This window comes from Ptychodera flava, assembly GCF_041260155.1.
Source record: "Ptychodera flava strain L36383 chromosome 3 unlocalized genomic scaffold, AS_Pfla_20210202 Scaffold_25__1_contigs__length_14229661_pilon, whole genome shotgun sequence".
Taxonomy (NCBI): domain Eukaryota; kingdom Metazoa; phylum Hemichordata; class Enteropneusta; family Ptychoderidae; genus Ptychodera; species Ptychodera flava.
Genome location: NW_027248279.1, coordinates 30,337 through 102,425, shown reverse-complemented (window position 1 = coordinate 102,425; position 72,089 = coordinate 30,337). Strand labels below are relative to the sequence as shown.

Here is a 72,089-nt window from a genome sequence, read left to right as displayed (position 1 = left end):
GACAAGACAGTGTCAAATTTCAATCAAAACATGTCTTGGCATTAGGAAAGTAAGACAACCTACAGTCTAGCAAGTCTGTGAGAACACATAGCTGCGCTTTTATTCAGATGACTGTTTTGGCGCTTTGTTCTATCTCGATTACGTTAAAGCGTGTATAAGTGTCAAAGCGTGTGATAAATTCAACACTTGTTAAAGCTTTGTAGTGCATATTGCATTCATCATATTTAATTTGTTCTATTGAAGAAGTATGATGAAGTGAATGGATAAACGTTCAATTCTTAATTCTAATAAAATATCTCAGAATCGTCACTGTAGCATACACAGACCTGTCGCATTAACGGCTGTTATATTTTGCATCTGTTTGTAAATGATTATATACTCATGGCGACAGTAATGCATTTCAGTTAACGATTTTGATGTCACATGTTCTTCGAAGAGTCTAGGATATACTGGGTTAATATGAAAGATACATAGACATGTGAAAAGGGATCAGTTGTTGAGTTATGGTCTTCACATAGAATTAAATTTCAACTTATTCATAAAAGCCGGTCGAGCTCTGCTGTGTCATGGAGAGAATGATTATTTTTGACACATAGGATGATGAAGAAGGTGGAAATCTTTGGTAGCTCATCGATCATTTTAACATCGCCTGCCCTAAAATGACAAAAATACCTGCAAACATACGCTATTTAAGATTTCATCATAATTTGATCAGATCACATTAAGGTCATCCCTACGAATGTGTCTACAACATATCAGAGCTATCAGATGTGTTTAACTTCATGAGTTACAGGACTTTTCATATTTGGAAGGTGACATGTCTTCAAAGTGACTGCAGCTGTTATGTGCCTTCAGCTGAATATTCATGAGTGTTTTCTTGAGTCTATATTTCCTTTGTTTGTATTTCCTAAATCTATATACAAAACTTATTACTATATTATAACTCAAGTTAAGTCAAAGGATGTATCGATTTTAAATTGTTTTCTGTAATTCTCCTTCAAAAGATGAGTTCAATCTGTCAAGTTGATGAATCTTTTTGCACAGACACTCATAATCGAAGTAGCATTTAGAGTAGTTAATAACTTAGTGGAGCTTTAAGCTAGAAAGAGGAAGTTAGCACATTTATCAGATGCACCTTTAGCCAGTAAACTTTATAATGAACATATACACCTGCCTTCAAGAGAAAGTAATAAATGTACAGGAAATCTTACAAGTTTCTAGTACATTTATATAGCAACGAATTGAATTACTAGAAAGAAAAGAAACTTAACAAACGAGTCAGAAGAGAAAACTAGTAAGCTAGCTAGGAAGGGGGAAGTGGAATATATGAAACAGACCATCAAAGGAACAATATAAGAAAAGAGGTTGTGAGAGCTCGTGCAGCAAGCTGCTAACTGATACGCATGCGTCAGTGTAGTGCGATAAGCTAAAATGCTTGACGGCACGGTCGCTGCTATTCCTACGATTTTTGTGATGGTGACATGATACGTCACAGACAAGCTTCACTAGTATTTTTGAACACGTTTTGCAAGTTATAAAGTTTTAAAACTAATGAAATAACTTTAACAATTGAATATAAATCAAAAAAGCATCGGTATTTTTTTCTTTTGGGATCACACATATCACACCGGATTGTGTGTAAAGTGTCACCGCACAGGTCACCGCCATGACACAAAGTACGCTACGGCTTCAGCGAGCTTGCCGCACGCTGGCTACACCTGTGACGAAGAGTGACCTATCACTTTATCGAAATAACATGGCTGCGCATGCTTATGGCAGTGTTTCGAAACTGGCCAAAATATTTGCCAGACATCAGGACTGGTAACTTTCAAAACTTGCCTGTCCTGCCAGAAAGTTGCCTGTCCTGAATTTTTGACAAATCCATTCATTCAAAAAACACAAAACCATTATGTAATTCAAACTGTAAACAACTTTATTTTCAACATGAGTATTAACTATGATCTTACAAACAAACTGAAACTGAATTCCACTGTTTGAAATGAATACTAATCCGGACTTGAATACAAAATTTCTACAATAACAATGCTGATAACACTCTGATTAATTAATTAGTTAATTCAAACACACTTTGCCCGTATCGCTCAAACAGTTAAAAGGTTTCACGATAGCGGTTTTAACAACGAGGAAACATTTTTTTTCAATTTGTCTCCATTTTATGCCACCTAATCGTATAAAACCAGATGCAATCTGTCATCGAATTGGTACTACAATCAACCAAACTGAAAAGAATTGCTGAGCAATACAGAAAACATCATCTGGCAAAAGAAAATCAAAAACTGAGAGGGCTGCCATATAAGTAATCAAAGTTGGTGGCATGAATTAAATAAACCAATACAGACCAAACCAATTTCAAAGGGCGTTTACAGCAAATATAGTTAACGAAACCATGAAACCTGGGAATGGCTAAACACAGATAAACAAGATTTATTTCTCGAAGCAGCCCTTCACAACATGCTTTTCAAACACCGGAAAGCAGGCACCAATATCGACCCGAAATCTATTACAAAGTCCACGAAAAATTGACACAAAACTAAAAGTTCGGATAATCGATTTAAATGCCTAAAACAAACTAATCGTTGACAGATTAGGACAACATTTACTATTAACATAACGAACACTAGCAACGCTCAAAATATGCCTAAAACAAAAATCCTTATAAGCGTCCAGAAATTCCGGTCGATGCTGGGTCATGTTAAATATAATATGACACCACACACCGGATCGCTCACTATAGAGTCAGTCAATAGTGGCTAACTCTCTCAATAACCAATCTGGCTTCTCCTCCTGGAGGACGAACATGACTTCATCACACAACCAAACGGATGGGATACAAAACAAGAGAGCGACTGATGAAGGAACCCCATTTTTGGTTCCGAAAAGACCGTTAAGACGAATCACTCAATCAACAAACCGGTTTACCGGGGACCCAAATCACATGACTAGGGTCAAGGCACTATCGATTCACCGGTGTCTCGCCATGTATTCCACACAAAATAAATGCAATGATCATTTTATTCACCATATCGTAATACTAAACAATCTTGGTAGAGCCAATCTTGGTAGAGCCGATGTGTGGAGTTGTCCTCGTTTTCCTTTATATCCTTTATATATTTTTATCTTTCCTTATATCTTTATATTTATAGCACTGGCTGATATCGCGCAAATCTCGCTTATTGTGAGATTTACTGGTATGAGCGACTTCCTGTTTACCCGTGTTTACATGGCTCGCTTGCATTGCATTCCGGCGTCACACAGTTGCACAGTTTCAGTAGCATAAGCGCGTCGAAGTCCGACATATTGGTATGCTACATCTAGAAGCAGCTGATCGATGAGATTACTGGGTATGCCGTATGGGCTACAGGGCTACTATCGACAGCCCGACACACGGACGTGGAAGTACAATTTTCCTCCCGTCCGACTGAAAAGTTACCCGTCTCGGACGGGAGGACGGGCGTAGTTTCAAACGCTGTGTGGGCTAGCCCAGTGTGATGTTATCAACCCGTTCATTGCTACAAATTACACAAGCAATACAGAGTCTAATTTTCTTTTACTACAGAATAACTAAACCGATTTTTAGCAACTTGCTATTCTTTACGCAAACACCACAACCCGTAATTGTTAATCCGATATGGCCGACTTTGAAATCCGAGATGACCGCCATACTTGTTATGGCAAAATGCTTGTTTTTTATCGTATTTGAGCTCCTGGGAAATGAATTTATGATCTAGATATCAAAAACTATGGTATGTTTATATATCTTCAAATATATTCTAAAACTTTCTAGACATTTCATTGCGATGAGAATAATCCTGAATGTGATACGAAGATTGCAAAATTCCATAGTGCAGTACAAGAAATCAACAAGAAAAAAACCCAAAAAATCCCAGACAAGTCAGATAACTACAAATTAAAAACAAAAACAAAAAACCAAAACTAGCTAGATAATTACAAAATACCTTAACAGAAGGATACAACAGCAAGAAGTGAAAATGGATACAGGAAAATATTAACCAACCAGAGGGAGATAACAATCTTGTTGCAGATTATAAAAAAATGATGGACGTTCCAGGTTCAGAAGATTATACGACGGATATCACATTACAAACAAAACAACTTCCCCTTCCAGGCTGTAAATCAAGAGATTACGTCGGGAGAATAAGATAATCTGCAGTCCCGTGCAAGTCTGTGAGAACACAGAGCTGCTCTACCGTGTCTACCTCATACTTGTTTTGGCTGGTTCGTTCTATCTTGATTTCCGGAGATTGGCAATGCCTGCTACAATTATGTAAATGCACTGAAAGGAGTTCATAACGCCAAATGTGTGTAAACAATGTAATGCAGACCTAAATCATGCTTCACATGTCATGTTATATGTTATAAGATTCCGTGTAGTATTCCGAGTGAAAAGAATACATGTAAAAGAGCTCATTACGAGTTAGGTGCAGAATTGTGTCTCTCGTCGTGTTCCTGTTCTAAACTCTGTGTATTTTCAATGGGAGCTAAATAAGGTAAACACGATAAAACACAGCTAAACACAGCTAAACTACGATATTTAGCCCGATCTAGAAAGCGTTCTAAACTTTCTAATTTAGCTGGAGTTTAGCTTACCCCTAAAGAGTCCATTTTTTTTCAGCGATATATCCGATAATTACGATATTTAGCCCGATCAAAAATGCGTTCTAAACTTTATAATTTAGCTGGAGTTTAGCTCGGCTCTGAACAGTCCAATTTTTTCCAGTGATATATCCGATAATTACGATATTTAGCCCGATCTAAATAGCGTTCTAAACTTTCTAATTTAGCTAGAGTTTAGATTTAGATTTAGACAATTCTACTTTAGCTTTCTAAACTTCTAGCTAAACTTTCTAAAAACGATTAAAACACATTCCCGCACCTTACTGCTCATTACATGGTTAATGTCTGGATAATGTCAAACAATGGCCGATAACAAATGTAGTTAATTATTTCACTTTGGCTATGACCACCAATGGACATTAAACATATATCGACTTTGTAGGCAGAAAAATAAAAGGGCATGCGCATTTCGCGTCCTTTTCATGATAATCTGTGAGGATTTATTCCTGCACACTTACAGAAACGAGTTATCTTCTAATTGAAAATGTCTTCTACACAGGAATATATTTTAACAAGACGACGTCAACAGTACTTTAGATTTAGCTGTTATTATTCACGCTGGTCAATGAACACGGCGTACACTCTACAGTAAGTTCAAAAACCTAAACAAGCCATTCAGCTGAGGGGAAGGAGCTCAGAAACATAACATAACATATGAGAGAACAAAATAAAATTACGACATGTTATACTTTTTCTTTCAGACGTACAAAAAATGTTCATAACGTAATCTAAATTACTATAACCCAAACGGGATTCGAAACCCCATGTAATCATAAAGTATAACAGTGCATTTGCACCAAAGCTGACCAGTTTAATCAAGTAAAGACCGGTGGAAAAGTCGCCATCATTATAGACTACAACCTATCGCTTTGTTTGCTTACGAGGTCAAGGTGACATAGGTCGAAAACTGTATTTGGTCTAGTTACTTAATTGACCAACAACTTACGGGTGAAAGGAATGCTTTCCTGATGGCAAAAGCTTTTCGTTGATCGCTATCACAGAAATGGTGTGATACAAGACAGGTGTCTGTTAAAACTCATAACCATCGGCTTAATATCAGCCGGAACCGGTATGACAACGAGTTCAGACAGTTGACACAACGGCCACTGGTAATGTTGCCAGGGGAAGTTTCCATACTTTTATTGATCACTCTTGATATCTGTAGTAGGGCTTTGATATTTATAAACTTGAATTGACTGTACTTTATTTCCTTCTATAGGGACCAAATCTAACCAGTGCAAATTGCTAACCGGTTCGTTAATTGTATGATAAAGCAGTTGACACTGAGAAAATTGTTTAAAATCCTGATGGCAGGATAATGTTTCGTATTTGTATTTTGAAACAGAAAAATCTGATCCATCATCAGCGTGTTTTCATATACATTTCAGACTGGCCTTTCTACCAACCTTCATACAGGTAATTAATGGCATATGATAAGCAAGCCTTTACAATATATAGGAAAGAGATTTGTTCTAGCAAGACTGTATAACATTCTGTGATTCATACATTCAGATTTTTTTATCTATTTGACATACTAAAAAAATAGACACATTAATAACAATATGAATATGGATTCCTATACGTCTATTAAACGTTTCTCATCACTACCCTATCTAAACTGGATTCCTGAATTTTCCCTGTAATGTTTTGTCTCATGACAGCGTATTTTCTTTTATTTCATTCTGTGTGTCTGTTTGTTTGTTTGTTGTTGCTTGTTTTTTTTCTTTTCAGCTTCTCTTACTCTCTATCTTTACCTCTCTAACTGTCTGTCTGTTTCTATCTCTGTCTGTCTCTGTCACTGTTTTATGCTCTTTCTTTCCGTTTTTCTCTCTCTGTGTCTGTCTCTATCACGGTATGGTCTCTGTATGTGTATCTCTGTCTCTGTCCCCTGTCTCCTTTATCGATGTATTTTTATCTCTCATAAGTCTAGCTCTCTGTCTCCATCTCTCTGTCTCTCATCTCTCCCTTCCCTCCCTTCTCTCTCTCTCTCTCTCTCTCTCTCTTCTCTCTCTCTCTCTCTCTCTCTCTCTCTCTCTCTCTCTCTCTCTCTCTCTCTCTCTCGTAGTGCAAGGAAACACGTGTGAGGAAATCTTTTGCGCACGATTGATTGCCATTGGCGATATCAGTCCTGAATTTAGACAAATAGTTTAAGACTGACTAACTTTCAGAGGAATGTCTCCCGTTCTTGTCTGACCCCATTCTACACAGATAGCGCTCTTGATTGATGATTAATTACGAGGAAATTTATAACCTGAGACGTCGGAACTCATCTCTTTTAATTGGTTCGCATTACAAATAAAGCCGTTGATATAAATTTCATCTGACCTGAATGTCACCGCTTAAGTAAATATTTTGCTGACAGTTAGCAGTGTTGCTAGGTACATACGTGCTTGTAGACAGCACAATCATGTAGCCTTCGGTCCAAATAGAGAATGTTTACTTACATACATGTACAAGAGAGATAATCATGTTGAGTTAAAAGAGTAGACAGAGCCGAACTTATTCGAGAATTTGTTTTTTACAATTGTTGTCTTTAACCTCTGCGAATAAGAGATTTGTTTCCTGGGGCAAATATGTAAGGCTTAAATTACAGCGTGTGATAATTCAACACTGGTCAAAGCTTTGTAGTGCAATTACATTCATTTATATTTTCTTGGTTCTATCGAAGAAGTATGATGTAGTGAATTGACAGACGCTCAATTCTTGGCTCTAATAAACTATCACAGAATCGTGCACTGTAGCATACACAGAGCTGTGCATGCATTTTTTGTCTGTTTGTATAAGATTATATACTCATGACGACATTAATGCATTGAGGTCAAATATTTTGATACTACGTGTTCTTCGGAGAATGTAGGATATACTGGGTTAATATGACAGATACATGACATGTAAAAATTGCAGTTATGGTCTTAACATAAAATTAAATTTGAACTTATTCATAAAAGCCGGTCGAGCTCTGCTGTGTCATGAAGAAAATGATTATTGTTGACACATTGGGTGATGAAGGAGGTGGAAATCTTTGATAGCGCATTGATCATTTCATCATCGCCTGTCCTAAAAATGACAAAAAATACCTGCAAAAATACACAATAAATATTTCATCATAATTTTGTTCAGATCACATTAAGGTTATCCCTAATAACGTGTCTACAACATATCAGAGCTATCAGTTGAGTTTCTAACTTCAGAGTTTAAGACTTTTACTCATTATTGAAAACTGACATGTATTCAATGTGACTGCAGCTGTTATGTGCCTTCAGCTGAATATTCATGAGTGTTTTCTTGTGTCTATATTTCTTGTTTGTATTTCATAAATCTGTGTACTAAACTTAGTAAATATATTTTAACTCGAGTTAAGTCAAAGGTTGTATTGATTTTGAATTATTTGAAATGCATATTAATATAAACAAAAGAAACCACATGGCGGTAAATTACATGTGATATTTTGAATAGTCAAAAGAGCTTAAGCATCTGTTGTATAAGGAAAAATTGTCTTCCAAGTTAAAAATATACCAGGTAAAAGAAATTGTAGTATTTCTTGATAGGATTTGATCGGGGATCTTTATGATTTGTGTTTCGGCATGTGGACTAGTGAAAAAATTACAAATATCTAGCCAAAAACATACTTGTTAATTACTGTGATCACAGCGTAGAATACTGTAATCGTGAAAGGTCGCCACTTGACTATGTTGAGGTCAGACTAAGAACTATACCTTAGATTTTGCTGTACCACTTAAACTTCGAGCAGTTGTGCTAACTGTGTATTTTACTATCGACTAATATCAAACCAAGCCGTCATTGTAGCACATACAGTGACGAGTTGGGAATGTTTCATCTCTTGCGACCTGCAGGTACTGCAAACTAAGCTGTTTGTGCAAAAAGGTGTTCGTGCGCAGTTTTTCAGCGGACGGGCAGATTTCAAAACTAGTCTGCGGGCGTGGAGAAAAATCGATATCTCATGTGGGCGGGGAAGAATTTTTTCAGTAGGAGCGAATACGAAGAGGGAGGGGAAAGCCGTGTTTGATAGAACTTGAGGGGAGAAAAAGCGCATTACTACAGGGGAAGAATATGCCAAGGTATACTGCTAGCTGCTCGCACGGTTTTGCGTTGATCTTGGTTGCTCTAGTGGGATCTATTGGGTAATATCCGTAGCGGGATTGGAGGGTAGTGGAGCTTTATTGTGTAAGGAGTAGCGAGAGGACAGACCATGGATACTGGAGGGCAGTGGGCATCACACTTCAGTAGGAGGGCACATTTTTAGTGTATGTAGTTTGTTAGGGCAGTTACGAACAGCTCTATTTTCCCCTCCACATTTTAGGTCAAGTTCAAAAATAAGTAAAATCAGTATATCAGCCTTCCGAACATGTTTGTGATGATTTTGCGAAATTTAGTAGGTGTCACCTAGATCTGAAACCCAGATTAAGGTTGATCAACGATGGTTAATTGCTTTTTCAAGAAACGTCTTGCAAACAATTAAAAGTTAATGTTCTGACAAACATTTTGTGTGATATAAACTTAAATTATTTAAGAGATGTCTAGAAAGGTGAGAAAGAGATGCATTAGTTGAATTATATTCATGATATGAAGATTTGAATACTTTTGTACGACCATGTGGTAATTAATCACCGCGTTGACTTTAAACTAAAAATAATGTACTTTCGTGTCGTAGCTTCTTCTAGTTTGATTCGTTACACAGAGAACGAACCTTGATTAGCTGCAGGTTATGTCTCAGCGTTATGTCATTATTGGTAGTCCGCTGCAAGTGTTGCCGCTGCGTGAGGACAAGGACATAGCAAATTCACGAAGTCACTTCGCATAGGCAGCCTTGATTTTCAACGATATCCTACAGTGCCTTTAGTTATGATTTCTGTAAAATGATAATCTATAACGTTCGAAGAACACAGCTTACCCTAGCTGGATCAAATGATGCCATTGTACTGACTTGGATAATAAAGTGTGGCAAGCATGTAAGAACGTAACGCAGTTCTATAGTTAGATAGCAGACATAAGTTCGATTGCATTCTAGAGTTTAGCAGATGACCTGACTGCCGCTCCCTATTTCAACGTACACACCATCCATGACGTTTGCGACCAAATATTCACACTGTTTGACACCGAGCTTCGTCAGTTCACACGCATCACAGTATACAATACGATATTCATGGCAAAGTTTCCATAGAGAACTCATGAGCAAGTAAAATATCACTCGATGACTCTGACAGGTTAAGGCTGAAGACGTCATCGATTTCCAAGGATAAATTAAAATCGATGCTAATGATTCAACATCTGCCATGGCAAACAAATATGGTGCCCTGGTTATTTATTACATTAAGCAATACAGAGAGGTCGATATCAAATGGATGACTAATCACGGGAATAAAAGAGAAGTCATGACACAAAAATACATTTGTTACTAGTTCTCATCATATTTATTATCGCTCAGCAAACTTTTGCCTTTCAGTATGTATACTCTCAGTCAAAACGTATATTTTTCTAGCCAGCACAGGTTCTATTTAGAGAGATTGCTACCCGTCAAAAAGCAGTGACCTCTAAATATCGGGTAATACCTTTCTGATTTGATTGCCTGTCGGTCTGCCTCTCTCCCTCCTCTCTGTGTGTCTGTCTGTCTGTCTGTCTGTCTGTCTGCCTGCCCGCCTGCCTGCGTGTCTGCCTGCCTGCCTGTCTGTCTGTCTGTCTGTCTGTCTGTCTGTCTGTCTGTCTGTCTGTCTGTGTCTGTCTGTCTGCTGTCTGTCTTGTTCTCTCTCTCTCTCTCTCTCTCTCTCTCTCTCCTCTCCTCTCTCTCTCTCTCTCTCTCCTCTCTCTCTCTCTCTCTCTCTCTCTCTCTCTCTCTCTTCTCTCTCTCTCTCTCTCTCTCTCTCTCTCTCTCACGGTGAATACATGGGGTAAGAGAGCTCCACACTCTTTGTCTTTTCTGTGTCTTTTGGACTTCTGTTTCGGTCAGGATTGATTCAGCTAAGTTGTTTTTTTGTTTCTATTTGGTGTCTACTATAATTGGGGTCTGTTTTGTCCTGTTTTCTTGAGGATTGAAAGGGATTCTGTTCTTTGGGGTCTAGGTGGCATGCCACACCAATATGGCTGCTAACCAATACAGTGTATCGGAATTCAAAGAGGACACTGACAATGCCTTTTCGAAACTCTCAATGAGACATGGCCTTAAATTTGAAAGTCCTGTACTGTCTGACGACCGAATTTTTGAAACAGATGTCGCAATGGCAACACAATCCACAGAGCCAATAAAACGGTCAATAGACAATGTGGATGACGATAGTGATGAAGGCGAATCTGCTGGCAATCAAAGTAATATCAGGCTGTTGGCTCGGAAGACGAGTCTTCAGAACTTCAAACGATCACAAAGAAAACTTCTGAAAAATTGCAATCTCCTATGCGTAAGATCAAAGCAAAAATACATGATAATAACAATGAGGCTGCTGATGAGACACTTTCAATAGATGCAAATGTTGTTCCTGACTCTGGTCAGTTTCATGTTCTCAGTACACTCAATGCGGACGGCTCTGACAGTGAATCAGATGACGAGAGTGTAAATTCTTCCCAGGAAGAAGATATAACAGTGAATCAACAACCTTGTCTCAATGTCATACCGTACCGACACAAGAAAAACTCATGCTATTTCTCGAAAATATTAAATCCCTTAAAAATCATGTTGAGAGATGCCGGGAATTCTGTCCAAATCAAAACGATCTACTTGAAGCTCTGTCAAACGCATATAAGGCATCTTCGACAGATAGACCACTTAAACAAAGAATTGGCAAATTAATGAAAAAGGTGAGGAATGATATGAGAAAAAACGGACTGGCACCTATGTTTTGATTGTTTTTCTCAACCTCCTTCCATAATGATGAAGTTCATCTTTTTACAACTCTTGTTGCCATTAATTCTGGCTCGTCTATCAATTCTCTCGTGTAATACTCGTGGTTGTAGAGATGCTTTGAAACGCTACACCATTCTTGAATCACTGAAGTCTCAATACGACAGTGATTGTATGTTCCTTCAGGAAACACACACCACAATAAGTGATGAACCTTTATGGAGAGTTTTATGGCGGGGAAACATTGAATTTTCACACCTTAGCACTTCCTCCGGAGGAGTTGCAATATTATTCCATCCAAAAGCACAGGTCGATGTGTTACAAAAGGATGACGTCATACCGGTCGTCTTTCATGTTCACGCAAAAATTAACAATCACCAGTACCACTTTATTAACCTATACGCACCGAATGATGGCCAAACACGTCTCGTCACCTTCCAAAAACTAAAACATCTCCTCAATCGAATTCAATCTTCCTCAGATCCCATCGTTTTAGGTGGTGATTTTAACTGCACAGTAGATGCCAAAATAGACAGACACAGTGGGAGAGAACCATATCCAGAGTCCTCAAAGTCCTTCAAAATATTATTAAAAGGTTCAAATTAGTTGATACCTGGCGACAGCTTCATCCCTCAAGCAGTTGTTATTCATGGCATGGACACAATGCACATGCGCAAATTGATCGTCTCTATGTCAGTAAACACATTACCAACAGAGTTCAACTCGCGATGATCATCCCTGTTACTTTTTCCGATCATTGTATTGTTCAAATGCGTATCACTCAAAAAACAAAAGTAAAAAGTGCCTGCTGGGCTTTAAATACCTCTCTTCTAGATGACGAGGTTTACAAAACCCTTATCACTGATTTCTGGCAAGACTGGAAAACAAAGAAATCAGATTATGATTCTATTCAGCAATGGTGGGATGTAGCTAAAGTACAAATCAAATCGCTATCACAACAATATAGCATTGGTCGTCGCAAAAGCGAGCTTGCAGCAAAAAGAAGACTAATCAATGATCTTTCGAATCTGGAAAATGACATCTCTTCAAATAATATTAACTATGCGGAATATGAACAGAAAAAGGCCCAGATCAATGAATTTCTCAAAACAGAAGCCAGAGGAGCCTGGGTTCGCTCTAGATTTCAATTCATCAATGAAAGTGATAAGTCTACACGCTACTTCTTTGATCTAGAAAGACGAAAAGCTCACGAAAAATGATGACCCACTTAAAAATTAATAACACCATTACTGAAGACCCAGTGATTATTCGTTCTACAGCAAGAGACTTTTACAAATCACTGTATACCCCTAATGAAATAGACTTAGATTGCCTCAATGAAATTTTGACAGATGTCCCAAAACTCTCAGATGAGACCAAACAAGCTCTTGATCAGCCATTTACCTTTGATGAGTTCACTAAAGCTGTGGGCTTACTTCGTAACAATAAATCACCTGGAATCGACGGGATTCCGTCGGAATTCTATAAATGTTTCTGGAACGTGATGGGACGAGATGTATATGAAGTGTTCCTCGATTCAATTCAAAGTGGATGTTTACCACTGTCTTGTCGCAGAGCATTGATCACACTCTTGCCAAAGACTGGAGATAACGGTTTTCTCAAAAACTGGCGACCCGTTTCACTTCTGTGTGCTGACTATAAGATCTTCACCAAGACTCTTTCCCTGAGACTGAAATTTGCCCTTTCTGAGATCATTCATGAAGATCAGACTTACTGCATTCCCGGTAGATCAATTTTTAATAATATTCACTGTATTCGTGACACTCTTTTCCATGCAAATGAACAGCAAAAGCCTCTCGCTATTGTGTCTCTCGATCAAGAAAAAGCCTTTGATAGAGTTCATCACGGTTATCTTTTTAACACTCTTCAAGCTTTTGGTTTCGGCGAAAGTTTTATTCATTGTATTCAGCTTATCTATAATAACACTGAAAGTATTTTAAAGGTGAATCACGATCTTACAGCACCTTTTGCTTTCGGTCGTGGTATCCGTCAAGGATGTGCCCTGTCAGGGCAATTATACACTCTGTGCATTGAACCTCTCTTACATAAACTGCGGACAAGTGGTAGTCTACAGGGATTTACAGTGCCTGGTCCTGAGTCGAGGAAAAAGATCCTCTCTGGATACGCCGATGACATTAATATTTTTGTCACTCACAATGGTGACTTTGAAGGTCTTTCATATTGGCTAAAGGTGTATGAAGGGGCTTCAAATGCCAAAATTAACTTTCAGAAATCAAAGGGTTTATGGGCTGGAATTTGGCGTGAAAGACATGATTCTCCTCTCAGCCTTGCTTGGAATAATGAGGGCTTGAAATTTCTAGGTGTTTACTTGGGTAATAATGTGAACTACACTGCTAAAAACTGGGAAGGTCTATTAGAATCAGTTGAACGGACTCTTAAAAAGTGGAAACCATTTGCAAAGGCTATCTCCTATCGGGGAAGAGCTCTGATAATCAATCAATTGGCAGCTTCTAAACTATGGCATAAGATGTTATGTTTATACCTCCAGATGGCCTAGTCATTAATATTCAAATACTCTTTGTGAATTTCTTTTGGCAAGGGAAGCATTGGCTCCCTCACGAAATATTGTACTTACCGGTTGATGAGGGAGGTCAAGCTCTTATCCATGTTCAATCCAAAATCAATAGTTTCCGAATGATGTACATACGTAAACTACTGTATGACAATTCAGATTACACCCTGTATCAGTATGCAAATTACTTCCTAAGCAAGATTGCTGATCTCAATTGTGGAATTAATATTTTTGCTCTTAATTTACCGCCGACAGTAAATATCGATGTCAGCATTCCCTCTTTCTATCAACAATTGATAAAAACCTGGAATTTACTTGATGCACAGCGTTCTAATGATCACAGCAATGTTACAAACATTCAGTCAGAACCCTTGTTCTATAACCCACTGATTCTGCACCCTGTACAACAATGCCCTCTCTATTTGAAACATTTTGTAGAAGGTAGTATTGTAACCATAGGTGACCTTCTCGATTTAGGTGAAAAACGGAAGAAAAGTCCGCATGAAATACAGAGAAATGTGCCTATCTATTCAATTAGAATTTTGGAGAGAGCAATTCAGTTGATCTGGAACGCTATACCACATAAATGGAAAACTCAACTGGATCGTTATTTTGCAGGGAACGGTAACGATCCAGGTGAAAGAACACCCATTCATTTTAATATTTCAATATCAGATATTAATGTTGATTCTATCTCATTTAGTAAGTTCTGCAGAAAAGAGATTTACAGTTTATTTATCAAAAAGCTTTACTGCCAGAAATATTTAAATAGACTGCCAACTCCATGGCACGACCTCTTGTCAATTCCAAATGACATTAAAGCAAACTTTAACACAGTGTATTCAGAACCTCTCAGCAGACGTGACAGTGATGTCCAGTGGAGAGCGATACATGGCTGCTTGGCAACTGGTCGTTATCTGTGTTTGAGTAACCTGAGAGACAGTGCCGATTGTAAACACTGTGGAGAAATGGAGACACTTTTTCACCTTATACTTGACTGTCCAGCAATACAACCGTTACATGAGTACTTGAACCAATGGCTACAGAAAATACTGAACACTGATATAATACCTTTGACCTGGTACGTCATCGGAATGCCGAAGGACAAACAGTTCATCGCCACCTACATCAGCTTTGTAACTATCTTATGGTCACAGCAAAAGTTTCAACTATATACTGCCGATTGGACGAAGTGCCACGACCACTTAATATGTTTAAACGACGTGTTCGCAGCAGAATCGTCGTAGATTTCAACTACTATAAAATGAATGGAAACATTGAAAATTTTAAGAACATTTGGTGTGACGACAACGTAATCTGTGAAGTGAACACTGACAATGAACTGTCTCTTAAGATATGAACATTGCTCTAGATATGTTCCTCAATTTAAGAATGGAAATAGAACTGCACACCCAGAATCCTAAGCGCATATTGACAATTTCACTTGTATATACATTTATATCTACCTTAAAAACTAGTATGTAACCTGATTTGAGAAAAATTGACTTCATATTTTATTGTAAATATTAAAGATATTGTAAAACTCTCTCTCTCTCTCTCTCTCTCCTCTCTCTCTCTCTCTCTCTCTCTCTCTCTCTCTCTCTCTGTCTCTCTCTCTCTCTCTCTCTCTCTCCTGACTCTTTTACGAGACTTAAATTTGTAATATTATCATTTGCAACTATTGCCCAGCATACGCTTGTATTCATTTTTGTGAAAGTTCCCTCGCAGTTAAATGGACATTATTGCTATCCTTTGACCTTTTTAAACCAACACGTTGTAACGAGCAGTTGCTGATGTTGTTCGTATTTATGAAAGATGTCTAAAAATGGTCGACCATAGACAACTTCTATCCAACTTTGCCTACACTGTGTAGAAAAAGCTCGGGTCAATGGTTTACATTAGCCCACCCAAACCTCTGACCCAGGGTTTTCTACACAGTGTAGGCAAAATTGGGGGGAAGTGACTATGGTCGACCCCTTTTTCAGACATCTTTCAATAAGTCGAAGGACATCAGCAATGGTTTTGTTTGCAACGATATGGTGAAAAAAGGATCAAAATGATAGCGATAATGTCCCTTTAAAATGTTAGAGAGACATTGATTTGAAGAGATAACACTTTGGTGATTGCTATTGCATTTGTGATAATCTGTGGCATGACAACAGTATACAATGAATTATATCACTATATATTGCCTAAATAGCTTTATATGTGATCTTACACGTGGCCGAAGTCTAGCTATGCCTGAGGATATCGACTCCGAGCTACATGGCATCTGTAACTGACTGCGCCACATTAACCTAATTCAGTGAACAAGTGCCCTTATCTTAATCATTCTAAATCCGTGCTTGCAGTATATTCAATCCAAATGGCACAATCCCTTTCAGCATTTTTAAAATCTATCTTTACTTAAAAAAAAAAACTTTGTTGTCTTTTCATACATTATCGGCTGTCGCAAATTCCTCAAAGATTACAACAAAACTGACAATGGGAATTAAAGACCATCCATTATTTATTTATCATAATGATTTCAGAAAAAATGCATGGAGCACAGAAAGCTGCCATATCTATCTGTCAAATTTTTTCAGCTTTATATATTTCTGAATAATATTCTTATATAAATGATTGTAAACAGCAAGCTCTCTGACGCTCGGAAAAAAGCATTAATTTTCTTTTTCTTCGAATGCTGAATTATCATACAATCTATTTACAAATATGAAATATTCAAGACTGATACTTAATACGACCGTACATATACAGATAGTATAGATTCCACGATGTAGTTTTGTAGTGCACGTAAATTAATACAAAACCTTAATCAAGATTAAAGTGCTTGGAAAGATTCTTTAAAAATCTCTGAATAAATCTAAAAGAAATTAATATGAAGTCCAAAAGTATGAGCAGACGAGGAATGGTTCTTGTTGGTAATAAGACCTCTGAAGTTGAGATAAAAGGGGCAGCTCACAAAATATTGCCTGATATAAATTTCAATGTATGACTATGTGTACAATCATTGATCATAACAAGTCAAACTGCATTGAGTTAAACTATCATTGACGACGCAATTAGAAAGCTCCAGGTTAAATTCTCTGCAACAGTAAAAATATGCAAATACACACTATATATATATATATATTGTAAATCTTACATGTGCTGAATGAAATACATATTGGTCTTGTATTTTATGAATAATGGGTTTAATAGCGTTAACAACGCATGGTGAACACAGCGTTGCATAATGTATCCGGTGTATAAAGGCCCATTTTTAATGAAAGGAGCCCGTTGTTTTTTTTTCGAGTTAGACGACAGCAAACTCTTTGTAAGCAGTGGCCGAACATTTGTCAGACTACATTTCTCTCCAACATTCCGCTCACATTTGAACAGCATGTCGTTATATTGTATCTTCATCGGGCACGTCTTCGTAGATTTTTACATGATTCTGTTGAACAGAGGAGTATTGCTTTTTAATTTATACTGAAATATCATTGCTGCGATAATCATCCAGGTAAAGCATTCTAACGAATGTAAGACCACGTAGGCTGCTTTGTGGCACATTTGATAAGCAAAACGTCACGGTGTTCCTATTCGTAGAAATGCCTTCACTTACTCATTTTTTAACACTACCAATCAGTAATATTTTTATGTGTAATTAAAATGTCGAAATATTGAAAGTCCTTGCTTTTGTCTCGGTAATGATGGTAATTAATTGGTCCGCTAATTGGGCAACGTCAATAAGATGAATGAGCTATGATCTCAGAAAATAAGGGGACGTTTTGTGAAGGCATTGAAAAGACTAAGGAAATTTCGGACGATACTAATGCAAATGAAGCATTTCATACCTTGTTCTGAAAATAACCAAGTTCGATGAAACTTCCAAGTTGGTGAAAGGTTGGTCGATCTGCCGCCTCTCTGAGCCAACATTTTTGTATTATACCAAACATGTGCATTATTTTTGAAGGGACGCAAAGTCAATGAAAGTCAAGGACACATGATGAATTTATAAAATATATGCATCTACATGAAGCCATGTGTTGTAAGTATTATGACTGAATTACATTCAATGTAATTGTAATTAAAATTCTTAAGAAATGAAAGTGTGACATGTTCTTCAGAAAGTCACAATTGACGACAAAACATTGCAAGCTCCGTTATAGTATTAGAAGACATTAGTGTATTTTACTGTCAGGAACATTCGTGATAAGGAACAGTGATGGAAAATCAACTCTTTGAGTATACAAAGCAATATAATCAAGTCAATATTTACATTCTTTCATCTGAATAATCTGGCTCTGACAATCTGTATCCTTGTTGAAGCTGTTTGATGATATCTCTGATTGTTATACCACTGTAAGGATTTTCTCCTAGACAAAGATATAAGACTAGGTTTATTCAGTTTTATAAATTCCAAGACGCTGATGTTCAAAAATTCAGTTTTATTTTCTCTCAGTCTATAAAATTTATCTCAAAACGAGACTCTGAAAAAATAATGTTGACGTAAGCCATGACTGAAGTTGATTATGCTACCTTCGTCACATTTTGCATGGAAATCACAATGTGCATATGGGTACGTCTATTCTCCTTCCTAAGTTCCCTACAAAAACGAAACAACGTGATAAATGTGACAGAGACGTCGACTATAAATGAAATTATTTACGGACTGAATAGGCAGAAAATCAGAACGAAGATCAATTCCATTTTCATCCGGGGTAAAATAAGCTAATATCTCTGAAATGCAACCAAAAGCCAGAGCATAGAAGGCAAATCCGATTTAAATGACACGCAAACCAGGATATTACAGTTTGTAAATGCGTAGCACCTACGTTTTTTTAATCTTTAAAATTATTCAATTTATTCTTAGTTACTAGACTTGCTCCAATCTCTTGGCTTATCAAAAGGGAATAGATTGAAGTAATAAACTTCAGCATACTGTTACGCTAGAGATTGCATAGATGTTGGGATGAACGTCTCGACCAGCATGCAACTGCTGCAGAGAAAGGCCAGGCGACTGGCCGGGGTGTCTACCTAGTTACCTAAAGAGAATATTTCCCAAAGGACAACTCCATATGACCATACGTCTGTCTTCGACGTGTATATGCAATCAGTATTGATTCCAATGCCATCCAACGTATTGGCAGACGACCCTGTTGAAACCGAGAAAGAAAACAGAGGTGTAAACCGTGATAGAGAGGCAAGCTAATTTATGTCGTTTTTCGGTCTGCGCACCCCTGCAAGCTATAGATGCAATCCGCCCTCATCCTTTACAAAGCCGGCCGACGAGCAAAAGCGTCATAATCCATATCATTAATATAAAGATTGGCCGGTCAGTTATTCCGTATCCATTAACTCGCACCGAGAAAGTGCTTGCAACCACCTTTGAACTCGAGTATACTTCGGTGGCTGTCTCTACTGGGTGCACCCAAGTAGAGACATACCCGATTAAAATACACCGTTTTGAAAAGTGTTGTGTGCCACGGTAAGCTTACGAAATCGTAACGTTATCTGTACGGCAGTACTCTACACCTTTATCACCCTCGTGTCACACTTAACCAATTGAACTTACCTCGGTAACAGTTTCAAATGTGTTTTCTGTCATCACCTTACTGGAAAGGCCAAATTCAGTTATTTTGCAAATATTCCTCTGTCAACGTGGATACTCTTTGATGACAATGTGCGGTGAACACACTGTAATAATTAGAACACAAAAAAACGTGAATGTGAAACACCTGTGACGTCTTTCAAGAGGAAGTCATGAAATTAAAATAAATCCCGACTTTTCACATCCCTGTTGGTATGAGATTATAGAAATGTCTTCATTGATAACGATAATGAAGGATCTAGATAGCCGAACGACAGTTAAATTGAAAATGGATACGTTCTCCGAGAACACTAACATTTTCCTTTTCCATACTTCGGACGGCCATGTCTGCAGCAAACGCCTAATTACATACTGTATAGCGAGTCACGCTGCAAACGTTCTCAACCAGTCACGGTAATGGGTCCTCTTAAATGTACACATTTTATATGCAAGAACAGTTTTAATAAAGTGATACTTTGCGAGTTCCAGAACCTCAATTTAACCATTTGAATGGTTTCTGATGAGTCACTAAGAGTTGAGAGCGGTATATAATTATGCAATATTTCAGATGAGCCTTGTTACATTACTTCAATGTCTTCGAGATAAGACATTCCTTTGGCGATTTGTAAGGCAAATGAGTATAGATTTCTAAGGATACTATCTTCGACAACATTCTCTGTTTCGTTCTTGCAAGTCAGAAGATGATACTTTAGGGTACCAGAGGAACAGTATTCAAACACCATGCAGTTTGGGACTGGAGGAAACGAATATAGCAAGGGTTTAGTTAAAAGGTTTCCTAATGACAATTCGAGTTTGAGTAATAGGAGACGACGTTTGGCCCTTAATACTTCGACATTTACTGTAAAAATAATTTGATAGTCGACCTTATACTATTATCACTTTGATTTGCAGTGATTCATTCAAAATAACAATTAAAAGACATGTAGAAATATAATAAAATTTCATATTCACCGTGCTCGGCCATACAGTGACTATTGTAATGAGATCAGTATGTTTCAAAATTAATACAGGAAATATATCATGTGGTAATCGATTCAAATACTCACATATTACATATATACAGCTCATGGCACAGGAAGAAACCGCTTAGCGAAATATTGGAAAAATCAGTAGCGTGACGAAATTATTGATAGAACACAGACTGATGTGATAAAACGAGCTCAGCAACATAAGGATGTCGAGTCTTCTCTTAAGGCGGAGGTGCATGTTGCCAACAGTTTTTTTCAAATGATTTTGTCTCATTTTAGATGTGATAAGCTCAGAACCCCCTAAATTATACTTTTTTTTTAAAGCCTAGATATAGGAAAACAATTTTGTAACCAAAGTGTCACCATTGTTTACATAACTATCACTTGACAGATAATTTGCATAACATTTCAAAAAATCTGTTTTCCCTATGTTTGTCTCAATACTCCAAAATATCTTACTCAAACTTGCTGGAATACAAGCTGCCACCAAAACGCTCTTCTAAAGTGTGTCTCAGGAATTTTTATATCTTGCTTAGTCTTTTTAGCACAGTTTTTAAAGAAATTAGAAATTAACTAGGGTTAAATTCGCTGCTTTGAAGTTTTTCTGGCATAAAAATCGTTTAAGAAGGTTCAAAAACATTTTGAGACACACTTTAAAGATCCCTGGGACAGCGTACAATCACACAAATTTCAGCCATATATCTTAAAGCATTGAAACAAAACATCGGGAAACCGATTTTTTGAAAGGTTATGCAAATACCTATCACATGATAGTTATGGTAAACAATGGTGATATTAAGGTTTCAAAAATAATTCACCAATAACTAGGCTTTTGGAAAATATATAATTTACGGGGGTCTGCGCTTATTAACCAATAGAGAATCGTTAGCTTTGAAAGGTCAATGTCTTATTTTGGAACCTGAAAAAAACATGATTAGAAAATTAATATGTTTTCTTATTCAAAATATAAGAATTTTATTGCCAAACAAAATAGTACGTTTTGTATACAGTATTCAAAAAAAAGGAAAGGTGAACATTTCAGAAGATTTGACCCAGCTCAGAGTGGAGTTACATTCTTTGTAAATTTAGAAATTGGGAAAAAAAGAGAAGCTAGAAATCAGGGTTATTACACATTTGCATAAATAAAACATTCTTTATCAAGCAACTTTTGACTGCTTGAAAAGTTATATGGTCACCCCAACCAATATTTTAATCTTTGTTAATATTAATTAAATTAATATTGAATTGAACATTTGCAAAGAAGGGTGATTTCGAGCAAAATACGCTGTGTTGGTGCAACGCGCCCTTAAATCTCTAAAAGATATGTCATGTTAGTAACAGTACATTTAGCTACTCACTCTCTTTCGTGCAGCAATAAATCATCTCCAAAATATTCATATGTTTCGGAATGGTCTTCATGAATCTGGCTTCAGTTTGTAGGCAGTTTTCCGTTGACTTTATTCCATTTTCTTGAACACAGAAAATTACATGTTAATCCATTTTTAAATTATGATAATATCACAGACAAAGATAATATGAAAGACGTAAAATAATGTCAAACGACAAAAGCTTTTAGAACTCCTCAAAACAACATGCAACAGTTATATTCCGAAAAAAATTGTTTCGCATTTTAAGTGGAATTAGCTGTATATTGTATATTTCATTATACATTGCTAAATCTTCTCACTTAACATTGATTACATTATTTGAAGTGCATTGTATAAGTTTCCCAATGTAGAATTAGAGCTACAATAATGTCGTTTTAGGTTGAATTTCAATTGTCAACAATCTCATCAGGTATTATTAAAGACATAACGATGGTATGACCTACAATGAACAGAACGTAATTGTACAATTATATATTTTCCCTCTGTGTCTTATTCTCAATAGTTTATTTACTCCAATCAAAACTAATTTTGTGCACTTGCTGTTACTGTTATGAATAAAGCGTAGCAGACTTTCATCACGGTGATTTTCACCTCTGAGAATCTTCACACACACTCGAATGCGTTTTCCTTACGAGTAAAGACGTTTGCCTCCATCAGCTTCGTGAAAATTCCGATTGAGATATCTCGACCAAAATCTATGGATCGGTACGGAATTTCATAGCGGTCACCATGGCCGTTTTCTTCATCACCATTATCATCACTTGAATACAAGCCTGTTTTCATGGGTATAATAAACAATATCGATTATACACACTCCTTTTCAAAAAAATATAGCGATATACGAGATTTAAAGGCGTTAATAACCTGATTGTGCAATTTGTGAGCAAAATTATAGAACAATGCCGTGACAAAATATATACCTACAAGAAAAGACCGACACCGCCGGTCGGTAAGATCATACAAAAGCCCCTTTAACCTTTACCGAGTCCCTCATACAAGAGACGCTTATCAACACGTTAAGAAAAGTGCCGCTTCGTCAATAACTTTACTGATTTTACATCATTCACGACAAAGTGTATAACGTAGTCAAAGAAATTACCTTATTTGCATAACACGGTTCGTCTTTAATCGTGACACCTAAAAGACAATGTGAAAATCATCAACTTCAAGATTTCAAGCTTTGAAATCAGACGAGTAATATTAAATTTGGAGTCACAATTATGTAGGCATTCACAAGTCATCATTGGAAATGTGACTCAAAAGAGCATAAAGATATTCTGCTACGGTTAAAAATACAGTTGAAGCACGTTTATTTCAAACAATTTTGACAAAAAACATTTTGTGTATCTTAGTTTGAGGTAAGGACCTGCAAAAATTTAATCGGTCAAATTAAATTCCTTGAGCGGATATTTCTTATACACTGTACTAAAAGCACGATAAACTAATTTGGGATAATTGGATGGTGAAGAAATGTCGGTTTTTATCTGCAAATGTAAACTCATCTACTTTTCTTTTCAAGATATGCTCTTGTTTTTGTGATGATATTTTGTAATATTGCAACATTCAGGTATTGGATGGGCAGCTAACACATTGGAGAATTGTGATAAATATTAAGATCCAATCTCCCAAATTAGTTCCAATCGTGTTTAAAGTAAAACAGCTGATAGGAAATAACGCTGGTAAACCTCTGTATGTCGTTGTGAGAGGGTGATGCCAAACTAAAAAAAAATAGTGATTTGAAGCAGAGAAGGCAAAATACAAACGAACATTTAAACTCTGTTAATGAAACAATAATGGTAAAAGGCAGTTACTATATTGGTTTGATGATTCGTTCACTAATAAGAGAAACGCTTACTTCGACCTTTGGGAAAGACAAGTCCCATGTACTCCTGCTTTCCCACACATTCTCCGTTTTCACGATTTAGTTGCAACTCGGCGTACACAGTCCTGTCACGGTACCGATAAAGAATCAATTGCATGATGTAAGTCGAATAATATTAATTAATCTTGGGTCTAAGTATAACCTTCTCAACCATTCTAAGTACTCTACTGGTTGTACTGATAGCAATTTTACATTGAATGGCAGACCTTGTGTTTTATTTGGCTCCAACTTTATCTTGTGAAAGCCATATTCATACTAATGTTATAGAACAAAATTGGTGACCATCGTTGGAATTGATACAATGTTTTAGTAAAGTTTCACCGAATTTGTCTAGGTTAAACAGTGTATCACATCGCTCCGTTAACTACAAACTTAACGTCCGTGTATATATGGAAACTGGTGTCAAACTTCATTTGACTCGTCTTCTAGTAAATTGAAAGTAACAATGCATGAATGTGCCTTACCTATCTGCCTGTGTCTCTGCGATATGATTCGGGAGGGAAAAACAAAAACAAAAAAAATTATTCGCCAAGATCATTTAGTTCTGAGTGATGCAATATTATACCTGGTGAATCACAATATTGATTTTGGCACATTGAAGAATGAATGCATGAAGAATAGGGATTTTATTTCTTACCATCCTCTTTTGTCGGTTCGTTTTTCGGTGTGTTTCTTTTGTAGACGACAAAAAGAAGTGCAGACGCTGCAATAATGATAACTGCAAGCGATATTGCAATTGCCGCAAACATTGGAAAATTACCCATGTCCTGAGAATGAAAAAAGAATGGTAGAGAGTCAAGGATACCATCATTTATTACCAAATTATCGTTTTAACATTGTAGTAAATTTCAATTCGTAATTGAAAGCGTAAACCGAAATGTATCACAATAGCAAATAACAGTTTACAAATCCGTATTTGTTCTACGGAAACCATTGTCACATTTTATGTAACAGAAAAAAAAACATCAATTTGCTGTTGTAAAGCAAGGAAGTACAGTAACACTTTGTGTGTTATTAGAGAGATAATAAAAAATATTCACATATCTAGTGATAATATAGAAGATCTCACGGAAGAGACATATAAGTAACACGGGGAACTCTATGTTATGTATACATACATATTACGTCCACACTTATCTCCAGAGTAACTCTACCAATGAATTATTCGCTACACAGGTGTAGATTCCGGAGTCTTTTCGACTGACATCATGTAGAATTAAGACGCTTTGTATCAAAGTATCTTGGGTAGTTTCTTGTATGTTCGATTATTTGTTTCATTAAGAATCGGTTCTTTGTTTTGGTCTAGCCATACAATATCTGCAGAGGGATTACTAGTTATGTTGCACACTAATTCGGCATCCTCGGCTTCAAAAACTACAACGGTTTTATCATTTTCCTGTTCCTGTATCTTCGGAGCATCTGTGTAAAGAAAAATATTAAGATAAATAATAGATAAAATAAAAGACAAAAAAGCACTGCATTATAATGATGACACTGTAAGTTCCCTTTATCTACCAGTTGATATGTCGCGGCTTTTTTTGCAAATATCATAATGAAATTGAATAAAGCAATCAATGGCACGCCATCTCATAGTCATAAAACAAAATTATTTAAGTTCACAAGACAAGGACTTACAATGCACGCATATGACTATATCATCCGATGGGTATGTGTGTGTTGGAAAACATCTTCACTGGTGGCCTCGCATCTGTATGTCACTCCTTGTCTGTGTGCTTTACTTTCTCATTAGTTTGGCATGGGAAATTTTCCCATTGTGTGCTCCGTCGAGTGTTCTCTGGTTTCATTCGTATCTGATGTCAGTTCATATCGTTTTTGAACCATTTTATGTCGGCAGCTGGGTTTACCACTACAAGAAGTACACGAAGATAACTGAAGGATTTCACCTTCTAATAACAGAACCGGTATAACCACTGATATTTGTCTGACAACATTCGGGTTCATTCGGTGGAACTATAAAAAAGCAGATTCAGAGAAAATCAAAAACGGTATTAAATATATTGGACATTTGAATTGATCTATAGTTAAATGAAATTGTGTGTGAAAACCTCAGAATGGTAATTTCATAAAAAATAGCCAATAACTTTGGCTTTCTCACTCACTATTTTTAGTGACTAGATTACCATAGTTGCTTAAGAATCAATCCTATCAGCAGAAGTAACAATCACTCGACCTTACAGAAGTAAAAGATATGCAGTTGCCAAATGCTAAATTATCTACTAATGTAATTAACAGATGTTAAATAGTTTTTGTTGCCAGAAATAAAGTTATTTCAATTTCTCTTTCAGAGTTTACTTTCAATAACAGGTTCTCTTGTTGCTACTCCTCTATGAATTCAACTTAGAAATTGCAAGCGAAACTTGAACTGTGGATGTTTGTGTCTTTTCAGGTCGAATAAAAGAACATACAATTATCGTTGCATGAGCAGTGCACAACTCAAAGTGGTTTTCAAAGCCCAAGCAAACTCACAAAATACTTCAAGGTTGACCAGGTTTGATGTCGCCGATTCAACTTCTTCCAGCTGTGCTGCGACACTGAAATGACGCGTTGTTGTGTTCGGCTTTACTATCAATTGTCAGATTCTGCAGTGTTATAATACCATAATACTCTCCCTTGATATGGTTATCATCGCCGATCTCTTCATATTTACCACCGAATGTGATATCACCGTTTTTGTACCAAGTAATTGCGGAATAAGGATTACTACTCCCAGAAGTGCAGCTTAATATAAGTCGATCACCATTTACTATGGGATTATTGTAACCCGTGAGGTCAGCATGTCTCGCTGTAACTGTTAAGGGATATTAATATAATTTTGTTGCCTGACAATTCATGAAAACCCTATAATACCTTCTGTATTAGCATGGATTCTTGCCTGTATTTTAGCTGAATAGTACATATACAGATGATTGTATTTATGCAGATGAATACAAGCGATGGATTCTTTACTGTATTCATCTGTATATGCAGTCAAGAATCCATTGGCTTGTATTCAGCAAGCCTGTCTTCCATGTGTATTCGTGTGAATTCACTTGTTTATTCTATAATACAGGAAACTCAGTGGAATTTATCTGTACTATTGCGTTTTGATGCAGTACATGCATGCGCACGCCGGACATGCTGTGAACTCTTTGCCAGTGGCCTGTCACGTATGTGCAATCTTCAAGCAAGACTGGCGACTGGTTACAAATTGAGAGAGAGGCTAACGTATTCCATCAAAGACGATAGATGAGTGAGACGCACAGGTGTTCGAACGAATAGAGCAACATAGTTCCTTTTGTCAAGTCTCTAACAAAATGTTTGGTAACTCCCTTTGGACACTTAAAGATCCGTATGTACAGATTAATTCTGAAGACTGAACAATGTTTGTAGACTCAGATTTGTTCATTAAAATTTGAAAAAAACAAACAAACAAAGGTTGACAAATTTAAGGGAACAAAATGATAGTATGAGCTAAGGTTACTGTGCGGAGAGCTATGCAAACGTTCTCCAATAGTTATTTGACTTTAAATGTTTACCTACAGTGAACATTAAATGGTCCATGAGAACACGTAAGTGGTGATAGCTGAACAATATTTGTCGCTTCACATCGGAATTCTCCTTGGTTATCCGCTCTTGTAATTTCCCAATCGTATTTGAGTTTGATGCTCCCACTGTCTTCCGGATCTGGTGAAATTTTGACCAACTCCTGCTGATCAGTTTCATTGAACCCATACAAGTGTCGCAGATGGATTACCATCCATTGATTCACATGAAATAAGAACGTGGTCATCTTCCTGTAAGATGGGTTATTCGCTGCATTGTCACGACAAACTGGCTCATCCGGGCTATCTGGAAATAGAAACGGTAATGGCTTTCACAGTTAGTTTTTAAGATTTCCGAACGAATGAACCAGTAGAAATCTATAATATGAATTTTCTCAAAATATGAAAGCAATAACAATTCAGTTTATCATTCAATTTCAGACACAAATTGGCGTTTGTACATTGTTGATAAAGGCTTTGCAGCTTCAAGTCATACAAATGTCACAGAACTTCTTATATATTCTCTTAATAGTTATATCAGCATTTGGTTTACTTTTTGCGTAACATAGGTAGCGGGCAAATGCTTTAAAGGGGATTATGGTAAGACTATGCAATGTGAAAAAGCCACGCTATGGTTGAGACGCACTCGATTTGCTCCGAGATTCAGAAAATTCAACGGTGTAACGGCGTTAATTTCCGTCCAATCTCATACATGACACCTGTGAATGTATAGCGACTGCCTTCATGTCGAAAAATCGTCAAAAACACGGCTATTTAATACAGAAAACGCATATTTTCACACAGCGTGGTTCCAGAATGTCCATTTGACCACTGTTCTAAATGTTAATGTATGCTGCCAATCATGATTACTAAAATTCAAATAGCAGCCTAGGCGACCTTGATCCCTGCTCAGCACAATTAACAAAGCGTATTGAATTACCACTAAAATTACTGTTATGTACCTAAACATACGCATACACAGCAACATACAATAAACACAATAAGACAAATGTAATGAACACGCAAGAAACGGCATTTCTTTTTGGAGTGATTGGTGGTCCTGAAAAAAAACCGTTTTGTATGTGGTCCTGTAAAAGTTATGAACATTGAGAGTCTTCACACGTCGTTTTGAAGGCAATCAAAATTTCATTTATTCCTTCAGACATCGAAACTGAATCTTTTCTCTCACATTTTGAGGAATTACCTTTGGCATTGTGACAAGTTTGGTCATTGTTTATATCAGTTGATTCAATTCAGTTGAGCTGAGTGGACTTGGAATTTCAGCGTCGATCACATCGTTACCACTGGCTACGTCAACATTGCATTGTTTGATCGATCATCCACTACTCATCAACGACGACCACGGGCCCTGCACAGCTGTCCTGGGGACTCATCAGCGTCATTTACTTTCTTTACCAATGTATTTCAAAATATTTGGCTGACCATGTCACAGATTACTAGTAGTTTCCTTTTGTTGAAGATTCTGGCTTACATATCGTGAAAAGAAGCGTATATGGTATTCAAATATGCATGTCATCTATTGATCTACGGAAAACTTTTCCACTACATCTCAGTCAAATCCTTTGCACATTACGAACGGTCTGTCGATGTTTTCCGAGGTTACCCATCCAAGGTAACCGGATATGTAAGTTGCGCTTACTATACTTCGGGTCATCATGCCGTGCATGCCAAGCTCGAAGCTGTGGATCGTAACGTTTTAGATCAGTTTTACTCAAATTTCTTCACCCTTTTCTGTAATTTGTTCGAAATACCAGAAATTACACTGAAAATAAGCTTACGAATGGTGAAGATTTGTTTTTCAAATTCACAAGTTTTTTTTCCCGTTGCAAGCTGCGTGTAACCCGGCCGTGCGAAGTACCAGTGACCGGCTATTATCTACATCACTGCCAACCAAAAAAGCCATAAAGCTACAAACAGTAGAAGGTTCTAACTTACGATTGCTTACGATCACAATCTCTACCGTCCTTAGAGACTATACTCTATTTGCTAGACTTTCCCCTTATTTTTATATGTCTAGTTTGCGCGCTTGTACCGAACACGAGATGTTCAGGGCTAGATTTAAACTCAATACAGTGCCCGAGGAAATTCTCTCCTGAACTAAGTCAAGACCTTCGTTTTCTATCTTCCTTCCGAAACTCGTAATACTCTGTCCATTTCAACTACTGGCTTCAATCACAGCGCCTTCACATTCAAATCACCGCTGCTGTTGTGAGAAAGTACCCGTTCCTTGATGAAAGCGGGGTTGAAACCAGGGGGTGAAACCGGGTTGCATTTGAAATCGCAACGGAATATGCACACATTTACTTAGACACAAAAAAGTAGCAGAAGAATTGAGAGATGTATTGAAAGCCATGCATCGTTTCTGTTTATTGAATAAATTGTATGATGGAAATTCGTCTCCGAACTCGGCGATACATGAGCGGCCATTCTGTTTCATAACTTCCTATACATGTATTTCTATTGCATACCACAGCGGTCATCGCATCGCTGTCTATCGAACCGCAAAACGACTGTGATTTGAATTCAGTAAATTTTGATTGGATTCGAACTCACAACGTACGGCATACAGTCACCTTAGTAGCGAAGAAATCACAGTCGAAAAAGGTCTGTCACCAGATCACAGCCCCTCGGCCAGTCCACAAACCCTAGGTTATGTAGTTGCTCAAATCGTGTGAACCCTAGCACACTTCCGTAATATTCAAGCAGAGGTGATAATCTGTAATCCGTGGTGTAAAGATAGTTTATGTTTCTCTGATAAGCCAACGACTAGGCAAGTGTTTAACCATTCCGCCAGTGTTTGCCAACAACCAACGACACTACGACGTTGCCTATCGTGCACCAACGGCGCTGGATCTGCTCTTTAAGGTTCCAAGACAAGTAATTGACCTTTTTAATCTAACGATTCTCTAGTGGTTAATAAGCTCAGAACCCCTGTAAATTATACATTTTCGGAAAACCTAGATATAAGGGAACATTTGGTTACTATACAGTAAAAAAATAGCCGATCAGCGAGAGATGAAATACTTGTTACAAGTAGAGGATAAAAAACTGCAACAAGTTAAAACAGTAAAATACTGACCGACCACGGGAATAAAAACACTTGCAAATCGCAGAGAATAAAACGCAGACGTTTCGGGTGCGTACAGATTTATACATTGCTTGAGGCTCAAAGGCAGCTTTCTGACACTTCCTCCATAAACGTCTCGACACCGACATCACCAATAAACACAATAATATCGTCAAACGTACTATCAGTGACCTAGTTCATGATAAACCTTCTGCCCGACGATGCAAAATCATTGATCATCCGTATCCACGCACGTCTCGCTTTTACTTATTACCAAATCCATAAAACCGGTAATCCCGGCCGCCCCATTGTCTCTGCATGTTCTTGCCCCACGAACTCATCTCAACATTCTCGACAATATTTTGACCGGCATAGTGAATACACTCCCACTTTTGTGAAAGACACATCTCATGCCATAAAGATCATCAACACTTTAAGTTTACGGGTACCCATAGATATATATTTACACTTGATGTTAAGGCCCTCTATACTTCATCCCTCAAAAGAATGGTCTCCAGGCCCTTGCATTTTTCTTGACAAACGTGAAGTTATGGATCCGCCCACAAACGTTTTAATTCGCTTAGCTGAATTAGTGTGACTTTAAATTGCTTCACCTTAATAGTGAATTTTACACACAAGTTCGTGGTGTTGCCATGGGTACACGCATGGGACCTCCTTACGCTTGTTTATTTGTTGTTATACAAAAACACAGATAATACAAACATATACTGGTCACATTCCCGAGCTCTTTAAAACGGTATATTGATGACTGCTTTGGTGCAGCATCTTGTTCACGCACTGAATTTTATTGAATTTGTTTCACATTTTCACCCTGCACTGGAATTTACTCCCGCTGTTTCAGACAAATCGGTTGCATTTCTTGACATATCAGTTTATACCAATAGGGACTCGCTGTCTACCTCGCATTATAAATCCACAGACTCTCATGCATACGTTCTATTCAGCTCATCCCATCCCCGTCTGTGCAAGGAATCCATTCCATTTTCACAGTTTCTACGCGCTCGGCGCATTTGCTCTGACCAAAACGATTTTACTATAAGCACTTGGTTCTCGGCTCGGGGTTATCCCCGCTCTGTAGTGGACAAAGCCAAACAGCGCGTCGAACCACTAACACAGGAGGATGCGTTAAAGTCAATCACCCGTACTCAATGTGATCGCATTGCTCTTGTGTTAACATACCATCCTTCTATCCATATATTTCGTAAAATCATCTTTGAGGATTTTCAATTTTAACTACTCCCCTAAAACACACAGCATATTTTCCACCGTCACCTCCCATCATGGCATTTCGACGTGACTCGAAACATCAAAGACCGTCTCGTACTAATCGCGATTGCGCACTGGACATCATCATGTGGCCGTCGAGTGTGTAACACCTGCCCGCATACTTTTACTACCAATTTCATTCAGGGCCCGCGTGGTAGAGTCAATGTTTCCGGCGTATTCATATGCACGTCGGCTAATATCATTTACTGCATCAAATGTAAACACTGCAGCATGTTATATATTTGCGAAACAAAGCGTCGCCCAGGCGATCGCTTTGCTGAATATCTTCGCACCGTGACCGACAACAAACTCGCATACCCGTTGACGAAACATTTCTTTACACCACCCCACCGTGGTTGGTCGACATGGCAGTGTCTGCTATTATTTCCATCACAGACTTCTACCCGCCATAAACTCGAACAGGCCACTATTTTTAAACTTGGAACTCTGGCACCAGGCGGAATGAACACATATTTTTGTGCATTTGACCGTTCTCTTATTTGATTGGTTGTTTCAATCTTTTGTGTTTCTACGTTTCTCTAGCGAGTTTTATTACTGACGAAGGGTTGCACCCGAACGTCTGCTTTTTATTCTCTGTGATTTGCAAGTGTTTTATTTTCCCGCTGGTCGGTCAGTATTTTACTGTGACAGAATTTGTTTTAACTTGTTGCGTTTTTATCTTCTGCCTTAACTAGTATTTTATTCTCGCTAGTCGGCCAATTTTTTACTGCATTTATTTTCACTTGCTGCAGTTTTAGCCCTCTTTTGCGATCGTTTGTAATTTTGGTTACCATAGTGTCACCATTGTTTACATAACTATCACGTAACAGGTACGTTGCATAACCTTTCCAAAATCAGTTTCCCTATATTTTGGTTCAATGCTTTGAGATGTAAGGCTGAAATTTGTGTGAGTGCAAGCTGTCCTAAGGATCTTCCAAGTGTGTCTCATGATTTTTTGAACATTTTTAAACAATTTTTATGGCAGAAAAACTTCAAGAGCGGTGAATTTAATCACAGTTGATTTCTTTAAAATTGTGCTCCAAAAAAACTAAGCAACATATAAAAAATCTGAGACATTTTTGGAAGAACGTTGTGACAGCTTGCATTCCAGAAAGTTTGGGTCAGATATTATGAAGGATTGATACAAAACATAGGGAAAACCGATTTTTGGAAGGTTATGCAAATTACTTGTCACGTGATAGTTATGTAAACAATGGTGACACTGTTGTTACCAAAATGTTTTCCTATATCTAGCTTTTAGAAAATGTATATTTACGGGGTTCTGAGCTTATTAACCACCATAGAATTGTTACCTTTAAAAGGTCAATTTCTTATCTTGGAACCTTAAGTTACTCACATTTATATCAAACGGTCCAACCGCACAGTTTTCCTTGATTTTGCGTCTCTTGGTGATGCCCTTCACACGTACATGTGATGCCATTGTCGTATTTTGCAGTGTCCATGTGTAAGTATTGGTAGCAATACAATCCCAATCACACTCTGGTTCAACAATGTAGTCCCTTTGAACTTCACGACTACCATTGAACCAAGTCAACGTCGGTAATGGGTTTCCGCCTTCTGTTTCACAAATTATTGTCATTTCATCTCCATCTTGTAAAAAAATTCCAATGGCACTTGAATCAATACTGCATAATGGCCATGGAATATTTGGTTGGTCTTGAAGCATGGAAATCAAGGAAAATCAAGAGAATTATTAACTTTTATTCGAAAAATGTACCTCCGACAGTACGCAGCAAAACATAATGTTTATGTTTACACTAACGAATCGACAATTGCTTGGAAACACTCATCAAATACACCGAATCAAAATATACTTACAATGTACTTCAATTTGAACTGATTTCTCATCCGATCCATAATCATTAGTTCCTATGCATGTATACATTGACATGTGATCTGTCCTTTGACGTTTGTGATGGTAATTTTACTGTCACTTTCTGAAAGTTGATAGCGTTCTTCATCAGGTAAAGGCGATTCATTCAATAACCAGCTGTACGTCGGTGGTGGCAGTCCAGTTGAATTGCACTTGATAGTAACGTCGTCGTTTTCGATTGCGACGGTCGGAGTTAGCTCCAATGTGTTGATTTTCGGTTTAACCGGATCTGTGGATGTCAACGACGAATGTTGTTTTAACAATGTCACTGTCACCGGAAACATCCCCATTTGTAGAATGTCACAGCCGTATCATACAATCTACTTTGGAAACTCTCGTATCTGTTTATGCTATATAAGGAGCGCAGCTGATATAAAGGGGTTACATAACGATAAATTAACAATAAATATACTATCAGAATTATGCTGAGTCATGTATAAGTGAAAAACAAATAATATGTTGCAATTACCTGTTACTGTCAAATCCACCTGAACAATTCCATCTTCAGCACCAAAAGACGAGACCTGACAGGTGTATATCGACTGATCACTTCTGCTAACTGCGTGAATTTGAAGACATGCCTGTCCAACTAAACCGTATATATCTTCCTCAGTTTCTACGTTACCGTTTCTTTCGGTCAAAATTCGTTGTTCTCCTTTTCCAAGGGTGCCTTTAAACCAATATAGCGTCTGTTCATCGCAGCTGGTGGTGTAAGCACAGTGCAATATAGTCTCCAAACCAGTCAGAGATCGGACAATATCCGAGTCAGTATATATTTCCACTTGACATAATTGTGGTATCTGTGTGACTGATCAAGAAACGTTCATGACCTTAGAATAACCTTAAATAATTTGATCAGCGCTTTCAAATAATGAGTATATAAACTATTTTCATTGCCAATCACTCGACATCCACGCCCTCAAGCGGTCATACTGACACTTTTGTTTTTTCCCTTCAGGTAGTTATAGAGCTGTAATGGATACTAGGCCTCAGTTGCAGTGACAGGTTATCGGACTGGATTTTAAGACGCAGAATATTTTCTTGCAATGGTATTTATTGATAAACGTCGAACAAAATTATTATCAGTTTTGATATGTCGTCATAATTTGCAGTTTTACTATATTATGAAGATTACATTGTAAACATGGGCTACCTGTTCTGGTAAGGAATAATCGCGGTATGTTAAATTGTTTGTTCTCAAGCTTGAATAGTCAAAACTTTCTTTGAAATACCCATAATCTGAATGGGAAAAGTAGGTTAAAATTTGCCTATTATTAAGATTGGCATTGTGTTTTTATTGCAAGCTCTACCAAAAGAATTTTGTGTCGTCATCAATGCTAACTCCGCCTCTGAGTAGTCGACAATAACCTAGCATTAGGAGGTAGACTTTTTCTATCATGATTAGGGTTTTGTGTAGTTAGATGATGCGGACAATCTTCCTTATGCATCCTCTAGCTCGCCACTGTATAAACGTTGGATATTTTCTCAAATGTTGATTAGTTTCTTTCGTAAAATGCACATCAGCGGGAAAGTGGAGTACAATTCTATGCACAGAATTTCACATTATAATTATTTCCTACTTATCATCCCCAGTTAACACGAGTATATTTTAAACACCATAGCTAAAGCAACCGATGAGTAACTAGACACCTAGCTAGTCGACAGAGAGTCCTACAAGATACAGAGGACTGCGTCTTACAATAAATAGCCTGAAACAACACAACATTTTTTAGCTTTTATTCTAATCAAGCATTGTTGAAATCCGTACAGATAACTTTTTTCGCATGTTTGATATTCAATTCAATTCTTCAAACGTATTTATATTAGTAAGTAGTCACATGATGTCTAGTACTCAAGCATACATAGTCTGTTTACTTACACTATTACAATGCAAATGTACGTTTTGTTTTTTATAATAAAAGACAAAACCTCGATATACATAGTAAGGTAATTAGAATATAATATTGCCTATCCCTAAAAGAAATACCTTAGCATATAGAAAAGTTGAACTAGTTCACTGTCTCATGAAGTTCTTAAGACTATACAATAGATTGGAGCCGATGTATGACCATACTGAAACCCGTTTTAATGATATTTACACGGTGTATGAAGAAATGTCAGAATGTATCGAATTTGTTAGATCCAGAGTGCTTCATATGCATATCCTGAGCTTTAAGGATTTAAGATAAGGTTGCATGTAAATTTAATTTAGCACGATATAACAGAATTGCAATTACATTGATGTTTATATTCCTCGGATGTCATTATTTAATAAAAGGTTGTATATACAGTCAATCATAAATAATCATAGGAAACTTGAAATTCATATTTTCAAATATCATAAGATACGTTTTTTTTTAGATCTTCCTTCATCACGATGCGTATTCTTTGTTGCTTCAATAGTCCATTCGTCGAATGTAATCGTCTTCGATGTTAAACATATCTGGCGCGATTAAAAGTCTAGAAGTAAATTGGCCACTAATGTGATAAGATGAAGAACATAGGCTGTTGACATGCAAGTTCCTTTGCTTTCTGTAAAATGAAAAAGAGTGGCTAGAACAATACGTGATTTTTATGTTTCAGAGCAATTTTAGCTTTCAAGTGAAAGGAGACAAAAACTTCTTTTGAGATAAATAGAAAACGCTTGAAGCAAATGTGCCTTTTTTAGGGTATGTAAGGTTTGTTACGTAAAATACAATAAGTAACAGTGTTGTTGTTGTTGTTGTCGTTGTTGTCGTCGTCGTTTTGTTGTTATTGTTATCAATAACCGTTCAGGTGAAGTAATAGTGTACACAGTAGAAAAATCCTCGGCTAAGGCCACACGTATTGGAAATGCAATTGCTATTTAAAAGTATTTGCTTAATTAGTAGAGAAGCGAGTATTTAGCTTTTCCTTGTCACAGTGTGTTAGTATTGCCCGGGCGTGATCTCAGTGCGCTGCGTAGGAATTTTCTTTTCAATCTGGAGTAACAGTTACCGAAGTAGCTCCTCATGCTAATCTAAAGCTGAAAAGGAACAATAATAATTTTTGAACTGTGGTCAAACCACTGTTTTCTTCTCAGCCGTTTATTTGCTAGATTGTTTTATTATTAACATCGCCGAAAACGCAACGCAATGACAGCGTGTTATGGTCGCTCAACAGCAGGTGTCTTTAATGTCACAGATCCCTATCAGTGCAACATGTCATTTGCAATAAGACGTGCTATGCTCTCGTGCCAGCACATGATTTCTTCAACGAAGGAGAAAAGATGTCCTAATTTTGAAGAAATTTCTGAAAATGAATTTTGGTTCTACAAGACGAACGAAATCTGCCGTGATTGGGCAGTAATTCCAAGTACCGCCTGATACCTGGACCGAAAGTATATCACAGTGTCTTGGTGGCAGGGGTTCTTCAAACATTGTTTTCACCTAGTTGTAGCAACAACTAGTTAAAAATCAAACGTTTACAAACGTTTTTTATTGCTTAGTAAGCCATAAAATTCCCAAGAAAACTCGTTGACGAGCACAGCTAGCCGAAGTTATTTCTTTCTCTTTTACGGCATACGCAGAGGTCTACACTGTACACCATTCAACGATTAAGATCGAATATTAAAATAATCCATAAAATATATATAAATCTATGCGCAGGTAAACAGGTCTAGTACCTAGTTCATGTGACAAACTCACTGTGAAAAATGCTCAGGGTCATGATAATTTCGAGAAATTGAAAATATGAAATATGTTGATTATCGATGATTATTTTGGTATTTTTCTTAAAAAAAGGTCTGCTTTTATTAATATAATTCTTATTATATGAGAAATGGGTGCGCAAACCTGACATTGGGGCCAATTTACATATTTGTATTTTGTGAGGTAAACAAATGTATATAATTCAGCAAGTTTGAGTCATAAAAAAAGTTTGTGTCCAAAGATTTTTTGAAATGTTATGCAAATTACCTGTCACGTGATAGTTGTGTAAACAATGGTGACACTATGATAACCAAAATGTTCCTCTATAATTAGGCTTTCCGAAAATATATAATTTACGGGGGTTCTGAGCTTATTAAACACTAGAGAATTCTTAGTTTATAAAAGTCAATTTCTTGTCTTGGAACCTTCAGCATTTGACAGTCATAAAAAAGTCGTGTCCTGAACGACAGTTACGCTTGATTTGCAAAGTTCAGGGAATGCCTTTGAGGTTTCAACACAAGAAATTGACCATTTTATCTAACAATTCTCTAGTGGTTAATAAGCTCAAAACCATCGTAAATTGTACATATTGTGAAAGCCTAGATGTACAGGAACATTTTGGTAACAACAGTGGCACCATTGTTTACATAACGATCACGTGACCGGTACATTGCATAACCTTTGAAAAATCGGTTTTCCCTATGTTTTGCTCAATACTTAAATATATCTGACTCAAACATGCTGAAATGCACGCTGTCACAACGTTCTTCCAAAAAATGTCTCAGATATTTTTATATCTTGCTTATTTTTTTTTGGAGCACAATTTTAAAGAAATCAACTGTGATTAAATTCACCGCTCTTGAAGTTTTTCTGGCATAAAAATTGTTTATGAAGGTTTAAAAAAATTATGAGACATGCTTTGGAAGATCCGTTTGACAGCGTACACTCACACAAATTTCAGCCAATTGTCGGAAAGATTTTAAACAAAATATAGGGAAAACAGATTTTTGAAATGTTATGCAAATTATCTTTCACGTGATAGTTGTGTAAACAATGGTGACACTATGATAACCAAAATGTTCCTCTATATCTAGGCTTTCCGAAAATATATAATTTGCGGGGGTTCTTAGCTTATTAAACACTAGAGAATTGTTAAAATGTCAATTTCTTGTCTTGGAACCTTAAGCATTTGACTTTAAATATCCTAACTTGACAAGGGTGAACAAAGAACACGACACAAAAACCTACATGAGTTGGTTTTCACAGAAAAAAATACAAACGATACGAAGGAATTTAAGGCATGCTACTCAGGAAGCCGGATTTCTCTTAAAAGATGGTAATCAATAACAGCAGGAATACTCTGTTTGACAGTCAATGCCAATATAACACTCAGTACCGTCGAAAATAGACCCAAATGCTACCCAATTTGCATATGCAGTTGTATACAAAGATGAATTTTCAAATATGAAATCTACTTCCCCTTTCTACAACAAACAAAAGCAGTATAATCGACTCACGCTTCGGGGACAAGAAGTTGTCCACCTACTTTAGGGGCACAAGCCCAGGCATATTCTGTAATCGCGAAATCTTTATTGAAAATGTTTTGACTCTTAGAGATGTGGCCTGTAGCAGCAATTTACCCAAGGCTTTGTATCGTTCGACGCCATAACTGTTTTGAGAAAACTGCCATGCACAAATATAAAGGATAATTGCAAAGTCGATTTACTTCAATATTTTTCACATCACTGACCTTGTACAGGATCGGCGACATTCAAATACAAATAACCTTCATCCTTTTCCAGCGTATGCTCTTCTTGGACCTCACACCAATATCTTCCTTCGTCGTCAAATGAGGTGTTACTTATTTTAAAGATATTCCGTCGATAACGAACAGCGCTCATATCCGTCTCTAACCCACACAATGTCTCCGTTAGACTCAATAATTTTCAAGCGATCCGTTGGTTCGTGTCCTTATGCCATGCCACAAGATATAGTTCAATACCCTCGGTATAGCTGCACTCCAGTATAGCAGTATCCCCCTCTTTAACAGTAACGTCGCCACCTATGGTTAAGCTCCCAGTAGAGAGTGTGGCTGTCAAGAAAAATCGAATTTCTCTATAGAACAGTTGACATGTAAAAGAAACATGACAGCTTTTCCCAACACAGATTTAGACGTGGTGGGTATTGCCTATTTGGGCTCAATCGGCCATACCCACCACGTCTATTACAATTCATGAGTTTATTTTTCTTGTTTAAGCACACTTTTTTATGGATTTGAAATCTGGGGATGGGCTGTTACATCAGGCAGTGAATTTATACTACGCTTTTTTATTTTTTGGAAAACAGTTTAAGATTCCGAATAAAGCAAGACAATTTTTTTGTTTTCACAAATTTCCCTTCAAATACAACACTAACATTCATCAAACAGGAAAAACTATGCAGACCTAGCAACGCCGTACGTTTTGTAACGACATTCGAAACACAGTGAGCAGATAATGACGAAGTACAGTACAAAAAGCTTGCCGTTTACTAAGGAGGTACTAGCTCCGCTCTAGCTGGTTCAATGATCGTAGCGAGCGACTAACCATTGAGGTTGAAGAGAACTCTTTCACCTTCACGGACTAACGTACGCGTGGTCGAAAAATAAAACTACTGAGGATACTTCTACTATTTACCTAAAGTAATTTTTTTGGCATGCATGTATAACCAATACGGCCTACGGCCGGTACAAGACTGTTCGGCTATGACTACGCCGTAGCCGTATTATACATAGCCCTGCCAGGCAGAGTGGACGAGCGCGCGTGTAGACGCCGGAGTACAGTAGCCAAGGCCCTTCTTTTATTGTACATGTAATCTTTGGTCCTGGCAAAATTTAAAGCCACCTAAGTCTGTGTACGGTGTTTTGTGTTCGTCCACCATGTGTTCCTCCATTGTGGTGAAGGGTAACGTAATGTACACAGAGATCCACTCAGCATCGTACCCATGGTGCACCAGCTACGTTGACAGTAGCCCACGGTTACTGGAAAACACCGAGAGTAGCCTAACCTGATCTTTCCAACGTAAACGTCTTTATTTTTCTGGAGTATACAGCAATGTTGCTTTCCCTACACTACAATCATTTAATAAAGGTGATCTAGAGGGCTTGAACAGCAAATTTTGACTAACCATGCTCAAGATCATGGGAAAATGTACTAAAGTGTGCGATAGATATCACTATAGGAAAAAATTGCGAGACTGGAACAAGAAGTGACGCTTTCTCGCAATTGGTGAAAATGTCTTGTTAGTCTTACCGCTGTAGGTGAGAATTAAATAAAATTCTCACCAGTAAATAAGCTGCTAGAAATGCACTCTTTTGTGAGAATAACGTATGATAACAGATTCTCACTGGTGAGACTGGAAATTCTCACCAAACACGGTGAAAATGGTAATCACTAATGAGAATCAACCAGACTCACCATTCACTGGTGAGAATCAAGCACACTCGCTGTTCATTAGACGGTGAGAATCAGCCAGACTCGCTGTTCACTGTTCACCAGTGAACATCGAGTCTGGTTGATTTTCACCTATGAACGGAGAGTCTGCTTGATTTTCACCAGTGAATGGTGAGTCTGGTTGATTCTCACTAGTGATTACCATTTTCACCGTGTTTGGTGATAATTTCACTAATTGCTAGAAAGTGTCACTTTCCTCGCTCCAGTCTCCCAATTCTTTCCTATAATGATATATTGACGAGACAAACACTGAGAACAGTAGAATAAAGAGAGGTATGACTGATCACACCTGTTCAGTTTCTGTGTGGGAAAAGTTGGAATGATACGTGTTATGTCCTACCCTAAGTCTTCAAAGTGACTGAACACTAATACGCGCGTCATGTATCAAATAATGGCCTGAATTTACCTGCTAATACACAGCGTATCATACAGGCACAAATGAAAAACAGAAGAAAATACACTTACGAAATATCAGGAGAATAACGACGTATGTAAACCTTCTGCTCATTGTTGCTTCCATTTTGATAACGTGAGACTTATCATGTAGAGCTTAAACCTTGTTGTATATGACGTTAATTTGTTAAATATTAATACATTAACTGAATCTATTCACTGTATAATATAACACAACGAGAAATGGCGGTGGCCTCACTTATGGCAGCGGTCTAGTCGGATTTGCGAGAATGGGACCATTTGTTTATGTTTATGCACTCCTGATGCACTTTTTGTTGACGTGTGCGGATTTTTTTCATAGTTGCAATACTGTTATTTTCGCTTATATTCCTTTTCTATCACTTTAAACCACATATTTCACAACGTGTTCTATACTTCAATCTTCAGATAATTTTATCCTGTGTTTAATTAATAAACGCCAATTTTGGTCTTTAGATGCACATAAGGAGTCCCTCTGTGAAGCGAACGTGTATACTGACTCAGATATTGTACGATCTCTGACGGGTTTGGAGACTATATTGCACTGTGCGTACACCACCAGCTGCGATGAACAGACGCTATATTGGTTTAAAGGCAAACTTGGAGAAGGAGAGCAACGAATTTTGACCGAAAGAAACGGTAACGTAGAAACGAGGAAGATATATACGGTTTAGTTGGACAGGCAAGTCTTCAGATTCACGCAGTTAGCAGAAGTGATCAGTCGATATCACCTGTCAGGTCTCGTCTTTTGGTGCTGATGATGGAATTGTGGAGGTGGATTTGACAGTAACAGGTAATTGCAATAGAATTAGTTGCCAATATTTTCTATTGATGTATGTCACCAACTGATGAATCAACATGATAGGGATTTACTGTTGAGTATTTTAAAAAATAGAGTTTCCATCAACACGATGGAACTAATTTGGGATAACTGGATCTTCATACTTTTCAATTTTCTCAAAAGCGTTAGATGCCGTATAGCTGAACAGTGCAATATAATTAATTACTCATAAACACAAGTAACTTAGAAAGAAAAGTAGATGAGGAGACATTTGCAGATTAAATCGACATTTCTTCACCATCCAATTATCCCAAATTAGTTCCAATCGTGTTCATCGTAGACTTCCAGAATTGGATGAGGCATTCTATCATAGGAATATTCAAGTGAAATGACATTACTAACACATTATTTGTCGTTGACATCCACAGATCGGTTAAACCGAAAATCAACTCATTGGCGCTAAATCCGACCGTCGCAATCGAAAACGAGGACGTTACTATCAAGTGCAATTCTATGGACTGCCACCACCGACGTACAGCTGGTTATTGAATGACTCGCCTTTACCTGATGAAGAACGCTATCAACTTCAGAAAGTGACAGTAAAATTACCATCACAAACGTCAAAGGATCAGATCATATGTCAATTTATAAATGCATAGGAACTAATGATTATGGATCGGAGACAGATCAGTTCAAATTGAAGTACATTGTAAGTAGATTCTGATTCGCTGCATTTGATTATAGTGCTCCTAGACAAACTTACAATATTTTACAGATTTCAATATTGGAATAAACCAAGTACTTTTGATTTTTGCCTGTATGATCGTAAATATCATTTTGTACAGCGTAGTGTCGGCAGTACATTTTTCGAATGACATTTAATGATTGATATGGTTTCCTTCATTTGTATGCATCAAGACCAACCAAATGTTCCATGGCCATTATGCAAAAATGATTCAAGTGCCACTGGGAACTTTTTACAAGCTGGAGACGAAATGACAATAATTTGTGAAACAGAAGGCGGAAACCCATTACCAACGTTGACATGGTTCAATGGAAGTCATGAATCAAGGGGACTACATTGCTGATTCAGAGTGTGATTGGGATTGTATTGCTACCAATACTTACACATGGACACTGCAAAAATACGACAATGGCATCACATGTACGTGTGAAGGGCATCACCAAGAGACGCAAAATCAAGGAAACTGTAAGGTTGGACCGTTTGATATAAAATGTGAGTCAAGTAGAATACAATTCATTTTGCATTTTCAAGTGATACACAAAAATAAACATATACCGATATACTATTTTTGTGACATGTAACATTTTGTTTTGAAATTTGTGTGATTTTAACCTGACAAGCCTATATCAACCGTGCATAAAGACCTCCTTTTCCTGAAATGAAATGATTAGCAAAACTGTTATTACCTGATTAAACTATTTACACAAATCATATCATAGATTGCATCTATTTTATTCTTGCTCACACACATTTAACAATTAACTGTCATATGGAAAATCATTATCAGAGACAGAAATGGACAAGTTTTTACAATTCGTGTCTATTTCTAGATAGCCCAGACGAGCCAGTTTGTAGTGACAATGCAGCGAATAACCTATCTTACAAGGAAGGTGTCCGTGTTTTTATATCATGTGAGTCAATGGATGGTAATCCATCAGCTACACTTGTGTGGTTCAACGAAACTGATCAACAGGAGTTGGTCAAAATTTCACCAGATCCGGAAGACAGTGGGAGCATCAAACTCAAATACGATTGGAAATTACAAGAGCCGATAACCAAGGAGAATTTCGATGCGAAGCGACAAATATTGTTCAGCTATCACCACTAAATTGTTCTCATGGACCATTAATGTTCACTGTAGGTAAACATCTAAATTCAATAGCTCCTTTGAACTGTTTGCAAAGCTAACCGCACACATCCGTTGCTTATACGATCATTTATTGACTTTATATATCACGACCTATGTGTAGGCCACATCTATAATGAACAAATTGTATTTCCGTCATCGAAGACATGTTTTGTTAAAGAATGTCAGATGTGACACACATCCGGTATCGTCAGATGTCGGCTGTTGGAAAGCAGATACGGAATAATGTCAGATGTAAATACCGTATCATTCAAAATCAATTTAGTTTGGCTATCAAAAGACTGCCCTTAACTTGACCTGACAAATTAATGATATGTGGACCGCTGGAGCTCAAAATGTATGTACCATCAAACGCACATTTTTTTTAGTTTCAATGAATTTGTGAAGACGGGTATATCGGGCAAATGTTAATAATGATAACATTGTAGCCTCCTGTCATACGAATCATTGCGTCAATGACTAATAACGATCTTAACATGACCTGTCCTCATTGTTGATGTTTGTCAACGTTTATCTTATGTTAGTTTCCCTTATGTAGGTTTGTTAAGGAAAGGAAAGCCAATAAAAAATCTTTATTCACACCGGTCAATAGTCCTGATAAAAGTAAATATGCAATTAAAACATTATTTTACATAAAATTTAACAATATACTATTCGGCAAAAGCTAAATACGGCCAACCAAAAATTGACGATTAGGTTAATGGTAGCCATTCCAATGTTTGCTAATGACGCGGTTGTTGTTGACACAAACGAAATAACTATTCAATTTGTACATGCGACTGTTGAGTATCTGGTCGAGTTTTGTATTAGAGAGGCATGTAATGCATTAATGATTTCTCCTCTGAATTTAAAGTTCCCCCACATCAGGTTACAGCAACAGGATCTCAAGGTCCGAAGAAAGCTGGAGAACTGTGGACACTGACTGTGAAACAGAGAGTAGTAACCCTGCAGCGGTTATACAATGGATCAAGAATGGCCAAGCCGTCGAAGGAGAGCGCATTGCAAATAACACTAAAGAAGAACAAACGGGTGAATTTTCATGGGACGATTTTTATACAAACTTCACAACTAGAGTTGTATGCAGATGATAATAAAGCTGACTACTTTTGTCACGCTATGGCTTCCGATTGTGAAGTTACATCGGATGTTATGATCATTGAAGTATACTGTAAGTTCCTATATCATATTACATATCTGTGCACACCGGAAATAAATATTCGATAAGTAATGCCATTTATAGTTTGATATTTGTACAACGTTGTACATATAACCGTACATGCAACAGATAATCTATTTTCAGGTGAACAAGTCTACTATGAAATGCTTTCAATAAAAACACAATTGGAACTAATTTAAGATAATCGGATAATGAAGAAATGTCTATTTGACCTACAAATGCAAGTTCATTTCGTTTTTCTTTTTAAGATGCATATTTGTTTTTTGAGCAAATTTGTAAAATCGCAACTTTCCGGTATAGGGCAGCTAACATTTTTGAGAAATTTTAAATATGAAAATCCAGTTATCCCAAATTAGTTCCAATCGTGTTAATTACTTTACAGTATTGGTTACTTTGACAAATTATGTAGGCTAAGCAGTTACGTTATGCTTCATAGTAAAATTAATTAACGCAGTAACAATATCATCCTGTCGATAAACCTTCAAACGTTCACATTTTTGTTCTGGTAATTGTATTTGACTGTATGCCTACTCTGGCTAAAATCACTGCCAGGCAATTCTCACAACGACTGAGAACTATGTAACAGAATGCGACGATGACATTTCTTTTGAAAAAAAATTAAATTAGCCAGTCTCAGAAAAAAAACCCAAAACACAATTGTGTGTTACAATTGTAGTCATTCAGACATATAGTACGTATAATATGTCTTTTCATAACAGTACTTATACGTTTCCTACGTTTCAGTTCCACCGTATGATAACGAAGGCTGTGAAACAACTGTCACTGGTTATAATGGTCCTATTCTAGAAGGTGACAATCTGAATCTCGCCTGCTCTTCATGCAGCAGCAACCCTGCCGCTGACCTTACTTGGTATCGTGATGAAGAATAGTAACAAAAGGCCTTGGCTCACTCGTACATAGAGATGATATCCATAACGGCCAAAATTCATCACAGGGGAGTGGTGATAGAAATATCACACGCGGATCACGATGCAGGGTATTATTGTGAAGCACATAACTCTTATTTTGAAGACAGCTTTTATAAATCAAACACAGTTCAACTTGATGTGTATTGTAAGTAGAAGCTGGATTCTTATTCTGTACACTGCAATAAAAACCCAATAATACTTACTGTATTAGCATTGATTAATGTCTGTATTTTAGCTGAAAAGTGCATATACAGATGAATAACAGTCAAGAATCCATTTTTTGTATTCAGCAAGCCTGTATTCATGTGGATTCATGTGAATTCACATTTATTATACTATAATACAGGCAAGTTATTAATGTGAATTTATCTGAATTATTTGGGGTTTTCATGCAGTTGGTATTTCCCTATCCTTGCTAGTATATAACACAGGATAATTCAGTCCCAAAGCCGAAATTCCCAGTATGCGTAACATCGTTCAATGTCTTGGGTCAAATAGATTGCTGAACGATACATCGTCATCACATTGATTGAGACGATTTTATTAGAGTAAATGATATATGATTTTGGCTTTCATAGGACTGTTACTTCTTAATTCAGATGTACCATTCGCTCTTAATGAAGATACTAACTCTTACTTGAATATACGAGAAGGAGTCAGTGCCGAAATTGTGTGTGAAATAAATAGTAACCTGACGTCAACATAACTTGGTACGGATTCAACAACACTGTCTTAAACACCAGTAATGGATTCACAGTGTATGAATGGCGAGAATCTACTGTACGAACAAGTGTTTTAGAAATATTTAATGTAACTGAAGATGACGGTGGTGTTTACATATGCAGTGCATCGAAGAAGTCGGAAATGCTGAGTTTTCTATAACGCTTGAAGTGGCAGGTATGTTTACTTGTTTTAGAATGTTCCTGCACCTAATGTGCAAATACAGAACACAATTATCATTTACTTCACGAATCTCGAACGAAAATCGACGAATAGTGTTTTTGAACCAAAACGACGAGTGCCTTATGATAAATGGCTATAATTTAAAAAGGCGGTATCATTAACGATATCACAAGGTGTGTGATTAAGACAGGAAAACCCTGGTTTCAATGGAATTTTTCACTCAGGTTTCACAGTGATTTAGGTGTTGACCCACTTATTTCATTCGCTAAAATGTTTACGTGTAGAGACATCTCGATGGTGAGACAAAAATAAAATAATGTCGCTTTTTATTATAAGTTTGATTAGTTAAAGGTACATGTAACAGCAATTACATGATCGATATCTCATTGAAATTGGATAGCTAGGCATGGCATCTTAAAATACCTACAGTAAATAAGAAAACGTAAATGGGTTCTTAGATCTGTTAGTTTTATTTTTGAGCGCATTCTTTGGCTGCTACACTATTCTTTACACCTGAATTTGAAAATCGACAATTCAGATAAACCTTTGATGAATACTGCCAGAGGTTTTAATGAATTTGAAACCGAAATGATTCGACAATCGACATCATTCCTTATACAAGATTAGTGTCATTGGTCTCACTAGTTGCAATAAATTTACATTGAAACACGTGTAATCTTTAATGCTATACTCTTCCAAGCGGTGTGTAATTGTCATGATACTGCAACGATAATATCACTTGTCGACGCTTAGAACATTCACTGATTAAATGTTTACGGTATTCGATCCTGACACACAATATAGTTTCAGAACTTCACACTTTCAGATTCAAAATTTCAAAGCTGTCTATCTTTATTTCTACTTCGTTACAGTGCAGCCCCCTGAACCCGTGGAATCAGTCTCAGGTTGCTCTTGTTGGCGGTATATAGTTAGTACATTGATTATCTTATTGGCTGTTGTAGTGGTTTTGTTATCGATTTTGAATTTCAGACAATGGAATTCAAACAAGGACAAAGATCCAGGTACATATCTGTCTTAGTATTATTAATTCTTTGTGTCTGTTATTGCTAAAATAACAATCCCATCACGAATCATCTCCTAAATGCAACCTTCTTTCATTATTTTAACAGGTTTAATCAAGAATATGAGGTAAACCGCCATTTGTCTTGATATTTAACATTTATCACAAAACCTTCATATCATATACTGTTTGTATTGCATTATCAAACTGATGCACAGCAGTTCAAATAATGTAGACATTTCTCCCAACTGGAAAGATGTACGCATTGCTGATGTATAAAGTATTTGTAATTTATTAGATTTATTTTATTTTTGGCAATTAACTAACAGACATATCGGCCAGTGAAATGATCATAGCAAAAAAATAGGAACGACTGTTCAATGTAATTATTTTGTTTCTACCTCGTACAAAGCAACATTTTAACCATGATATTCGATCTCAAAAATACAGTCATTTTTTCTTCTTCAGCTCATGGAAGATAACAATTATCAGGGATTATCAGCACCCGTGGTTACAAACAGTTCCTTTGATACTAATGATGCAGGTGAATATTGTTTGTCATAAATAATACGCAGATAATTATACTGCAGAAAATCCTTAGGTATATATATATATATATATATATATATATATATATATATATATATATATATATATATATATATATATATATATATATAATATATATATATACTCTCTGTGAAGTTCAGATGTTCATAAAGCCTTATGGTGATAACGGAGGGCACATTGTATATATATATATATATATATATATATATATATATATATATATAATATATATATATATATATATATATATATATATATAATCCCATGGTATTTTTCTGTGTTTGACGTCATCGTATACGAGTGTTTTTTGCGGAGCCGTACAACTTCGAGCCGAAATGCATAAGTTGTCAGGCTTCCTATATTTCACGGTAGATGGATCAAAATTATCGTAACAAATTGCATGAATTTCGTCGCGATTTGTGTTTTACTTACGCGGATTACTTTCATTTAAAGAATAAAGCGGCCCGTCACGCAGGAGACACTTAAATTTAATCAAGCTGAAATTTGCTATCTTCACCAACCAGACATACGGATTCGGCCACGTGAACCTGTCAATCATTGTCTCGCGCTGTGCCGATGCCAAGGCAAGTCGGCCATCGGTACGGTGGACATAACTTTCATCGGGCTAGCGACGGATAGCCATAGTATTCAGAGTTATTCAGAATATTTACAAATAGATTTATGAAGTAAATGCAACGACACGATCGAAACAGTAATTCTCATTCTCAGAGATGCCGTGGCTTTCAAAATATCACACAAGTTTACGACCTTTGCGAGCGCGAAAGATTCTGTCGATGACACACTCATTGCATGTCTGTGCCCACAACGTTGCCGTCACCGGTCTCTGCCGTGTCACTTTCGTCAACTCGTTAATCCCGATCTCGGTCATCAATGTTTTCGTCTTAGGACTTTGATGTTTGCAGTGACATATATCTCGTCCATGGATACATCCTAATTTTGTGACGGAAATTCTGTTTTGAGTGTTGTCTGAGTCAACTTTCGAAGTACATGGGATTCCACAGCGCTGCACACAGCTCGACAGCTTATGTCTCCGCTACAGCTTATGCCGCGCTGCAAGTTTGATTCCGAGCCGATTCTGAGCGAGACTTTACGGATTTTTTGTGTGATGAAGGAAATTATCGTTGTTTGTCGAATGACTTTAGGCTTGTGCCTCCTATGTCGCTTTCCCGAAGATTATACTATACTCATAGTTATTCGTTTGAGGTGTAGGTTTCGGTTTTATCGCCAACCGGGATCGCCAGGTACGACGTCCACATGACTCGACTGGAGCCGAGACGTTACTGAGCCATTAAAATAACGACCGTCGGTATCTCCATTCGATTCTCGGGAAAAGCTATAGTTTTAGCGACTCGAAATCTCGTGGACAATATGCCTTCTATGTTTCCATGTCTGCATTTATCGGGTCACCTTTTGTAAAAATAACGTTCGAGCTAGCACGGCATCGATCACAACAAATCTGTTCGTGTCGCGACGCCTGCATGTACATGATGTATGAACGGTACCATGCAAGAAAAAAGTTCGGTTGATGACGTACAACAGGGGTAATTCGGATTTCTTATCCGTCCTGTTCTACGTCACACAGGTGGGAATTCGGGCCAGTTCATGTGATATATATATATATATATATATATATATATATATATAGATATATAATATATATAATATATATATATATATATATATATATATATATATTATTATATATTTGCATATATTTCATTGAGAAACTAAGAGGCTCTGTTTTGAAATTATATATCAAATTTCACTGCCTTCATTCGCATCGTTTAACTTGATGACAGAGGTAAAATAGAGAAAGTTTTGCAGATATTTACATTTTTGACAAAACTGACACAAAATAAACTATTTCTATTGTCTTCAGCAGAGACAATTTTCTGTTAAAGTAAATAACAACGGATTGTAAAGAAAAGTTTTGTCGCACTTCATTAATTCTTCTATTTGCCTCCTAGGAAACATGGACAAGCTGAACCGCGGTATCGGAGATGGAAAGAAAAATGCAATGTGTATGCAGTTTCCAGTGAACTGACGAAGGTAATCATTTAATTCTCTCCGTACCCTTTTAAAGCGCAGCGGTGTCGCGCTACGCTGCGCTTGCGTGATTTTTTTGTTGATAAACATAAATTTTTGTAAACATAAGTCTTCTCAACTTCAATAGGAGTGAGATGGGAGCAGTCCCCCACTTTGTAAGGCCTTTGTAACAGAAGCTCAGCATCATGCAATAGTAAAATGTTAAGATCGGAAACGAACTTCAGTGGTGTATTTCTATCTATAAACTCGTGTAGAGCTACGAACATTGGGACACTACACTCAGCACATTATGTCGCTGAGTTTACTGCACGCAGACCACGTCCCTCACAAAGCAGACACAGTAAACGAAAAGGTTTGATCGCGCGCGATCACGTTGGTTATACACAATGCTATGTACAGTACAGTGAAAATACATAACTAAAATGATCAACATTGCCTATATATGTAGACCAGCAACAAGCACAATGCCTAACACAAAATTACACTCAAGACCATGATCGGCAAGCCAGAGCAGGACACGAGAGATGTTGTGGGAGACGGTCACCGCGTGGACGTACACGGATATAGAGAATCCGGTCCCACAACGTACCGGCCCGCGACGACTTGGCCCACAACCAATGTCTGTGATCACCATGTCTACTTCTCCTAGTATTACGTGGTAAGAAATAGTACAATGACAGGAAACAATAGACAAAACGAGCGGGTTTCGCGGCATTTGGCGGGAAAATTGCACGGCTGCACCGTGCATAGACGTATTGAGAGATCCTGTGCCCCGGTCCTGCACGGTCATGGCAGTGATCCAACCGCTAGCTGGTGTAGGCCTACCGGTGATGGGCAAACATCGTTGTTGTACCTCCTGATTGCCGGGTAGGTCTGAATCCTCTTTCAAGTGAGATAACCCCCACATAACAAGAAGACCAATGAAAGGTCCTTCGCTTGACTTGATACCTGTACTCGGAATTCTCGTTTGCACCCCCAAACGGGGTAAACTTTGTAGTTGAGTTGGATTCTCCACAGCCGAGTGAAGCGCGCCATATACCCGGTTTGACACGGACGTTCATACAGACCACGGAACGGAACAGATGCAGAGATGCTTCTTGCTGCAGCGGGCATTGCTCTGCGAGTTGTAGATTTCTGTAGTTTGGGTTGTTGTCTTTGTACTCCTGTCGGGCCTCTTGAAATGAAAGCTCTCGTCCTTGCTAGCGATGTCGAAAACTAGAGCCCGGTCGTTGATAGTCTGTTGGCGTATACATGCGTACATGCGTACGTCTAGCTCTATGGCTCGAGCGATAACAGTAGCCGAGCCCAATTCAACTGATTCAAGAAAATCATGAGCAAATGTGATCTCAATCCAGCGTGCAATTATTGTTCAATATTCAGCAGATATTTAACTTAGATTAATTGACCTTTTATCGCGTGTTACATTTGGTTAGTTGGTATACTTGTGACAGATCAGCCGCCATTTTAACAAGCGGCAATATCGCAAACATTACAATCAACCTGTAACATGTGCGGCGTTCTTGGATTTGTTTACAACAGAGGGGGACCCCCTCAGGAGGATGCGCAGCGCGACGACAACTGCGCTTTAAAGAAATTGCGTAACTGGTTATACGTGTTTTGTTTTCAAATGAAAAATATACTACAGTTTCTCTCTTCACAACCGCTTTACATTCTGGTCGCTATGCATGTGAAATCGTCATTGAGTTGTGATTATGAGAGACGTTTTTGTGCTCATTTAGGTGCGTACGCTGTTGTGGATCAGAAGAAGAAGAAGAAACATCACCCTAATAAAGATCCGAAAATTCAAGAGGGCAGCTCAAGCAGCAGCGGTCAGTTTGGTGTATACGAAGTCACCCAGTGCGGGAAAATGGTAATACCACAGACAAAACTATTTAATGCCAATTATTCAATACCGACGAAAGTCTAATCTTAAAGTGTAAAGATTTGCTAGTAGTAAAATATTTGAGTTAAGGAAAAAAAAAACAATCGAGTAAACTATAAAACCCCAGGACAGTCGAAACAAAGTAAATTCTGTGCAATAAATCGGAGCAGTTTCGTTCAGTTTAATCATTAGGTGGTAACAGATCTAACAGATCCGTGTCATAGTTAGTCTAAACAGAAAACACTTTGCCTGTATATCCAATGCCTGTATATCCTAAATTATTGTTAAGTGAGAAAATATATAGATGAGATTGACATAAGCTATACTTTTTACGTTTTAAATAGAACAAACACAACAAGCATTTGGTTTATTGTGTTATCATATTGGAGAAAATGCTTGATAAAGCTTTGGAACTGCTATGTTTGTTTGTTTGTTTTTGTTTGCTCTATTGATTGCTGTTATGCGCAATGCACCTTGTCAAGTCCTATGATAATGTAATGAGCCATTTTGGTGTTTGTTTTCAGTTCCAAAATACAACTTATTTGAGATTTTAAGCAGGCTTAACGTACATAAGTTGTAACATGTCATACCAACACTTTATTGTCTGTCCGGTATATTTCAACACGACATCGTGTACAAATTAAAACGAGCCCGTATGGCGTCTACCCTTGAGTGTCCATGATAAGCATATTAACAGAGGAGTATTTTTTCAGAGAAAAACTCGCATGAAAGATGGCTGAGTCAACAACAAGTAAATCTGACCAAAGGAGGAGAGAGAGTGTACGATGATGTCCCGGATGCCGATGGCAATGCAGATACACAGTCCAAGGACGAATTCAAAGTTCAATCAAATTTGCAGGTCAGTGTTTTGCATTTTTTGTTACTTCTTGATTGTCACTAATAAATTAGCAGTGTGATCATATCCCGACTCTGTCTTTTTTCTATTTAATCGTCTATAAACATTGTAAATGACACTAAATGCCGTTAATTGTTTACTAATGCCGCTAACACTTTTTATTTAACACGTATACGTCTACTGCCGTACATTAGTTTACTCATAGTATCAGCACTGAAACAATGTTTGAAGTAATTGTTTGTTCAGTATATTTAAATGGAGTTTACGAAATTAAAATGAACTCCTACTGTGCCTGCGTCTGTTTGCCAGATGTTCATTAGGTGGTGTCGTCTCTCAACTTAATAATTTTGGGCTTGCACTTATTTAATAATCGAGATATTATATCTCTTTACCTTAGTTCCAAAACAATCTCTATATTAATATTTGAAAAAATATCGTATATGTGCTACAAATCAGGTCCTAAGCGTCACACGTGCCTGGTGAATTTTGTTCTTATTACACCGTACAGGTTTTGTCAATAGGACTATAATCTGTAGTCGGCCATAAATCTGAGTCTGTTTTATACTTCAGGCAAACGTAGAAGGCCTAACATACGCCGATCTGGAATTTTCCATCGATCCTAAACGTAAACCAAAGCCTGGTAACGGTCGCCAAAAACCACGATCAAAAGCGTCACCTGTCACTCCAACGGATGAATCTGTCACCTACGCACACGTAGACTTTGGAGCCATGAAAACAGGTCAGAGGACATCAATAGCTGATTGATGTGTTGATTTGTGTGCATCTGTTGGTGTATAGTTGAAGGAGATGTAGCCGTGAAAGAGAATTGGTGCAGAATCAGTATTCATGAGATCAATGTTGTTTTAGAAGCATAGCGTCAGCTGAAAACAGCAATAATTTATTTTCCAATTGCAATGACTGCTTGTAATACTAACATTTGCATGACAGGAATGTAGTAATTACTGCATTCCTGTTATGCAAATGTTAGTATTGTAAGCTGAATTAATGATCAGCATATGCACAAGCAGATGGAGATTGTATTAAAACAGAATACTGTTTATAGAGTGCCTTTCTGATGTGCTCAATTTTCCAATTCAAGAAGGCCCTTGTACTCAGTGAGAGAGATAAAGTCAACGACTACAGTGATATGACAAAGTTAAAAAAAATAACAACATTTTTGTTAGAGGAGTAGACTGCTAGTACTTAGAAATAAACATTATGTCAAAAGTGCCAATACGGACGCAACGTATGTGAAAAAATGAAAATTATAAGCAACACAAAACACGACTGAAAATATCATTCCGCGTAAAAGAGAAAATTGTATTCCAGTTTGTTGAATATTAGAAACTATAGTTTTAATCGTCATTTACTGCACACAGAGCGATAAACAAATTCTCATTTTATCACCTACTGCTCAAAAATGTCAAGTAAACCCACATCGTGAATCGTTCCCATTGAAAGTAACGTTAAACAATTTTGACCTTCTCTTTAGAATTGCAGATCAAGTTATTTTTAACCGGTATATATGTGCCTCGGACTTGTAATTGTCCATCATTATTCGGTTACGCATATTCAAAACCTTAAATGCTTCTGTCGTCTTTGATAAAATGCCAACACTCTCAAGGGATGCTAAAATACTTATTAGGTTAAATTCAATTGTCTTTGGCCACTTTGCTAGCTTTTACTGCCGCTACACATTTATCTGTGCAAAATCATAAACACAAGAAGTTACTCAAATACAAATACATTTGCAGGAAATGGTATAATCAACAACATTTTTAGTCGTTTTGATCTCATTATTTTTTCAATGTTTTGTTTTAGTTCCCAGTCAGCAGAAGAGCCTCGGTAAATAGTCTAGGAATTGATAGAGCCCCTTACAAAAGTTGCTAAAAACACAGGACATAGTATACAGTATGGCGGGAGGTGAAACGACTAACACTGGAGAACATATGACGTGAATCATGTGTTTCATGATTTATATTTTTCAAACAAGTATATTTAACCTTGACTAAATGCAGAACTATACACCTATCATAGACCAGTAATATTGTTATATATTAGATTCGTTATTTTCACAGCAAATCAGAAAGTCTTGTTCCTTTCTTTCACACAATATTTCTGTTATTATTGTACTTTTAATATTTCTTTATTGCACACTCAATTCCTTTAAAATAAGGCATTCTAATTGTACATGTGATGTTGCCAAAATTGCGCAGTACCAGCCAAGTGCACAGACTGTACAACGATTCAAGCTGTAACTTAGTTAATTTAAATCCCGATAAACTACTGTGGATTATATCTCCAGCCAGGCTTCAGCTATTTATCTTCGTTCAGATGCCACTGTGTAAATTTAACCGACTGGCAATTATTAATCTGGTTTTGTGATGGTCGTCACTCTGCATCAAACAATGGCAGCCATTTCTGCTCTGTTGAGTAAATCTTTGTGCATATCATACCATTAGTATATTTAAGGTAGTATACGGTTCGGAATCGAAAGAATTCAACATTTGCATCCCCATCAATTAGGAAAAGCTACACAGTTGGAATATTTACCCGAGACACATTCTATCTTAATGTTTCTCTGTTTTGCTTCTCGTGCAGAATGACAAATCTGTTTCTGACAAGTAATGTGATTTTAAACATTGACACAACTTGGATGAGACGGGTCAGAGGTCAAGAAATTTTACTTCGAAATATAACAAATAGAAATATGATTATAAGCTCATTGAGATCATTAATTTTTAATTTTATGGACTTTTATATTTATTGTACACAGATTTTTTTATGTCACATCTTGTTTTTTATTATTATACAAAAACTATGATCTATAAACCTTCTCTGTAGTTATTCCATAAATTGACTATTGATTCACGTTTGTAGCATTAAATGACACGAACGACATGAAATTTCGTCTTTTCAATTACGTATACGTTATTGAAGAGATCTTTGGTTTTATTTAACGGTGAATAGCCGAAGAGAAGTGAGGAACAAAAACCTCATGTTGTTTGAGTCATGCTCATTATTTGATGCAAAGTTTAATGCTTGTGTCGTGCTTTGTACGACCAAGTGATGGCGGAATGCTGCTAAGGTCCCTCGGCTACAACACTGACAACGATTATTGATACCTTACTCGTATGTTTATTCTTTCTATCTATCGTACTTCTAAAGCTACTGAAATTGCCTAACTGTATTCTTCTACGCGTCTCACTATACACTTCGTGAAGTTTTACTTACCCTTGATTCTTTCCTCATTTCCAATGTCTCTACACTACTCTTAGCTTCTTCAGTCATAATGTAATTAATTCCGGAGATCTTGTAGTTCTGTTTGATTATTCACATTGTAGGTTTTTGTAACACGAGTCGTGTTCATTGCGGGAAAACACGTGTATAGCATTCAACGAATCAAATTTCTTGATGTAGGTACCCCTGGCCTTGCAATTATCCTTGATTACCAAGAAATATGGTTTATACGTTTTTGAGAACGTGGCTTCACCATGTTGCCTTTGAATGACGTCATCACATCTTACGAACAAGGGCACAGAACTGTTCCGTGCCTGGTCCGAAGTTTACATGCGTCCTTCTGGATTTCACAAATTCGCAAAATTTGTATGTCGTGCAAAACACTAAGAAAAAAAAACAACGGCTTCGGAAAAGGCTGTATGTCGATAGATGTGAACGGCAAAAATAATCTTATACATCTCAAAGTGCAGCTGAAGGCAGGCTGACATCACAAAGGGACGGATGTAAAGCGTTGTTAATGATTTAACATCGACCATGGCTACCATATAGGGTGCCTGAAATATCTTTCTCATTGGAAAGAAATGCATGAGGGGAATAATGGTTTCACAAACTTGTGCGCTTGACTTATTGTTATATAACTGCAATAGGTTTATTTAAAAAGTATAGCACGTGATTGCTGACTTGAACTTTTGCAGCAGCATTAGTCGCAGTCATAACTCTCGTAAGGCTTGTAAAACTAAACGCCAAAATGCTCTTATTTAATTATGTCACAGAAAGTTGAATGTTGTTTTTATTTCTATTCTCTCTCTGCGCATTGGAAATGACTGTGATTCTAAAGCAAGTGTATATAGGTTTTTAGTAGAGGTGGCGAGTGGTCATGTATGAGGCCGGAAAATGAAATGCTATACAGTGACAGAAACTAGGAAATTTTTTAAGTGACAATATGTATGGTGCACTCAACTGCAGTGAACCGAGACAGTGCAAGGTATAATTGCAGTCAAGTAAATCTCTAAAGCAAATGATGTCCCATAATGAATGAAAATGCAAACGTCGAGAAACATTTCCTATCAGTAAGATACAAAGCTATAGCAATTATCCTTTCCAATTGTCGATGTGCGGATATAAATGTAGCAGATATTGAAAGCTGCCTATCGTCACGCGACACTACAGCCAACAATTTGATTGATAAGAAGAATTATCTATTCGATAGAAAGCATCGTTTCTTGATGCGTTATTCCACAAAATGTAAATTGCGATTTTTAATCTCCCCTGGTATGTCAGCATTTGATGTTTTTCCAAGTAAATGTTTTGTTCTGTCGGGTCTTGCAATCATATTCTTTCTACGCAATATCCTAGCTCCACTAAAGCTGCTAAAGAAATTGTCCTACTGTCACACAGTCTATTTCTCTCTCTCTGAGCCTCTCGTACTGTCTATCTCTCTGTCTTTTGTATGTCTGTCTATGACTCTGTATATCTGTCTGTCTGTCTTTCATTCTTCTCCTCTGTGTCTCTATCTCCATCTGTCTGTTATATGTTGTGTCTGTCTCTCTTCTCTGTCTGTCTGTCTGTCTGTCTGTATCTCTCTCTCTTTTTCTCTCAGTGCGAGGAAATACGTAAGAGAAAATTCTGTGGGCTAGATGGAATTATCAGTGTCAAAATAGACACACGGCGAAGGAATGATGAGCAGAAAAGACTGTCCCATCGGGTTTTTTTGACCCAATGCTACACTGATAGCCTAATTAATAGGTGAACCAATACGCGGAAACAGATAAACCCGAGACATTGGAACGAATGGTTTTATCGGGTCACATTAAAAACAAAGCAGGTCGTGTAAATCCGACCCTCATGCATATCCCCAATCTTCTTCATGGCGCTAAGTAAATATTTTGCACAGTTAGCAGTGTTGCTAGGCAAGATTTCCACTTGCAACCAGCACTATCGGTAGCCTTTTGGTCAAATTGAGTATATATTAAGAAATAGACAGGAAGCATGCTGCTGTTAATAACAAACATGTTGACCGAAAAACATTTGTGAGTTAACGTAAATAGGAATAGTAATGTAGTTTTACAGACTCGAAAATATTGTTTTTAACTTCTTCTAATACGGGATTGGTTTACCGGGACAGACATAATTAAGATATCAGAGAATGGAATCTGCCAAAAATGATAAAAGTTGCATGATGTAATGGTAAAGGACAGTCAAATCTAAAGAAAAACTCAGAATAAAAACAAATTGCGAATAAGGAAAAATGTGACTTAAGGGTTACCCCTGAAGATGACAAACTGTTGACATAGAGGAATTCTGATCACCTTTCTTCCTTAAGATCCATCCGTCAACAATAGCAATTTTATGCTTGCTTGGTATGTACAACGATAAGAACATGTTAATTTCGATAAGGTTACGAGCTTACCTCTATTGATCGTGTGACAAATTTGTTAAAAAGTTAAGATAAAAGTGTGCAGTACCAGCCAGTCGTCCTGACTGTTCTAATAGATTATTGACTGTAACTGAGTATGTCTAGGTCGTGACCGTAAAATGGATATCTTTAATTCAACTGTTAACTTTTATTCAGATTGTGTATTTTACGAGACATTTGGGATATCAGAATTGAACTTCGTTTATCTAGAGCATCGTGGCTCTTCAATACATAAAACAATAAAACAATGAGCCGAATTTCCGTCGTTGTCCGTCGTCTATCAACGATTGCCTTCTCTTGCGAAACGACTCGTCTGATAGCTGTTGAAGTTGATATGAAATTCTCTTGGTGACCTCAGTTAGGTTTGTTCATTTGTGGTGAAATATGCAAATTTGTAATTTTAGGGCAATTTTTTCATTTGGGTCAAAACATTTTTACAATTTTTTCTTTGAAATCGCAGGTCAGATAGCTTTTATATTTGAGATATTGATCCCAGGGCGACCTTTTTCAGATTTGTGTGATATTCAAATTCAAATTATGATGATGAAATCGACACTTTTGTATTTTTAGGGCAGTTGTTGGTCAAAAATTGTATTTGTCACAAGTTCACCGTCTTATAGCTTTGATTCTTTGTATGCAGGTTCCTACATATTAACTTATGTGATACATCGAAATTATAATAAAATCTGCAATTAAGTATTTTTGGTCAATTTTGCAGTTTTAAGTCAAAAAAATCGTTCCTCGCAAACTGCTCGTCTGAGAGTTTTGATATTTTGTATACATGTTTCTAGGGTTTATCGTGTTTATGATGCATTATAATTGATGAAAAAATGTTTTGTATTTTTGCGACAAATATTTCTCTTCTTGGTGAAAAAATTACTAAGAACAAATAAAATGATCTACTCGTCTCATAGCTTTGGTCGACAGGTTCTCAGGGATGATCTTAATGTGACATGTTCAACTTATGACGATATCATGTATTTTGCATCTACTTTTGATATATTTTTATTGGGCCTTACTGAAATAAGCTATCACTGATTTCCATCTCTTCATGGACCAATACACGTGTCACAAATAGTTATTATCTACATAACACAGTCGGTGTGATGTGTCGGCCGTTAGGTCGCTTGTTTATTTTTTATTTTATTTTGTTTTATTTTATTTTATTTTGCAAATCGTTTTTGTTCAATGAAAGAGCTCCAATGTGAAAGAATAGGTATTAATTCTGAATTTTACTCGAATTTCACAGAACTATCACTGTAAAACACACCTTGCCTTCTTCTTGAGGAATGTTTCATCTCTGGTGAAATGGTGCGAAGAGTATGGTTATTACTCATTGGCAATTTTAAGATTATTTTTTACAATTCTGAAAGCACGCGTAGTGAAAAGAATTTAGGAAATATTTGTTGAAATTTAGAGCGGCATGGACAGTTGGGAAGGGTTCTTTTTCGGAGTTAAGGTCATGAAGTGAAATTAAGTGCTAGATTTATGTTTTTTACGATCTGGAGATGATCGAATATTGCGAAAACTCTCGGGTAAAAAGGGCCTACAATGCGGATGAATGTTCATTTTGTTAAATTCAGTGGTCATTTCTGAACTCACGCCACATGAGTGGTATTGCACTTGTGCCAAGGTGCTAGTTTTATTAGACTTGACAATTACCACAGGTGAAGGACGTCGGCTATGCATATCGTGACAACCAAGGTATTGTGTACAACAGCTCGCTTCCAAACTTATTAATCTAGAGCTGTCTTGTGGCAACATTTGTTACTCTGAACATTAATGCTGCTCCTGATGAGAAGAAGCATTCACGATCACTTGTGTCTGATTAAGATATGTACCTGACTAGTGAGGAAAAATGTCTTTTATCGTTTCCCCCAGGCAATCCTTATATTTGTGATTTATTTATTTCGAAGCCACTTCCAACCGAGAATATTATCAACTAGCCTACACAAAATGACCAATGGAATTAAAATGACAAAGAAAATTGTGAAATTTTAGTATTATTTAATCCATGCCGATTAGAGGTCCTTAATTATCTGTAGGTTAATGTCATAAATGAATCGTGGAAAGGGGAGTCGTACAGCTCACGAGGTGCCAAGGTGATGGAGTAAAAATATTCGACTTAAAGGAACAATTGACCTCGTAACCATATTTAAGTCAACCATTAACACTATTTTGTGTAACTAACCATGACACCACATATATATTACCTTTCAAGCAAAACAACTTCTAGACTCTAACTTATGTAATAACGTTTGAAGAATAAGACTTTCTACCGTCGTGCAAGTTTGTGAGAGTACGGAGTTGTTCTCTTATTCTACTGTAATATAGGGATGCTTCGGTATCTGATTTCGGAAGACTGACCATGCACGCTGACCACGCACCAGTATCTGAATGCGTGAGCGGAGTTCACAATGCCAAATAAACAATGTCATACTGACCTTAATCGTGAGGCATAAGTCACAGCATATGAAAAGATTCCGTTTAGTATTTAACGTAAAGCGCATGAATGTAAAAAATTAATTGCTATTATTTTATCTCACAATACTGCAGATGACCGATGATGTCAAACAATGACCGGTAAAAGTGTACTTAATTATTTAACTGTGGCCATGACCAAAAAAGGGGGAACTTAAATATCTATCGAATTAGCGGGCAGAAAATAACACTCCTTATGCATTTGCATTTTGGTATTTTTTACGCAAGTCTTTGGGGGTTTATGTTTGCGCACTTACAGTGACAAGGCATTCCCTAGGTGTGAGAATGCCTACGAAATCGAATTCCATTAAATTTCCGAGAGAACTATGTCACTACTTTAATCCTTATTGAAGAGTTTCCATGTACATTTCAGACTAGCGTTTCTGACAACCCATAGCCAGACTACCTTGCTGGCAATTAATCAAGCCCCACCAGTATCAAGGGAGAACAGTCACCTATCCGTAAATTTCTGTCCTTATTCATATATGTCGGTTGGACAAATAAAAAATCTTCTGTCTCTATCTCTACTGTCTGTGTCACGTAGTTTCTTCTCTCTCTCTCTCTCATCTCTCTCTCTCTCTCTCTCTCTCTCTCTCTCTCTCTCTCCTCTCTCTCTTCTCTGCCACACTAAAGGAAATACAGTGCCAACAGATGTTTTCGATACTGTCATACATTAGGTCGAAATTCCCTCCACTATGAGGCGAACAATTATTTTATCCGGCAAACAACCATATCATATAACAGGAATTAAACTAAGTTTAGGTCAATTTTTGTGCGGCCTGGTATCAGTAGATAATTTTGTTGACATCTCTTTTGGTGAGTTTGTTGACATGTCAGTTGTATGGAATTTCAATTTTAAATCTTCTGTTTTAAAGTGTGAATACAGTAATTTGAATGAGTTGTGTATGTATTTCACATTTTCTATGCATAAATATGTCCAGCACTGTTGTAGATAAATTGATGTCGATCACCAATGTCAAGAGAGAACGGCATAGAGCTATTTTTAGAAGTATTGTAGCCAAATTTGATATGCACAGCGTCCGAAAGGACCTGTTCCTTTAACACTGAAGTCATAGAGCTCGGATAATAATGACAAAAATGCTTTTGTAACTATAATTTACTCATGGAAATATATTAGAGTCATGCATCCGAAATGTGTACCTGAATGATTATTTGTATCTATTACGATGCATTTTATGCAGGTATGAGTAAGTGTTGTAATTAAAAAACACACTGAAACAGAACACAACTTGCAGAATGATATTAGTATTATTTTTATTAGATTTTTGCGGCAGTATAGGTGGCCCTCGAAATTCCAAGATAGCTTGAAAACAAGAAAGTCAAATCCTTCTAATTCAAATAATCTGCGAATTTTTTTTTTCAATTCAATAGAACTTTATTTATCCCAAACACAGGCAATTAAAAGCCTGGCTCAATACAACATCAAAAATAAACAATTTACAAAATGGTAGGAGACGCAGGACTATAAAAAACAGGTTAGGAATCATTTGAATGCCGCACAGCGGTTGGAATGAATGACAACCTGCGCCGGTTTGACCTGCAAGCCGGGTATCTAAAACGCCGACCAGAGGGAAGTGTGTCGAACTCTGCTGATAAAATGTGATCACTAGACAAAAGAATTGAGCGGGCTTTCCTGAGTACTTGCTGATTATGAAACGCAGAAAGACTTATCTGGGGTATACCAATTAGTTTGAGCTAAATGAAACAATTCTATCAAGTGAAGATGAGATTGCCTTGTGTAAGCAACAACCCTAACGTACTAATATTACAAACGAAAATAATCATACCATTATAAGTGTGCGCTTTAAAAAGTTAGATTTACTTTGCTGACATGGTTAAACCAGTGACAGCTGAAAACAATTGGGTAAACAAGATGGCCTTAATACATTAACCTCTAACTATCTTTTTCAGTCTCTGCACCTGTGTATTCCTAGGCCTGTCTAAGTCTCTCTCCTCTGATTTTCTACATATCCGACTGACTATCTTCCGTATTGTCACACTGTCTCCTTCCCTGTGCGCGAATGTCTCTATGTCTCTCTTCTGTATGTGTATTTTTCTCTCCCCTTCTCCCCTCTCTATCAATCATTTACCCTGTCAGTCTGTCTGTCCGTCTCCCCCCTCTATCTTTCTCTCTCTCCCTCCTCTCTCTCTGATGTTCAACGAACACAATCTAACAGCAAAGACTGTCTCATCAAATTTGTTTGATCCCATTCTACACTGATAGCCATATTTGTTGATGATACCATACGCGGAACTAGATAAACCCGGGATATCGGAAGCTCTTATCGGGTCATATAAATAAAGCCAATAGTGTGAATCATCACCTTGTCTGCATGGCCTCAATCTTCTTCATTGCGGCAAAGTAAATATTTTGCTGATGTCTCCCCAGGACAGTTAGCAGTGTTGCTAGGTTAGTTGAGCATTTGCAGCTGGCATAATTGTGAAGGTTTTGGTTCAAATACAGTCTGATAAGAGATAGCAAGGGGAGAGCATTCTGCAGATAAGAAACATGTTGACAGAAAAGCAGTGATAAGTTGACCTAAATAGAAATTCGTTTTTTAGAGTCGCTACATGTATTTTTTTTCAAATTCTCTTCATATTGGATAGGCTTACTGGACAAACTTGGAGTTTACGATAATGTATGTAATATGTAAAAATGATATAAATGCACTGCACACTCTTTACGAAAAGAGCTGAATTCACGAGGGATTTTGCTGGATTCTAAAGGAAATTCATGATGTATTCTAATGTTGGATTCCCACTGCTGGATGTTGCTGGATACCTCATGGATTCTTTGTTTTAATCAGTGTCATTTCTGAAAGGAGTTTGATAAGTCAACTCAAATCCGGTATGAGGTAGTACTTAACTAGTGTTAATGATAGTTTATAAGTTGAACATTTCCAATCGTGAAGGACGTCGGCTACACATAAAAAACAAGTCATTATGTCTACAACAGTAAGTTTGCCAAATTAATCTGGAACCGTCTTATGGAAAATGTTTGACTCTGAACCCTAACGATGTTTTTGATAAGAAAGCATTCGTGACCTATCTATCGTGACCTAAGTTAACGTGGGCAATGACCATTAACGGGAGACACGAATTTTATCCTGAGCTACAACTTGGTGGGTCAGTTTAATGGTGTTGGTAAAAGAAAGGTTTTCACCTTTTTAGTTTTTTTTATCTCATAGAGTTAAGGCAGAGATGACAGCCATTATGAATTTCAAATATCGACAAATCTTAGGTCATTTGTCTCTTCAGTACCAATTTTTGCACGGAGCCCCTAAGTTTTATTCTTGACATTGTAACAGGTGGTCTTATTGGCTAATGTTTAAGAACAAATTCAAGTCTTCATTTTCGAGTCGTATAACACCTAATTTATCGAGAAATAATTGTCCGTACGCAAATGCGCCTTCTGTTTCATGCAAGTCATTGAGATTTTTATGCGGGCATCCTCTGTCTGTCTTCCTCTCTCTCTCTCTCTCTCTCTCTCTCTCTCTCTCTCTCTCTCTCTCTCTCTCTTCTCTCTCTCTCTCTCTCTCTCTCTCTCTCTCTCTCTCTCCCTCTCCTCTCTCTCTCTCTCTCTCTCTTCTCTCTTCTCTCTCTCTCTCTCTCTCTCTCTCTCTCTCTAGTTCAAGGAGAGACGAGTTAGGAAATCCTTTGCGCAAGGTTCATTGCCATGATGTCAGTCCCAAATTAGACAAATACTTGAAGACTAACTTTTAGAAAAGAAGTGTCCCCCCTTTCTTGTCTGACCCCATTTTACACCGATAGCGTACTTAATTGATGATCAATTACGAGGAAATATGAGACGTCGGAACACATCTCATTGGGTTCGCATTACAAATAAAGCCGATGATTTAAAATTCATCTGACCTTAATGTCACCGCTAAAGTAAATATTTTGCTGACATTTAGCAGTGTTGATAGGTACATACAGACTCTCCACAGTCGCTGTGCCTTGTTTTGTGCGCGCCCATGGTGGGCCTGCATTCGAAGGCTAAGCTGTGCAGCTGTGAGCACGCGCTGCCAGACAGCGACTGTCGGTTCTTGCAAGTATATGAATATTCATAAGGGTAGTGACGTCAAAAGAAATGCCTATCTAACTGGGCGGGGAGAATATATACTAGTAGCTGGTAGACTTATATTACGCGGTATGGTTTTATTTTTAATTTTTCATTTTATTTGGCTATGCTACTTGTCATTTTTTTTATTAACGGATGTGTGGAGTTCTATAAAGTACCCGGATCAGGCAGAAATCCGACCGGTCGCTTGCAACTGGGACCACGGGCACTCTGTTGTTCTGAATGATAGTCTGAATAAACTAAGCGAACTTTGATGATAACTGTGTAAGAAATTTATAACAGAATGCCGTTCAGATTGAAATGCCTACTTAGCTACAAAACCAGATCAAGGTCGGACGTGTCTACGGGAACGTCACACAGCGACCACATCGACCGTATTCTTTCGATGCTAAACGTCGCGGCGGAACGACGCTCGCATATATACGCGTACTATAGGTACGCGCGCGACCTGCACTGTGTCGTTTCACATAATGATATATATACAAAAGGGTATGCAAATCATTTCTCGACGATATTATTTACCGATGAAACGAGTCGAATTCCGTCGCGAAAACGACGTATGAAATTTGAAATGGCATCGTAGCACACATCAAGTTATGAAAATGATAGACATATTGTAGTATATTCGAAATATGACCGAGAATAAATGCATCGCTAAACCTATGTGCGTTACAAATTGCCGTTATCCGGTAGCGACTTTGGATGTTCGAACGTCGCAAAATACGCAATTAGCAAATGCCGTTCTGTGGTTTCGTCATGCGCAGAAGAAAGGACATATTTTTTATTTCTCTTCGTAGTAAAAACCTTCCAATATAATATTCCAAAGAAGAACATTTAATTTTTTTTCAGTTTTAGTGAAAGCCTTTCGATAGAACCCGAAAGATTATTTCAAATGTGCATTTCTTTTCACTCAGTCTGTTTGGGTCGAACGGAACGTGAACAAGCCTTGGAGGTCAAGGGTTACATTTTCACATTTTTTTTCTTTTTTTTCACGCTGTATTTTACTTTCTATCGTCAGTGAGTTACATTTTAAAAATAAAAAATGTGTTTACCTTTTGCGGACGTTTTAGAGGGTAATAGTATCTGTCCCCCCTGTCCCCCCTTTTTTGTAACGCACATCGTCAGGTTCCATGTTCATATGAGCATACCCTTGTGTATACATCTCTGAGGCCGGGACAGCAGACGACAGTTCAGAGGCGCTCGCGTGCATAGCTGTCGTCGTCGCGTGCACGTTCCAGTCACCGCGCTCATGTACACGGCAGTCATAGCAACGTACCGTCGTCATTCTACGCGCTTCATGATTGCGGTAAATACGCGCTGGTAAGAACTCTGCCGTGCATGCCGCGGCGCAGAGAGACCGGGAGTGAGAAAGAATAATCAGTTAGGTGAACAAGCAGAATGCGACTGTTTCTTTTGTATTAATAATACCTCATTTTTTAGGCTTTTGTTTTTTTTTAAATCACGATGTAAGTTTGCAGCGGCAAACGGAAACTAAAATACGGAATCATGTTTACACGCTTATACACCATCATTTAAGAACAACAGAATGCCCGTGCTGGGACGAATATTCGTCCCAGCTTGCAAGAACGTCCAGACCCTGGGATTCCAACAGGGAAGAACACGAATCGCGGGGTCTCTGCCAGACTAGGTACATACGTGCTTGTAGACAGCACAATCATGTAGCCTTTTTTCCAAGTAGAGAAACGTTTACTTACAGACATGTACACGAGAGATAATCATGTTGAGTCAACAGAAGAGTGAGAGCCTAACTTATTCGAAAATTTCTTTTTACAATTGTTGTCTCTAACCTTTCCTGAGGCAGATGTGTATTAAAGTTTAAATTAGAGCGTATGATAAATTCAAGACTTGTTAAAGCTTTGTAGTGCATATTGCATTCATCATATTTAATTTGTTCTATTGAAGAAGTATGATGAAGTGAATGGATAAACGTTCAATTCTTAATTCTAATAAAATATCTCAGAATCGTCACTGTAGCATACACAGACCTGTCGCATTAACGGCTGTTATATTTTGCATCTGTTTGTAAATGATTATATACTCATGGCGACAGTAATGCATTTCAGTTAACGATTTTGATGTCACATGTTCTTCGAAGAGTCTAGGATATACTGGGTTAATATGAAAGATACATAGATATGTGAAAAAGGACTCATTTGTTGAGTTATGGTCTTAACATAGAATTAAATTTCACCTTATTCCTCAAAGCCGGTCGTGCCCTGCTGTGTCATGAGAGAGAAAGATTATTTTTGACTCATGTAGTGATGGAGGAGGTGGAACTCTTTGATAGCTCATTGATCATTTCATTCGCCTACTTAAATAGGCAGAAAACTCGGACTTAATGTTGACAAGTGCAGAATTGACCTCACAACTGAACTTAAGTCAACACGGGTAGAATTATCCTCAAAAGAAGAACACTACTTTGTGAACTAGACGTGAGACGACGGATTATCACATTTCAAAGAATACAACTTCCCCTTCCAGGCTCTCAAACAAGATATCACATTTAGAGATAAGATAATCTGGAGTCTCGTAGAAGTCTATGAGGACACAGAGCTGTTCTGCTGTTCTATTGTTCTACCTCATACTTTTTTTTGGCTGGTTTGCTCTATCTTGATTTCGGGAGATCGGCAGCGCTGACCACAACTACCATGTAAACGCGCTGAGCGAAGTTCACTAACGCCAAAGGCATATAAACAATGTAATACAGACCTTCATCATGATTCACACGTTACAGTATCATATAAGATTCCCTGTAGTATTCCAAGTAAAAGGCATAAATAGTAGAAAAAAGCTCCATTGGTTGATGTGTGGATAGTGTCAAACAATGACAATAGCAAATGTGGTTAATTATTTCACTTTGGTCATGGCCACCAATGGACCTTAGATATATATCGAGTGTGTTGACAGGAAAAATAAAGGTTCCTGCGCATTTAGCGTCTGTCCTTTCGTGTAAGTTTTTTAGGGTTAATTCCTGCACACATACAGAAACAAGCTATATTCTAACTTTAAGAATGTCTACTACGTAGGAATATATTTTAACAAAACGACGTCACCAGTATTGACTTTAGATGTAGCTGTTATTATTCACCCTGGTCGACGAACACAGAGTACCTAACAGAAAGTACAAAAACCGTCAACAAGCCATTCAGCTGAGGGGAAGGGTCGTCAGAAACATAACATAACATATGAGAGAATAAGATAAAATTACGTTATGTTATACTTTTTTTTCAGACGTACTAAAATGTGCATAACGTAACGTAATCATGAGGTATAATGGTGCATATGCACCAAAACTGACAAGCTAAATCAAGTCAAAATCGGGTGGAAAAGTTGTCATCATTATAGACTACATTTACTATCGTTTTGTTTTTGCTTACGGGGTCAAGGCGAGATATGACGAAAACTGTACTTTGTCTAGTTACTTAACTTACCAACAACTTAAGAGTGAAAGGAAATGCTTTCCTGGTGGCAAGAGTTTTTCGTTGTATCACGCATATGAAGTGATACAAGACAGGGAGTCTCTTTCAATGAGATGGACCAATGCGCCTTAATATCGGCCAAGACTGGTATGAAAACGAGTTCAGACTGTTGACAACGGCCACTAGTAATGTTGCCAGGGGAAGTTTTCATACTTTATTGATCACTCTTGGTATCTGCAGTATGGTCTTGACATTTCTAAATTTGAATTGACTGTACTTTATTTCCTTCTGTAGGGACTAAATCTAACCAGTGCACATTGCTACCAGTTCGTTATTTAAACGATAAAGCAATTGACTCTGAAAATTATTGTTTAAAATCCCTGGACTTTGATGACAGGACTTTGTTCATCATGTATATTTTGAAACAGAAAAATCTGATCCATATCATTTTATTTTCATATACATTTCAGTCTGGCCTTTCTACCAACCTTTAGACAGACTAATTCAATGCGCAAGTTGATCAAGTATTTACAATATCCGGACAGAGATTTGTCCTAACAAACCAGTATAAATTCTTTGGTTCATATACTCAGATTTTTTTATCTATTGACATACTAAAAAAATAGACACATTAATAACAATATGAATATGGATTCCTATACGTCTATTAAACGTTTCTCATCACTACCCTATCTAAACTGGATTCCTGAATTTTCCCTGTAATGTTTGTCTCATGACAGCGTATTTTCTTTTATTTCATTCTGTGTGTCTGTTTGTTTGTTTGTTTCCTTGCTTTTCTTCTTCTTTTCACTCCTCTTCTCTCGCTGTACTCTCTGACTGTCTCTCTCTGTCTGTTTCTGTCTCTGTCTTCTTTACTGTTTTGTCTCTTTTCTGTCTGTCTCTCTGTCTGTCTGTCTGTCTGTTGTCTGTCGTCTGTCTGCTGTCTGTCTGTCTGTCTGTCTGTCTCTTCTCTCTCTCTGTCTCTCTCTCTCTCTCTTCTCTCTCTCTCTCTCTCTCTCTCTTCTCTCTCTCTCTCTTCTCTCTCTCTCTCTCTCTCTCTCTCTCTCTCTCTCTCTCTCTTCTCTCTCTGAGTCTTTATCACTGTATGGTCTCTGTATGTGTGTCTCTGTCTCCTTGTCTCCTTTTATCTGTCTGTGTGTCTTTTGTCTCTCTGTTTCAGACTCTGTTTTTCTACCTGTCTCTCTCTATCTCTATCCTCTCTCTGGTCTCTGTTCTCTCCCATCCCTCTCTCTCTTCTCTCTCTGCACTCAAGAACGTACATCACAAAGTTGATTTTTTTGTAGAGTTTCCGACGACTGTAGGCCTGATTGTATATTAACACAAGCACAAAACATATCAATATCACAACGATTTTATATGCATGTCAACCGAATTCTTGAAGATAATAATTGGCAGAGTGACATTATATTTACTTCAGTATAATCAGTCCTCATTATTCAATTCTCCGGGTAGAAACATCTATATAGATGGCAAAATGATGGATCGAATTGAGCTAGCCTCTTCCTCATCGTTAATTTTTATTTTAACTCGCAAATAGACAAATTCTGGACATCGGAATTCTTTTCTCTTACCACGAACACACTGCAAAGTCTCCTGGTCTCTTGAATCCTCGCGCAACCTTAGAATTCCAAACGTTCTACTGCAACTTTCGTTAAATATTTTGCTTAATGTTGATATTTAGCTAGGACAGGAAACATTCAGTTAATGCGCGGGTTTATCACATGTGCTAAACCCGCACCGTTGAACATAATCAACATTTTGAAGATGGTTTTGACAGACAGCTTGTAACTAATAAATGAAAAACAAGTTGCCTGTCCAGGAATTTCTGCATTGTATTACTGGTTTGTTTGCGCTTTGAACCATTTTGGAACGCGTATTGAGTAAGTACAGCCAAAGTGCAGACTTTTAACCAAAAATTTTAATCGGAGGCATCATGTTAGGGTACCGGATTCATTGCTCTATACCTCACTCTCTCAATGCTCCATCGGGTAGGACGAGTTCCACATCCTATAATGGGCTTCGTCTGTGGGATTAGTAATAAAAAATAACTATCTGTGTGCAAAACATGAGGACATTAGCAACGATGCCCGAGATGAAGGTCGACAAACAGAAAGATTAAAATATCAAAAGCTTAGTTTCTTATTTGTTTTGTTGCTTAGGAACAACCCCATTTTGTATTTGAATAGCGCTTATGCCTTCTCCACTTAGCAAAAAGATAATCTAAATTAGTATGACCCTTGCTCTCGTTAATGGTTTATCAAAAGACACTGGAAATCAATGTGCAAAGGTTACCGTATAGAGTAACGAAGCATACTAGGCCAGTTATTGAACGTTCATCTGACTCGTTGTACTGTGTTTACTGTGTGAGCCTCCATCAATATGTTAGCCATTGCAAAAATACCACGCTGTTCAGAGCCTGCTATAGAAGATAAAGGCATGAGTCTCGATCGGCGATGATTATCAGCTCTGTTGCTAGGACTAGCTACTCACTCACGCCAATCCCCAAAACTCTCCAATTTTAGTCCAATGTTCCGGCCATATTCTCTTTGAATTACTCTTTTACCATACGTTTACTTAAAATCTCCCTACAGTAGACCATGTTTCTGTGCATTCCAAATAATTATCAACATATCCATAAAGTTGGTCGATTCAAATGACAAGGCGAACAGTTGAATCTAATCAGTTTCAACAGTAGCTATATCAGTTAAATAACTTATCATTGACCATAGCTCACTCTGTTACTTTTTCAATGTGCAACTCAATTACAAAGATGACCTTCGGCACCGACACAAACCAGTGTCTGCCTGCCAATACTATAGAATCATTCACTGTGTTGTGAAAATTGAAAAAATGACTGAGATGAGTATTGAGAAATAACAGGACCCGCTACAGTATCTATGTAAAACACATGTCAGGCGATCGTTCGTGATGGTTAACTCACAAAACGGCATTTTATCAAAACAAGGGTGTTATTATTAATTTATCAAGAGACAAATTGACCCAATTTTTTCAAGAGCC

General features: G+C 37.4%; 2 protein-coding genes and 3 long non-coding RNA genes across 8 annotated transcripts; 3 read left to right on the top strand and 2 right to left on the bottom strand.

The window, feature by feature from the left end:
• Positions 1-19,095: 19,095 nt before the first annotated feature.
• On the bottom strand, positions 19,096-22,070 carry LOC139125236 (uncharacterized). Its single transcript, XR_011550164.1, has 3 exons — positions 21,980-22,070; positions 19,618-19,739; positions 19,096-19,198 (listed from the first exon to the last, which is right to left on the bottom strand). It is a non-coding gene; the product is annotated as an uncharacterized lncRNA (long non-coding RNA).
• An 11,134-nt stretch (positions 22,071-33,204) lies between these two features.
• LOC139125234 (cell adhesion molecule 1-like) lies at positions 33,205-68,474 on the bottom strand. Of its 4 annotated transcripts, none has more exons than XM_070691332.1 (5): positions 68,341-68,474; positions 39,121-39,462; positions 34,172-34,510; positions 33,648-33,931; positions 33,205-33,485 (listed from the first exon to the last, which is right to left on the bottom strand). In XM_070691332.1, exons 2-4 carry the CDS (start codon positions 39,269-39,271, stop codon positions 33,699-33,701), a joined length of 723 nt encoding a protein of 240 aa, XP_070547433.1. In that variant the 5' UTR covers positions 39,272-39,462; positions 68,341-68,474; the 3' UTR covers positions 33,205-33,485; positions 33,648-33,698. The 4 variants fall into 4 exon arrangements, 3 of the variants coding, with proteins under 3 accessions (XP_070547433.1, XP_070547434.1, XP_070547432.1); XM_070691333.1 differs by lacking the exon at positions 68,341-68,474 and adding an exon at positions 56,606-56,734; XM_070691331.1 differs by lacking the exon at positions 68,341-68,474 and adding an exon at positions 41,327-41,433.
• LOC139125239 (uncharacterized) lies at positions 42,511-43,949 on the top strand. The gene is made up of 3 exons (XR_011550166.1): positions 42,511-42,783; positions 42,993-43,311; positions 43,650-43,949. It is a non-coding gene; the product is annotated as an uncharacterized lncRNA (long non-coding RNA).
• Positions 44,826-46,910, top strand: LOC139125300 (uncharacterized). Its single transcript, XR_011550187.1, has 3 exons — positions 44,826-45,134; positions 45,888-46,217; positions 46,672-46,910. It is a non-coding gene; the product is annotated as an uncharacterized lncRNA (long non-coding RNA).
• On the top strand, positions 51,127-56,156 carry LOC139125151 (uncharacterized). Its single transcript, XM_070691255.1, has 5 exons — positions 51,127-51,256; positions 52,373-52,503; positions 53,213-53,374; positions 53,942-54,110; positions 55,193-56,156. The coding sequence occupies exons 1-5, from the start codon at positions 51,127-51,129 to the stop codon at positions 55,222-55,224; spliced, it is 624 nt and encodes a 207-aa protein (XP_070547356.1). The 3' UTR covers positions 55,225-56,156.
• Positions 68,475-72,089: the final 3,615 nt, after the last annotated feature.

Coding starts and splice junctions, on each gene's coding strand:
- LOC139125234 (XM_070691332.1), bottom strand. CDS start 39,271: ATGAGCGCTGTTCGTTATCGACGGAATATCTTTAAAATAAGTAACACC. Junction 34,511..39,120: donor TGTCGCCGATCCTGTACAAG/GTCAGTGATGTG, acceptor TTTCTTGATCAG/TCACACAGATACCACAATTA. Junction 33,932..34,171: donor GGTGGATTTGACAGTAACAG/GTAATTGCAACA, acceptor TGACATCCACAG/ATCCGGTTAAACCGAAAATC.
- LOC139125151 (XM_070691255.1), top strand. CDS start 51,127: ATGATCGGCAAGCCAGAGCAGGACACGAGAGATGTTGTGGGAGACGGT. Junction 53,375..53,941: donor AAGTTCAATCAAATTTGCAG/GTCAGTGTTTTG, acceptor TTTATACTTCAG/GCAAACGTAGAAGGCCTAAC. Junction 54,111..55,192: donor CTTTGGAGCCATGAAAACAG/GTCAGAGGACAT, acceptor GTTTTGTTTTAG/TTCCCAGTCAGCAGAAGAGC.